The following is a 72,089-nucleotide window of genomic DNA, read 5'->3' on the forward strand; positions in this document are numbered from 1 at the left end:
TCCAAATAAGGCTTGTTTACAGCTAAGCTCGGTCTCCCTGGCATCCAGCCAGGCGCCATCTTGAGACTGTGGCTCCCCACAGGTCACGTTTCACATCTGAGGACCACTACTTTATCTTACTATTTAAATAGTGGCTTAGTTGAGCTTCAAGTAGGCTCAAGGAGGATGTCTTTCAAGTATGTATGGGTAAATACATAAGATATGTATACAAAATTGTATGCCAAGAATTGCTTTTAGAGCCCCAAATTTCAAAGGTATGGAATTACCTGAAAGGATCATCCTGGGGAGAGCTAAGAGAAATGAACTTTATATTTTTGCATCTATCAGTCATTTCTCAAGGGGTAAAAATTGAAGATAAATTCCTAGCCACTTGTGACCCCTGTGTGCACAAATAAAGGATGTTCTACCAACCTGAGGTCAATTTGCTCAGAAAGTGATGAAGGTCAATGGCAGTGGTGGCACACACCTTTAATCTCAGCACTCTCAAGACAGAGGCAGGTGGATCTCTGAGAGTTCAAAGTCAGCCTGGTCTACAGAGTGAATCCAGGACTGCCAGGGCTACACAGAGAAACCCTGTCTTGAAAAAAAAAAAAGATTTTCCACCAGAAACCTCCTACAGTTGATGTCTTACTTACTATTCTATTGTTGTGAGGAGACACCATGACCAAGGCAATGTATAAAAGAAAGCATTTAATTGAGGCCTTGCATACATGTAAGAGTTTTAGTCCATTATCATCATGGCAGGGAGAATGGCATCAATCAGGCAGGCATGACACTGGAGCAATAGCTAAGAGCTCACATCCTCCATGACTCTTACTACTTTCCTGAATTCCATGAACAATCCAGTTTAAACACACATTCCTAAACATTTGAAACGGACTCCCATATATGAGAAAGAGCATGTGAAGCTTGTCTTTTGGGGTCTGGGTTACCTCAGTCAGAATGATTGTTTACAGCTCCATCCATTTGTCTGAAAGTATCATAATTTCATTTTTTATGGCTAAATAAAATATCATTTTAAACATATGACACATTTTTATTATTCAACAGTTGATAGACATCTTGGCTGCTTCCATTTCCTGACTATTGGAAATGGAGAAGCAATGAACATGTGTCCCGTGCTACCGTCTCACCAGCAAAAACGACGCGGCACACTCCTCAGGATCCTTCTGCAGTAAAGCTTTAATGCGTCTTGAGAGGGAGAGCATAAGCTTACAGAGCGGACACTCCGAACTCCCAAAAACCCACCCCTTATATCGGCTGGCAACCGCTGCCTCGGACGTGTTACTCCCTGACTGGCTGAAGCTCATCGGACCATATGACATCAGCTGATCGGACCATATGACGTCACGGGAGAGGCGGAGACCAAGGGATGGAAAGTTACAAAGTTACCTAGTGCGCATGCGCACTAGCTTGTAACGGCTCCTTACAAACATGGATGGGCAGGTATCGCTATAATGGAGGAGGATAGATTGCAGGTGCTAAGAAAGGGGGAGGAACAATAGAACACTAAGGGTTAAATGGGGAGAGGAGAGCAGGATGTAGGACGGTGAGTGAGTGGATACCCAACACTAAGGACCTTTGGGAAAGTCATATTGAAAACTGCTCCTTGAACTGTTACGTGTTACTAGGCCTGGCAGGCTCTAGAAGGCAAGCACAGCTCCTCCCCTGGACTTTATATCTGGGGCAGGAAGAATTCATCCATGAGCCAGCCCAGTGCCTCTGGTGATGGGCTGTTGGGTACCATTATGCTCTTCCAACCGAATCATCTCACCCATTCAAACAACTGGACAAATGACTTTTGCTTGAAGCTGCTTGCTGTGGCCCAGAAGAGAATAAAAGAACCTTCACAATGCCAGTAAGACTGAGCAGGAAACAAAGATGCACATGCCAGGCCGGGGCTCTCTGCCCTGGGCCTGGAAGAAAGAACACAGGCCCACCCAGCACCTGATGGGCTGGCTCTATTATAGTGAGCATATATATGGGGGAGTTTATGTAAGACAGAGAGAGTGATAGAATAGTTCATGTCTTGTGGAGAGAGGCAGATCCCAAGAGGAGAAAACAGTGAGGACCAGGCTGAGGTGGGTGGCTGGTTTGCCATCCCAGGCCATGGTGATATCCAGGCTTGAGCTGCAGCCAAGGGCCATGTCTGCACCTGTGGCCTTGCTGCAGCTATTTCTGTGTTGATGTCCTTGGCTCCTGTTACCACTGAGGGCTGAAAGGACAGGGCTCCACAGAGACGGATCTGCCCATCACTGGCTGCAACACTAGGAAGAAATGATCCTACCCCTCACTGGCTAAAGCACTGAAGAAAGCAAGCAGGTCTTGTACCTCTCTTGGGCATCATGACAGAGTTGACCTTGCTGGCAGGCTGGCTCTGAGAGCATAAGAGTGGGGGGGGCCTGAACCTCCCCTTTCATCTGCCATGTAATGCTGTGGGCAAGGGAAAGATGCCCTCTCCTCAGCACCCCTCACCATCTGTTGGCAGACAGGAAACCCAACCTAGCCCCCCTCCAGCTGCAGCACTAGGAAGACCAGTCATTGCACCTCACCTGGGCAGCACAGTGGAACTGACCCTTTTGACAAGGATATGTGCTATCAAAAACTTTAAAAGTCCTTGCTTCTAGGGTTTTCACTCAGGGCTCAAAAAAAGGAACTACAAATAAGTGAAGGAACTAAAATCTGTGGGGGAGGAATTGACTCACACATAATTGCTCCTCTGCATATTCCTTTATTCTTTTGTTCTTTTGCTCTCTTTCTCTCTTGTTGTATCCCTTTCTTCCAGTTCTTGGCAGTATAGAATATATATATATATATATATATATATATATATGGTTTGCAACAGTAATTCTTTTGCCATACAATGTGAGGACTGAGTTTCTCAGGGTCAGCAAGGCAGATAAGATTTACACACAGAGCAATAAACCAAAACTGCTAGGAGAAACAATTGCTTAGGGCTGTAGGTCAAGGAGGGTCTAAGTTTAATTTGCACAAGAAACAAAACCTGGAACCTTACAGTGCTCTGGCCTCAATGGCAGCACAGGCTTCAAGAAAGTTTTTCTTTTCCCTGAGGATGAGCAAATGGGCTGATTACCTTTGTCTTTATCTATTACGATAAATCTTTCCGCCAAAAGCCACGAGCCCCACCGCCATGTGTGTGCTTTACGCCAGTCACCCACCCAAGTTAGGGCCCAAATTAATGCACAGAAACTTGTATTAGGTTCAAATGCTGCTTGGCAAATGACTAGGATTTCTCAGATGAGAAATCTTAATTATCATAAATTATATATATTTTACAAGACTTATCTTATAGAGGATGCCTTTCGCTGGCGCCCTCTCTTGCCAGTGGCTCACATCCCACCACTGGAGGATGCGAAGGGGAAAGGGGGACACTTCCTGTTTCTCCTTTCTTAAATATGAGTCTCCTTGCTATGTCACTTCCTGCCTGGAACACCACTTCTCTATTACATTTCCCAGAATCCTCTTTGACTCCTACTCCTGCCTAACTTGTTGTTTCATTGGTCAAACAGAACTTTATTTAACAATCAATAAGATAAACATACACAGTACATTCCCCATCATTTATCTTCTCAGGGGAAACATAAGCAGTAAATCTCTGAGCTAAAATCTTAAGTTAATATAAGAAGTTTGAGAATCTTTTAGTGCAGAGATAGTTTAGGTTATCACTTCTCTACCTGTCAGTGAGGTAAAACCTGGGCATGCTTATTTTTTCTATGCATCTAGACAGCTATGAATCAACAACTTTGGGCATGTAGTAATACTATGTCCTTGGATATCTTAAATGGAATGTTTTTGCCTGGGCCCTAAACTCTGACCAAATGCCTGTCAATAAGGATAATTGCAGGAAGGCAGATCTCTGAAATTACATAGGAGAGGGGAACAAGGACCTGGTGTTGGGAAACATACCTAAGGAATGTAATCAGTAACTAGGATCTGTTAATGGAGAACAGGCATTTACATAAAGCTGGGGGAACGTAATCAGTAAACTCCAAATGCATGGGAGAAATTGTTCCCAGCAAATGATCAGATAGTGCTAAACTGTGGGAAGTAAATCTCAAGTTTGTTGCAGAAAGGAATAAACTACAGGAAGAATCTACAGCAAGAAACAGCTACATCACTCACAAGACTATAAAGCCAAATACAACTTTTCAATTGGTTTTATCCGTCAGAAGAATCCTAAATTCTTCTGAGTTGTCTCATGATATGATACCTGTATAATTACTGTGTGATCTTGCACTTGTAGCAATGGATGAGTTGGCCCTGTGAATATGAGCATGGGAGATCTGGCCCCACCCCTCATCTAACAAATGGGAAATGTCCTCCCTTCCCCTACCCACTACTTCATGTGGCAGGTGGGAGAGCTGGCCCAAAGGTCATGAGAACCAGTCGTCCGGCCCAACATCTCACAGGCTGCAGCACTAGGGAGAGCAGGCCTTGCACCTCATCTTAGCAGTACAGTAGAGCTGACCCTGCTGGTGATTGGGTGGGTAAGCCGACCATGAGTGCACAAACATGGGAGACTAGCCCAACATTTCATCTGTCATACAGTGTGGGTCAGAGGGTGATGCTCCCCCATTGCCCCTCACCCCTCACTGCCTACAGCACTCTAAAAGAGGAGGCCCTGCAGCTCACCTGAACACTACAGTAGTGCCGACCCTGCCGGTGGGGACACAGATCAAGCTTGCCCTGAGGTCATTAGAGTGGAAGACCTGGCCCTGCATCCCTTGTCTGCCATGTGGTGGTGAGAGAGAGGGAAAATGCCCTCCCCCCATCCCTTGTCACCTGCCCCTGCCTCTCAACAGATGGAACACTAGGGAGAGTCAACCCTATACCTCCCCTGGGCAACATAGTAAAGATGACCCTATTGACAGGTGTGGGCGAGCTGTCTTCAAAATGTGGGTATGAAAGATCGGGCCACCCCTCATCCACTATATAGTGTGGGCAAGGGAGAGAAGACCCCCCCATTACTGTCTTGGGCATCACAGAGCTCAAAAGAAATCCACAGAGTTGGCATAGAAGACTTTTCTATCTGAAGGGGTTAGGGAAAAACACTCTCTTTTGATCATTTCTTTCTTTGTTCTTCTGTGTTCTTATACTGTATTCTTTTTTCTATAGCTTATATACCCCAACAAAATCTTTCAGGCAATACAGAATTACAATGTGGTTACATTCTATTTTTCAAGTGAATGATTATAATGAATACAGATAAAAACATGTTTTTCATCTCCCTTACATGATTAAAGCAAAGTCACCCCAATAACCCATATAATTTGCATCTAAGTAACTTGTTACATATTAACAGACTATGAGCAAGCAGAGGGTATTTTTTCTCAGCCAATTCTTTTGTTGGCAGGCTACATATTATGGTTACAAAGAAAGATTCAATTACTTTATTACTTATATTGAAAGGTTATCTTATAAGGAATCTTAAAGGAATCACAAACCAAAACTTTTAGACATAAAAAAATCAATCAGTCAGCTATATTTTAAAATATTTAGGGTGCATACCCACTCATTGATATATATGTATTCTGATATATATATATATATATATATATATATATATATATATATATATATATATTCTGATATAGATCAGAAGATTGAGGGCAGAAATGGGTAAAAGAAATTAATTATCGATTCCACCGACCAACCCAGGAACTAGGTGAGTGAGTCGCTGCCCTTTCCCCGACTCCCGCCCAAAACATCATTCACCCTGACCACCGCCACCCCCCCACCCCTGCCTGTACCTGAGGGCTTGGGGTAGACACACCCAGGCAGGGAGGAGCTCCCTGCGCCCCAAATCTGCTAGCTCCCCACTCCTCCATTCCACCGACTGACCCAGGAACTAGTGAGGAGACTACCAGGATAGATAGAGAGGCCCCACCTGCACCCACTAAAAGAAGATATGGGGAGAAGACAGAATAAGATTTCACTCAACAACAGAAAGACCAATATGACACCACCAGAATCTAGGGACTCCATTCCAGCAAGATCTGAAAAGCCCAACACAGAGCATGAAGATGAGATGGACCTCAAAAATTATCTCAGCAAGATGATAGAGACCTTTAAAGAGGAAACAAGAAAATCCCTTAAAGAAATAGAAGAAAAAGCAAGCAAAAAATTACACGATATGGAGGAAAAGACAAACCAAAATATTCAAGAAATAAACAAATCTCTTAAAGAAGCTAAAGAAACCCAAGATAAAACAACCAAACAAGTGAAGGAAGCTCTTGAAACAGTTCAAAGCATGAAAGCTGAAACAGACACAATAAAGAAAACACAGAATGAGAACATGCTGGAAATGGAAAGGCTGGATAAACGATCAGGAACTAAAGATGTAAGTATAACCAATAGAATTCAAGAGATGGAAGAGAGAATCTCAGCTACTGAAGACTCGCTAGAGGATATACATTCATCAACCAAAGAAAACCTCAAGTCCATCAAATCCCTAACACAAAATGTCCAGGAAATATGGGACACTGTAAAAAGGCCAAACCTAAGAATAATAGGTGTAGAAGAAGGTGAAGAAACACTGCTCAAAGGTACAGAAAACATATTCAACAAAATCATAGAAGAAAACTTCCCCAACCTACAGAAGGATATGCCTATGAAAGTACAAGAAGCTTACAGGACACCAAAAGACTGGACCACAAAAAGAAGTTCCCCCGACACATAATAATCAAACACCAAATCTACAGAATAAAGAGAAAATATTAAGAGCAGCAAAGGAAAAAGGCCAAGTAACATATAAAGGCAAACCAATCAGAATCACACCCAACTTCTCAATGGAAACTCTGAAAGCCAGAAGGTCTTGGATAGATACCCTACAAGCACTAAGGGAGCATGGATGTCAACCCAGACTACTGTACCCAGCAAAATTTTCAATCACTATAGATGGAGAAAACAAGATATTCTACAACAAAAACAGATTTAAACAATACATATCCACAAATCCAGCACTACAGAAGGCTCTGGAAGGAAAACTCCAACCCAACGAACATAACTACACTCACAAAAACACTGACAATAGATAATCTAATTTTAGGGCAAAACCCACACGCAATGACACCACCAACAATAAATCCAAAACAAAGAAGAACCAATGAACAATGGATATTAATATCTCTAAATGTCAATGGTCTTAACTTACCCATAAAAAGATATAGGCTAACAGAATGGATACGAAGACAGAATCCATCCTTCTGCTGTTTACAAGAAACACACCTCAATTTCAAAGACAGGCGATACCTCAGAGTAAAAGGATGGGAAAAAATTTTCCAATCAAATGGGCTCAAGAAACAAGCTGGGGTAGCAATCCTAATATCTAACAAATTAGACTTTAAACTGAAAGCAATCAAAAGAGATGAAGAAGGGCATTTCATACTCATCACAGGAAAAGTCCATCAAGATGAAGTCTCAATCCTGAACATCTATGCCCCTAATACGAAAGCACCCACATTTGTAAAAGAAACATTACTAAAGCTCAAACCACACATAAAACCACACACACTTATAGTAGGAGACTTCAACACCCCCCTTACACCACTGGACAGAACCACTAGACAGAAACTTAACAAAGAAACAAAGGATCTGACAGAAGTTATGACACAACTGGGTTTAACAGATATCTATAGAACATTCCATCCAAACACAAAAGAATATACCTTCTTCTCAGCGCCACATGGAACCTTCTCAAAAATTGACCACATAGTTGGCAGCAAAGCAAACCTCCACAGTTACAAAAGTATTGAAATAACCCCCTGTATCTTATCAGACCACCATGCATTAAAGCTAGAATTCAACAGCAATACGAATTGCAGAAAACCTACATTCTCGTGGAAAATGAATAACACCCAATTGCACCATTCCTGGGTTGAGGAAGAAATAAAAAAAGAAATTAAAGACTTCCTAAAATTTAATGAGAATGCAGACACAACATACCCGAACTTATGGGACACCCGGAAAGCAGTGCTAAGAGGGAAGTTCATAGCACTAAGTGCCCACATGAAGAAACTGGAGGAAAGTCACATTAGAGAATTGACAGAACAACTGAAAGCTTTAGAGCAAAAAGAAGCAAACACACCAAGGAGGAGTAGACGCCAGGAAATAATCAACCTGAGAGCTGAAATCAACAAAGTAGAAACTAGGAAAACAGTACAAAGAATCAATGAAACAAAGAGTTGGTTCTTTGAGAAGATCAATAAGATAGACAAACCTCTAGCCAAACTAACCAAAAGGCAGAGAGAGAGCATGCTAATTAACAAAATCAGAAATGAAAAGAGGTATATAACAATGGACACTGAGGAAATCCAGAGAATCTTTAGGTCATACTTTGAAAATCTGTATTCCACAAAAGTGGAAAATCTAAAGGAAATGGACAGCTTTCTGGATAAATATCACTTACCAAAATTAAATCAAGATCAGATAAACAGTTTAAATCAACCTATAACCCCTAATGAAATAGAAGCAGTCATCAAAAGCCTCCCAACCAAAAAAAGCGCAGGGCCAGATGGCTTCACTGCAGAATTCTACCAGAAATTCAAACAAGAGCTAATTCCAGTACTCCTCAAACTGTTCCTCACAATAGAAGCTGATGGAATATTGCCAAACTCTTTCTACGAGGTTACAATCACTTTGATACCCAAGCCACACAAAGATATGACTAAGAAAGAAAACTACAGAACAATATCCCTCATGAACATCGATGCTAAAATACTCAATAAAATATTGGCCAACTGAATCCAAGAACATATCAGGAAAATCATCCACCATGATCAAGTAGGCTTCATCCCAGGGATGCAAGGATGGTTCAACATATGAAAATCCATCAATGTAAACCACCATATAAACAAATGCAAATTAATAAAATCAGGAATGAAAGGGGGGACATAACAGACACAGAGGAAATCTAGAGAATCATCAGGTCATACTTCGAAAACCTATATTCCTCAAAATTCAAAAATCTAAAGGAAATGGACAATTTTCTAGACAGATTTCACTTACCAAAATTAAATCAAGAACAGATAAGCAACTTACATAGACCTATAACCCCTAATGAAATTGAAGCAGTCATCAGAAGACTCCCAACCAAAAAAAGCCCAGGGCCAGATGGCTTCAGTGCAGAATTCTACCAAATATTCAAGGAACAACTAATACCAATTCTCCTCAAAGTATTCCACACAATAGAAGCAGAAGGGTCTTTACCAAACTCTTTTTATGAGGCTTCAATAACATTGATACCCAAGCCACACAAAGACACAACTAAGAAAGAGAACTACAGACCAATATCCCTCATGAACATTGATGCAAAATTTCTCAATAAAATACTGGCAAATCGAATCCAAAAACACATCAGAGAAATAATCCACCACGATCAAGTAGGCTTCATCCAGGGATGCAAGGATGGTTCAATATACAAAAATCCATCAATGTAATCTACCATATAAACAGACTGAGGAAAAAAAGAACCACATGATCATCTCACTAGATGTTGAAAAAGCCTTTGACAAAATCCAATAGCCCTCCATGATAAAGGTCTTGGAGAAATCAAATCAAGGATTACAGGAACATACCTCAACATAATAACAATATACAGCAAGCCGACAGCCAACATCAAATTAAATGGAGAGAAACTCAATGCAATTCCTCTAAAATCAGGAACAAGACAAGGCTGTCCACTCTCTCCATACCTCTTCAATATTGTCCTTGAAGTTCTAGCTAGAGCAATAAGACAACAAAAGGAGATTAAGGGAATACAAATTGGAAAGGAAGAAGTCAAACTCTCACTATTTGCAGATGTTATGATAGTCTACATTAGTGACCCGAAAAACTCTACCAGGGAACTCCTACAGCTGATAAACACCTTCAGCAAAGTAGCAGGATACAAGATTAACTCAAAAAATCTGTAGCCCTAATATATACGGATGACACATTGGTAGAGAAAGAAATAAGAGAAGCATCACCCTTTACAATTGCCACAAACAACATAAAATACATTGGAGTAACACTAACCAAAAAAGTGAAAGACCTGTACAGTAAGAATTTTGAGTCTCTACAGAAAGAAATTAAAAAAGATACCAGAAAATGGAAAGATCTCCCATGCTCTTGGATAGGCAGGATCAACATAAATGGCAATCTTGCCAAAAGCAAATTACAGATTCAATGCAGTCCCCATCAAAATCCCAACACAATTCTTCACTGACCTTGAAAGAACAATTCTCAACTTTATATGGAGAAACAAAAGACCCAGGATAGCCAAAACAACCCTGTACAATAGAGGAACTTCTGGAGGCATCACCAGAAGTTACAGAGCTATAGTCCTGAAAACAGCTTAGTATTGGCACAAAAATAGACAGGTAGACCAATGGTATAGAGTTGAAAACCCTGATTTTAACTCGAACACCTGATTTTTGACAAACAACCCAAATATATACACTGGAACAAAGAAAACATCTTCAACAAATGGTGCTGGCATAACTGGATGCAAACATGTAGAAGACTACAGATATACCCAAGCCTTTGTCCCTGCACAACACTTCAGTCAAAATGGATCAAAGACTTCAACATAAACCCAGCCACTAAACCTATTAGAAGATAAAGTGGGAAATATCCTTGAATTAATTGGTACAGGAGACTGCTTCCTGAACATGACACCAGTAGGACAGACACTGAGATCAACAATTAATAAATAGGACCTCCTGAAACTGAGAAGCTTCTGTAAGGCAAAGGACACAGTCAGCAAGACAAAACAGCAGCCCACAGACTGGGAAAAGATATTCACCAACCCCACATCTGACAGAGGACTGATCTCCAAAATATACAAAGAACTCAAGAAGCTAGCCACCAAAACACCAAACAATCCAATTAAAAAGTGGGGTACAGAACTAAATAGACAATTCTCAATAGAGGAATCTAAAATGGCTAAAAGACACATAAGAAAGTGCTCAATGTCCTTAGCCATCAGGGAAATGCAACTCAAAACAACTCTGAGATACCATCTTACTCCTGTCAGAATGCCTAAAATTCAAAAACACAAATGACAGTTTATGCTGGAGAGGATGTGGAGAAAGGGGAACACCCCTCCACTGCTGGTGGGAGTGCCAACTGGTACAGCCACTTTGGAAATCAGTATGGTGACTCCTCAAGAAAATGGGAATCAGTCTACCACAAGATCCAGCAATTCCACTGCTAGGCATATACCCAAAAGAAGCACATTCATACAACAAAGACATTTGTTCAACGATGTTCATAGCAGCACAATTTGTAATAGCCAGAAACTGGAAGCAGCCTAGATGCCCCTCAACTGAAGAATGGATAGAGAAAATGTGGTACATTTACACAATGGAGTACTACTCAGCAGAAAAAAACAATGGAATCTTGAAATTTGCAGGAAAATGGATGGAACTCGAAGAAACCATTCTGAACGAGGTAACCCAATCACAAAAAGACAAACATGGCATGTACTCATTCATATGTGGATTTTAGACATAGAATAAGGGATTGCCAGCCTACAACCCAGACTGCCAGAGAAACTAGTAAACAAGGAGGACCCTAAAAGAGACAAACTTTGTCCCCTGGAGAAGGGGAAAGGGTCATGATCCCTGAGCAAATTGAGAGCATGGGAAGAGGAGGGAGGGAGCTATGAGAATGAGAAGGGAAGAAGACCATGAAGGATGCAAGGGTCATGAGGGAGCAGAAAGGGTGAGTCAGGGAAAGAATAGAAGAAACAATATGCAATAGGTAGGGTTTTAGTTGGGGGATGGTAGGGGAGGAAGGGAGGGAGAAGGGAACTGTGATTGTCATGTAATTCAATCTTGTTTGTAATTCAAAGAAAAAAGAAAAAAACAAGGTATTGTATGTTATTTGTGGCTATTGTAAAGCTGATTTCTTTTTCAGCCCATTTATTGTCTATACATAGTAGGACTTTGGTTTTTTTTTTTTTTTTTTAGTTAATCTTGCTTGCATCCTGCCACTTTGCTGAAAGTGTTTAGAAGCTGTACAAGTTCCCTGGTGGAATTTTTTGGGTCACTCATGTAAATTGTTATATCATCTGCAAATAGTGAAAGTTTGACTTCTTCCTTTCCAATTTGTGTCCTCTTGATCTCCTTTTTTGTCTTATTGCTTTAGCTAGAACTTCAAATACGATATTGAAGAGATGTGGAGAGAGTGGAAAGCCTTGTCTTGTACCTGATTTTAGAGGAATTGCATTCAGTTTCTTTCCATTTAGTTTGATGTTGGCTTTTGGTTTGCTGTGTATTGCTTTTATTGTATTTGGGTATGTTCCTGTTATTCCTGGTCTCTCCAAGACCTTTATCATGAAGGGGTGTTAGATTGTGTCAAAGGTTTTTTTAGCATCTAGTGAGATGATTATATGGCTTTTCTTTTTCAGTGTGTTTATATGGTGGATTACATTGATGGATTTTCATATATGGAACTATCCCTGCATCCCTGGCATTAAGCTTACTTAATCATGGTGGATGATTTTTCTGATGTGTCCTTGGATTCCATTTGCCAGTATTTTATTGAGTATTTTTGCATCAAATTCATGAGGGATATTGGTCTGTAGTTCTCTTTCTTAGTTGTGTCTTTGTGTGGCTTGAGTACCAAGATAATTGTAGCCTCAAAAAAAGAGTTTGGCAATGACCCTTCTGCTTCTATTGTGTGAAACAGTTTGAGGAGTATTGATATTAGCTCTTCTTTGAATTTCTGAAACCATCTGGCCCTGGGTTTTTTTTTTGGTTGGGAGACTTTTGATGACTGCTTCTATTTCATTAGGGGTTATAGATCTATTTAAATTGCTTTTCTGTTCTTGATTTAATTTTGGTAAGTGATATCTAGCCAGAAAATTGTCCATTTCTTTTAAATTTTCCAATTTTGTGGAGTACAGGTTTTCAAATTATGACCTGATGATTCTCTGGATTTCCTCAGTGTCCATTGTTATGTCCCCCTTTTCGTTTCTGATTTTGTTAATTTGCATGTTCTCTCTCTCCCTTTTGGTTAGTTTGGATAAAGGTTTGTCTATCTTGCTGATTTTCTCAAAGAACCAATTCTTTATTATATTTATTGTTTGTGTTGTTTTCTTTGTTTCTATTTTATTGATTTCAGTCCTCAATTTGATGATTTCCTGACATCTACTCCTCCTGCGTGAGTTTGCTTCTTTTTGTTCTAGAGCTTTCAGTTGTGCTGTTAATTCTCTAGTGTGACTATTCTCCAGTTTCTTCATGTGAGCACTTAGTGCTATGAACTTTCCTCTTAGCACTGCCTTCAAAGTATCCCATAAGTTTGGGTATGTTGTGTCTACATACTCATTAAATTCTAGGAAGTCTTTAATTTCTTTTTTTATTTCTTCCTCGACCCAGGAATGGTGCAATTGGGTGTTATTCAATCTCCATGAGTTTGTAGGTTTTCTGCAATCCGTATTGCTTTTGAATTCTAATCTTAAAGTGTGGTGGTCTGATGAGATACAGGGGGTTATTTTAATTTTTTGCATCTGTGGAGGTTTGCTATGTTGCCAAGTATGTGGTCAATTTTAGAGAAGGTTCCATATTGGGCTAAGAAGAAGGTATATTCTTTTGTGTTTGGATGGAATGTTCTATAGATATCTGTTAAACCCAGTTGGGCCATAACTTCTATTAGTTCCTTTGTTTCTTTGTTAAGTTTCTGTCTGGTGGTCCTGTCTAGTGGTGAGAGTGGGGTTTTGAAGTCTCCCACTATATGTGTGTGAAGGTTTATGTGTGATTTGAGTTTAATAATGTCTCTTTTATGAATATGGGTGCCTTTGTATTTGAGGCATAGATGTTCAGAATAGATGTTGAGACTTCATCTTGATGGGCTTTTCCTGTGATGAATATAAAATGACCTTCATCTCTTTTGATTGATTTTAGCTTGAAGTCCAATTTGTTAGATATTAGGATTGCTATACCAGCTTGTATCTGGGTCTATTTGAAAAATGGAAAATCTTTTCCCAACCCTTTACTCAGAGGTAAGGTCTGTCTTTGAAGTTGAGGTGTGTTTCTTGTATGCAGCAGAAGGATCTTTGTATCCATTCTGTTAGCCTGTGTCTTTTTATAGGCGAATTAAGACAATTGATTTTGAGGGATATTAATGACCATTGATTGTTAATTCTTGTTTGTTTTGGATTTGTTGGTGATGGTGGTATTGTGTGTGGGTTCCCTCACTCCTTTTTTTTCTTTTGGTGTTTGGTAACGTGGTATTATCTATTTCCTATGTTTTTGTGAATATGGTTAATTTCCTTAGGTGGAGTTTTCCTTCTAGTATTTTCTGTAGGGTTTGAATTGTGGATATGTATTATTTAAATTTGTTTTTTCATGGAATATCTTGTTTTCTCCATCTATATTGATTGAAAGGTTTTCTGGGTATAGTAGTTGAGCTGGCATCCATGGTCCCTTAGAGTTTGTACAACATCTATCCAGGACCTTCTGGCTTTCAGAGCTTTCATTGAGACGTCAGGTGTAATTCTGATAGGTCTGCCTTTATATGTTACTTGGCCTTTTTCCTTTGCTGCTCTTAATATTTTTTCCTTATTCTGTAAGTTTGGTGTTTTGATCATTATGTGGCAAGGGGACTTTTTTCATGGTCCAGTCTATTTGGTGTTCTGTAAGCTTCTTGTACTTTCATAGGCATGTCCTTCTTTAGGTTGGAATTTTTTTTCTGTGATTTTGATGAATATGTTTTCTGTACCCTTGAGCTTCTTCTATACCTATTATTTTTAGGTTTGGTCTTTTCACAATGTCCCATATTTCCTGGATATTTTGTGTTAGGGATTTGTTGAACTTGAGATTTTCTTTGGTCAATGATTCTATTTCTTCTAGTGAGTCTTCAACACCTGAGATTCTCTCTTCCATCTCTTGTATTCTATTGGTTATACTTAAATCTGTAGTTCCTGACTGTTTACCTAGTTTTTCTATTTCCAGCATTCCCTCATTCTGTATTTTCTTTATAGTTTCTATTTCAGCTTTCAAGACTTGAACTGTTTGAATTGTTTCCTTCACTTGTTTGGTTGTTTCTTCTTGGTGTTCCTTGTTTTCTTTTAGAGATTTGTTTATTTCTTGAATTTTTTGGTTTGTCTTTTCCCCCATTTCCTGTATTTTTGTTTGTTTTTTCTTCCACTTCTCTAAAGTATTTTCTCATTTCCTCATCGAAGGTCTCTATTATCTTCATAAAATTGTTTTTAAGGTCCTTCTCTTCTGCTTCATCTGCATTGGGATGTTCCAGTCTTGCTGGTGTAGAGTCCCTAGATTCTGGTGGTGTCTCATTGGTCTTTCTGTTATTGAATGTGTTCCCATTCCTTCTTCCAGTGGGGTCAGGTGGAGTCTCTCCTCTCCTCTTGTCTCCCAATAGGTGTAGGTGGGCCAAGTCTTCGATGTCAGCAACTCGGGATGGTCCAGCCTCTCCTGGTGTTCTCCTCACACAGAGGGCATAGGGGAGTCAAGACTCAAGCTCAAGCTGAGGAAGTTGGGGGGCCAAGGCTGGGATGGAGGCAGACTCCAGTCCACCATCTCAATTGTTTTTTTATCACTAACTTGAGCTGTGTTCTATAAAACTCATAGGCCCTAGCTGTGTAATAATTCCTTGTATATGTTTTTATTCATCAAAACTCTATTTAAACTAACTTTATTATCAATTAGACAGTACAGCTTAGGAAGGAATCATCTCCATAATAACCCACAGGTAAAAATGCCCAGTAGAACAGGATGTTTACATGAGATAAACACACTACATTATAGGCAGTGGGGATCTCCCCCCACCCATTCATCCCATGCCAGATACCAGAGAAAGATAGCAGCAGCAAACATGTAAAGGCACAGCAGAAGCAAAGACATTCCAGGGTCTGTAGTCTCAGAGCCCTGCCTATCTGAGATTCACCCATCAGGGAGTTGCTTCCTGGTGGGCTGACACCTCAAACTTCAATTGTTACCTACTGCTCCTCTGGCATGGCCACTGGCACCCCCCATGCCCCTTGAGGCCTGTGGCAGGTGGAATATCCGTCACTGAGGTCACTAGAGTGAGAGAGCTGGCCCTGCCTCTCACCAGCTGCTGCAGAGTAGCCCCTACACCTTGCCTAGGCAACACAGTAGAGCTCACTGGGGTGCTACAGGTGTGGGCAAGCCAACCAAAAGGACATGAGAGCAGGAAAATTGGCCCCACCCCTTGCTGCTTACTACAAAGGATGAGCTAGCCAGGGCGGTGCTGGAGAGCTCTTCCTGGTGTTGAGGATGAGGGAAAGCTGGTGGGTTTACCAACCCAGAAACCACACAGACCCAGAACCAGGGCTATAACTTGTCCCATCCCATCACACATCCCATCTATGATCTTCTGGAGCACATGAAGGGGCTGGTCCTGCAGACCCAAAGTTACAGGATCTCCATGACACAGGACAACAGCAGGATATCCAAGAGGAGCCCCAGTGAGGGCCCAGTATTGATTAACGGATGTAGCAGAAACCAGAGACCCCAAACCAGATCAATGACTCATTGCAATGAATACTTGCAAGTAACAATATATGGACTAAAGGACTGTGTGAGTCACTGTGTCACACTATAGCTTCCACAAGATTTTTCTAGTCTTTTCTTTTCTTTTCTTCTCTCTTATATTTTCTTTTAAATTTTATCTTGTTTTATCCTCAGCCTCAGGAGGTTTCAAGAGTAGATAGAGGGTAGATGGACAGGATAGGTAGATGAGTGGAATGGAGATGCATGATGTGAAATCCACAAAAAAAAATAATCAAGAAAAAAAGAAAGAAGTTTACTACCATAAAAACTTCACAAAATGTTCACATATACACATACCGAGTTTAGATGGACCTGCCCCATACTAAGGGGAGAGTGCCTCTCCCTCAGTGTCTACCTTTCCTTTCCATTTTGTGGCTTCCTTTTCTGTGCAGAAGCTTCCTAGACATGCAGTGTATTCCCTACTTTCCTTGTCCCTGTGACACATGTAACTGAAGGAGTGAAAGATTTACTATGAATCACGGTTTCAGCACATCCTGGTGGAGAAGGCATGTCAGACAGTGGCTGGCCAGCTTTGAAGCACAAGGCTAGACTGAGATAGATAAGAGTCAGATATAAACTGTGAAGAACTGCTCCACAGTGGCCAGCATATGCCAGTGAGGTTCCCTGTCCATAAGATTTCACAACTTTCCAAACAGCTCCAGCAGCTCAAGAGCAAGTGTTGAAACATGAGCACATGTGGGCATTTTAGGTTTAAGCCCTACTATAGTCTTACTGGCACACTTTTTCTTTTCAGACCTAAACTATACTAGAACTTCCAAGAAATCATTGTCAAAGAGCTGAAGTTGTTCTTAAAGATTTTCTTCTGGAAAATTTTTAGTGTCAGATTGTAAGCACCTTTGTTTACTTACCAGGGCCAAGGCCACCTGATATAGCCGTGAAGAATTAAATCAGGCTGGTTGGAGGGGCCATACCACAACTGAGTCTGTGACCATTTTATTGAGAACACTCAAACTTCTCATATATTTATTAAAGACAGACTATATTGGCAACTGCCAGGATCAATATAGTTATAGTTGCCAAGGTACAATGAAGTTTGCAAGACATACAGGGTCCACAAGATTAATGTCTAAAACCAATTGTCCTGTCAAGTCTTCATTCTTTCTTGACTACTAAAGGAACATACAGAGAAACATAAAGCGGCCTAAATGTTTCACTGCCTGAGGGAATATATCAGTCTCTCAGGAACTGGAAGATCAAATGTGCAAGAAAATTATGCATCAGAAGTAAAAGTGCTGTGGAAGCAAGAAAGTGCATCCACACCCAATTTATTATCAACCTGTGTTACTAACTCTTATTCCATTTTGGAAAACTCTAGCCTTGTGTTTTTCCTTTGGAAACTGAGAGTTTAAAACTAGACCTGTGAATGTATATGCTCCAATTCAAATGACTCTAAGGTCAGCCAGAGATTATAATGCTAGAACCATTATTAGATCAAGGAAAGGGAGCATGGGTCCATAGGAACATGGAAACATGGATCCCCAAACCTGCAGGGACAGCTACTCCATGACAACCAGGCACCAGAGAGCAAATGCCATGAGTGAGTTCTCAGTGTAAGGCTCTCCTCATCCACCTCTGCTCTCCATGACACATTTAAGAGGATCCCCAGTGGTGGCCATTTCTCCTGCTATACATCCACAGTGACTCTGTGCACCCAAAAGAACTATCTAAGAATGAAGTAAGCCCACTAAACAGTAAGCTTGATGAAGAAATGGTAATTTCAACCTTTGTAGCTCCTTGAATCTCAGTGACTGAACGATGTTCCCCATAACACCCATGGGGTGACAGCACTCTTTGAAGAACACCCTGTTCTTTCTTTCCTCTCCCTTACTTCCTTACCTTCCACTTAGGACTCTTCCTTGGGTTCTTTTTCTCTTGATTCAAATTCTCTGAACTGTAAAAAGACTGCTCAGGAAAAATTGAGGCATTACCATGAGGTAAGTAATAGTGTTGAATTCTAGTTATCTGTTACCTTGAGGTATGACCTTGAATTTCGTTACTGTCTTGCTTTTTCACCCACAAAAATGGCAATAATGGGACCATCTAGGTTTGAATAAGAAAATGTATATGAAACATGACTTAATGTAAAAGTCAGGAATTGGGAATTTAATCAAAAAACAGCAATTTACTAAGTTTCAGGGGGAATTTCCTATGACAAAAACCTGTTTGTCTGGGTTTACCATTTCCCCCTCCCAAAGGACACTTTTAATTTTTTCCCTTGGGGGTTTTACTTTGAAAGTCATAGAAATTTAATTTCCATTTAAATAAAGGGCATTGACTCATGACTGCTGAGGATGGAAGACAACAATGAGTGGTGATAACATGGCAGTGCTCACGCACAAGTCCCTTAGCCCTGTTGTTCTTGAGCCCGAGTCTAGAACACAAGCCCAGGTAACACAGTCATGGGAGGTGCCCACCTCGGGCAGACAAAACTGGCCTGGTAGTCCCTCTGAAGCTTCTTTGCTTGAAGTCACATTGAACAGTAGCCACAGCTTTGCGCCAGTCTACCTGGCCATGTTTTCATTAGAACGAGATTGGCAAGGATCTCGATTAACTAGATCCACAGAACGAAACCTCCCACCAGTGTTTATACTAGTGCTCACACCAGTCGGCTCTTGTGTCACTCATTTGAGAAATGCTGAACTCCTGCAAAACCCACTTCAAAGAGAGTGAGTATATTTAGAAATATTTTCCTTTTTCTCCAGTTTTTCTAAATTGTAACACGAAAAATGTCAAGATAATTATGTGGTTTAAAAAAGAAAAAGAAAAGAAAAGAAAACCACCCTCAACTGGTCATTCTTTTTCCCCTCTGAACTAAATGGGATACCACAAGGTTGACTGCCCTGTCATGAAATAGTACTGAGATAAGTGAGCTGCTGGATCAGTTTCACCTGCTGTTGATGATTTGAGAGACAAAACCTGTGAAAGTGCACAATTAAAAGATTGCTTTATTTGATCTCATATACAGTGTGTACTCAGAAATTGTATTAGCCACACTTTAAGAGTAATTATCGGTACATTAAATCATGTACTAAATTGTCATTACATTACTGACATCTACTAAAATGTCACACTGTTTCCCACAAGTATGTACAACTGTGTGTCTATTGAAGATGAAAAATTTTAAAAACTAGTAAACAGAAAGATCCACAACATTCTTAAAAGCTAAATAAAAATTAAACCAAAATATGTTATTTTTAGCAATTTGTCCAAAGTTGGGTTTATTTTTATATTTTTTTTATGTCTGTTGGAAGTTGATTACAAAATACTTGCTATACTTTCCTATACCAGTATCTAGGCATGAGTCTCACAAAATGAAATGCTGTCTTTGCTAAGATATTATAGACTCTGAAAGCTTGCTGCAAGCTTGTCCTTTAGTCCATTTAAACAGAACATTTCTCCAATGGTGAGAAGAAAATTTACTAATGTGTTTAATCATGTTAGCATTAGTGTATTTGGCGCTTATTATGTAGTAGTGAAACATCCAGTATTCACCACATTTAATGTTTGGTACTGTAAATTATTCATGTGGTATGTGAGTGAGGGGGTATGTATATGTGTGTGACAGAGGGATTATATAAGAATTGTTTCTTCCTGTAAAGTACAACACTTTGAGCATTTATTTTTATATCACAGGTATTACTATAGTATCCTTTTCAAAGTTGATTTGTAATTGCTTTTTTCCAAATTTACTATATTTCTCAAGACAGGGTCTCACTCTGTATCCCTGCTTTGCCTGAAACTTATTAAATAGACCAGGCTGGCTTCAAACTGATAGAGATTCACCAGCCTCTGCCTCCCAAGCACTGGGATTATAGATGCGTGCCAATATTTCTGCCTCCAATTCACTGGGTTTTTTTAATGATTTATTTACTTATTTATTAAATTTTCATGTATTTAAACAATGTCCTTAGATCATACCTCCTTCTAATCCTCCCTAGAGAATCTCCACATTCCTCTCCCAACTTCATGCCCTCCTTTATTTATTTATGTTTTGGTTATTAACAACCCCAGAGTCTAATTAGTGTTGCACTATGCACATGGGTGTGTGGCCATCCACTGGGGCACAAGAAAACTATCAGTGGCCAGTTCCCATAGGAGAGTGACTCCCCCTCCCTTGGGAGTTAGAAGCTGCTAGGAGCTCTCCTGCCAAGAGATTTAAATCCTATTTCCTCTAAGACTGTTTTATTGCAATGAATCTGAAATGTATTTTCTACTTCAATGTCATATAATGCATCAATCTATTTCATCCTTCAATTAGTTCAAATGTAAGGACTAGTAAGTTCTCACATAGAATTTGTGGAAGAGTTTTTCTTTTCCCTATTAATTTAAAATACTAAAATTAGCATATTGAAAAATCTTACCAATATTTACATTTATTTATAAGGTATTTGTTCTTTGGGTTCATGCCTGCTATTCTAAGAATGGTGAATTATCAATGTCTATAGCATGTATTAGTATCTGAAAGTACTTTCTTCATCTTTTAAAAAACGTTTGCCTGTTGTCACTGTCTGTCCCTTTCTTCTCAAGGTAGGACAAGGAGTCTAAACAATAGGCTTTACCAATAATTCTACTGTTAGTGAATCCCAGCTCAAGAATTGTATAAAAACGATTATAACTCCATGATTTTGGAAAATGAAATATTTACTTTGATCCTTTCTCTCCATTAAGGTCAATCCTGTTATGATGCTGGTTGTCCTGTGATCTTTTCCACCCAAAGCCAAACAAACTAATCAAAAGATAATTAAGAGGGCACCTGTCTTCGTGACCCAAAGGAGTTACACTTTCATGGGCCAATGTCTCAATAGGCTTCTACCTAGAACAAGTGTGCCTCACTGTCCACATGACTGATAAGAGAGGTCTCAATTTCTCAAAAAAGAAGAAACCAAATCCCCAACGTTTCTATCAGAGCCACAGCTGTCACTCATGATTGATCAGCAGCTCTCAATGACAACAGCCGTTACCTACTGAGAAGTATCTATGTGCCAGGTTGTGTACTGTGCACTGGCCTCCATTGTCAGCCATGACTGTCGCTGAAAACATTTGAGGATTTTTGTTGTTATCATTTTTATTGATCAAGTCAAAATAAGTATCTTAGCTTCTTTGGACAGTTTAACAGAGGGCTCGAACATTGCGAGCACTCTAAACTCTCAACACCTCACCACAACTCATGACATTTTTCAAGAAGCAACATACACTACCATTGAGATGATCTTGGGGACATGAAATAGTGAGGTATACTCTCCTCCTTCAGAGTATTTTCCTGTGAAGTCTGCTGAGGAAGACTCTGTACATGGTTCCACTCCACCAAAACACAGCAGAATTGTAAGTTATAGTATTTTCCAGTTTGGAGATGTAAATATACTTATAAAGACCTTTAGAAATTATCATAAATATGCTAAATTATTTCACTTTCTTTGTCAGAAGGGTAGAATTTTCTTTTCCTTTTATTTGAGACAAAGTCTCACCATGTAGTATTAACTGGCCTGGAGCTAGACTCACGAAGATTTGCCTGCCTTTGCCTCCCCAGTGCTGGGATTTAAGGCATGAGCCACCATATCCAGTTCTAGTCTTCTTATTTTTTTAATTTTTTGAAAATTTCACACAGTGTGCTTTGATCATATGCTTCCCTACCTCCTCCCAGAGTCTTCTTGACAATTTGAGAAGAAAGACTGGGATCTTTCCACAGGTCAATGAAGTATTTCTTCATTTTCAGGGATTATAAGAGACAAAGACAGATGGTGTGGAAATAGTAATTACTATAGTTTCACCTTGGTCAACTACGTACTTTCTTGTCTCTTTTCTGATCTTAGGAACACTAAGGAAATGAGTCCAAGGGGAAACAGCACCAATATCACCCAGTTCATCCTCCTGGGATTCTCAGATTTCCCCCAAATCATAGCACTGCTCTTTGTTATATTCCTGCTCATCTACATTACAACTCTGACCTGGAACCTGTCCCTCATGTTTTAATAAGGATGGATTCCCACCTCCACACTCCCATGTATTTCTTCCTCTGTAACCTGTCCATCATAGACCTTTGCTATGTTACCTGCACGGTCCCAAAGATGCTCTCAAACTTTTTCCTTGAAAAGCAAGCTATCAGCTTTGTGGGCTGCATTATTCAGAATTTCATCTTTTCCACCATAGGGCTAAGTGAATCTTGTCTCATGACAGCCATGGCCTATGACAGGTATGCTGCCATTTGTAACCCACTGCTGTATTCATCAATCATGTCACCCACTCTTTGTGTTCTGATGGTGCTGGCATCCTATATGTCTGGGCTCACTGCTTCTTTACTTCAGTTGTTTGCTTTACTTCGTCTCCATTTCTGTGGACCTAATGTCATCAGGCACTTCTTCTGTGACATGCCCCAGTTGTTAGTTCTGTCATGTACAGACACTTTCTTTGTACAAGTCCTGACTGCCATATTAACAATGATCTTTGGGTTTGTAAATGTGCTAGTTATCATGATATCCTATGGCTATATTGTCTTGTCCATCGTGAAGATCACTTCATCTAAAGGCAGGCTCAAGGCATTAAACACGTGTGCTTCTCACCTGACAGCTGTTTCCCTATTCTATACCTCCAGTATCTTCGTCTATTTGAGTTCAAGTTCTGGTGGCTCCTCCAGCTTAGACAGATTTGCATCTGTCTTCTACACTGTGGTGATTCCCATGTTAAACCCTTTGATATACAGTTTGAGGAACAAGGAAATCAAAGAGTCCATGAAGAGATTGCAGAAAAAGGCAATGTGTAGCTAAGGACACGAAATCTGGCATTTTCAACATATTATGTCCTGTCATAGTCACTGTTGCCCATAATATTATGTATGTGGCTAGAACACTACAAAATTCATGAGACTTTGTAGGAAGAAGTTTTACTTTGAAACAGACAATATGCCTGTGTGAATCAATTGATTTGATGCTATGGCAACACAGCATCTTTAAGACACATAGGGCCATAGCTTCTATGTTACACAATGGCCATCATTCATTGTCCTATACATAGGCATTTGAGATGCATCAAGTTTACAAACTTTTTGTACAAGACTGAAGATTGCTAACTCATAGGACTGTGCCCACAGAGAAAATTCCCACACCAGGGATCCAAAACCTTGTGCCACTAGTATCATGACATCGTGTTCTAAAGACAAGATCAGACCATAGGCTGTTCTGAACAGGTGAGGACTTCCTATTTGGAAGAAATAGAGCTGTACAATGGAATATATATATAAGCTGCCTTCTTTCTAAGGAAATTATTGCTAAGAACTAGTAACTAGGGGATCATATACTTGTATCCATCAACCATAGCCTAAGAGAAAAGGAAGTGGTTTTAATCATGGAGACTGGTGGCAAGAAAGTGCCATTTACTTAGTATCTCAATGGCTTGTATCTGGCATCTAGAAAAGTCATGGCCAATAACCATATCTGAGCAACCTGAGGGACCCTGCCATTTCTACTGTCCTACACTAAAGCCAGACAGTTTGCCCTGATTTGGCATAGACAACTGGATCAAACAATCAAAATTATTTTAATATTTCCAGCATCTGGTCAAGTTTGCTCTAAGAAGACACATGTGTCTTCATTGCACTAATGGTCACCAAATAATATTACAGATATTAGCTTCACCTGAAATACTAGCACATTCATGTGTGTGGTCAACATTCTCCATCCTAATGTTCTATGGTTCTGGGGTTGATTCTAGTAGAATAATAAAAACTAGACTGATGAGGTGGTTCAGTGGGTAAAGCTACTTGCCACCAAATGTGACAACTTGAGTTCTATACCAGGGTCCTAAAAAGTGACAGAACATAATAAACACTGAATATTGGCATCTGACATATAGCCATGTGTCATGACACTCCAGAGGCATGAATGAGCTTGTATACACGATTATTAATTACTGAAAATTGGACAAGTGTACTGCTCACCTCTTATGTAATCACCCACACAAAGGAGTAATCATTTGTACTTTACTAACCTATGTTCATATAGCTGATTGGATCCCCTGATGTAAAACTGAGCAGGGGGAGCCATCCTGCTTGCACAACCAATGCTCTCTACACCCTCGTGCATGATCTATGCACAACCTTCCTGAGCTCCCGGGGTCTCACCTTTGCAGACATAAATCGACTGTTTATATCAGAGCTTCACCTCTTCCATTCCCCTCCCAACGCTGGCAAGGCTCCTGTGTAGTATGGCTGGCTCGATGGCCCCTCTTCCCACAAGCACAGGAATAGCCACAGCAGTCACTCACAATCATGGCTTGGAGCCTTTGCAAGCTGGGTGTGGAAGCATCTCTCTTCAGAGCTGCCAGGCCAGATGGTTGGCTGGCATTGTCTAGCTGGAAGACAGGCAGACCACAGACTTTTATGGGCCACATTCTAGAAGCAAAACAGCAGCCAAGTTCTGAAATAAAACTATGATGTTAGACTTTGCTTCAGGGCCTGCACACATAGGAAAGTCAACACGCATAAAGACTGGTTTGGTGGTATATGGCAGGGTAGTGTTTGTTCTACTAAAACTTCTGTCTTACAAATCAGCAATCTGGATGCTTTTTATCTTATGCAATCTTGAAGAAGAAAGCTTGATCCACATGATGCAGAAAAAGGAAAGCCATACACTGACTCTCAATTCATTTCTGATAGCTGTGAGCTGAGGAAGGGGCTTGCAGGGCCCATCTGACCCCTGACCTTGACCCTCAGACTGCAATGCAAGCATCAGTGAGACTCCATCTGGGCTGGGCTGCTGCTGCTGAGATGTATGTTGTGAGCCTAACCAAGAAGACTCAGCTTCTGAGAAGCCTTGCACCACTGGCCTGCTCTCCTGTCACCTCATGTATCCTGTGACAGATGCCACTGACCACTGGGCATGTTCTTTGTGTACCTGCCACCTATTTCCCTTCTAGTTCCTGCTTTTGTTACAAGACAAAGTCGGTGTTCTTTCTGCATTTAACATTTTTGGTGTTGGTGGATTTACATCTTGGGAGGCTCTAGAATTGTTTTGTATCACAGATGTCGTCTTTGGTGGTTTTCCAACAGAAGGACATGCATGAGATTTCTACTTCAGCCAGCTAAGTACTTTTATCCTAATTTTGCAAGCATGGGGTGGCTTGACACCAGGCTTCCCAAGAGCTAGGCATGAGATCTTCCTCTGATTTACTCTGCAGGTTGGCCTTCTTAATACCAGCATGCTTTACTTTGACTTCATTGACTTATTTTAGTTAACACCACATTGAATTCGAAGATCATAATTGTGTCTGCTTATGGGAGCCAATGTAATGTTTGATTTATGTATTATTCAGTGTGAAACAATGATGTTTTAGTTGCCGTTCTATTACTGTGAAGAGAATTGATAACCAAGACAACTCTTATAAAAGAAAGCATTTAATTGGGGGCTTTCTTACAGTTTTAAAGTGTTAGCCCATAGTCATCAGGGTAGGGAGCAGACAGGCATGGTGTTAGAACAATAGTTGAGAGTGTAATACCTGATCTGCAGGCAGATAGAGGGAGGGAGGTGGAGAGGGAGAGGGAGAGAGAGAGAGAGAGAGAGAGAGAGAGAGAGAGAGAGAGAGAGACTCACCTCCTCCAACAAGGCCACACTTCCAAATACTTCCCAAATTATGCCTGTAACTGGGAACCAGCTTCAAATATATGAGCTTATGGGGAGTATTCTCATTCAAACTACTATAGATAATGTTAAGGTAATGAACATATCCATTACCCACTTTTTCCTTTAGCATTCTATGTGTGCTGCTTGGTCTGAAAAGGGCCATGATTTAACAACTGGATTCCCAAAATGAGACATTTGAAAGGTGGTGGAATCTTTGACAGGTTGGATCCTAATCAATGGTCACTAGTGGTATACCATGCAAGGGCTTGTGGATGCAGTCTGTCCTTCTCTCTCATCCTGGCTCAAGATGTGAACCGTTTTCTCCAGTGTGCTCCCCACCATTGCCATCCAATGGCCCCATGACAACTCTAAAGCAATTGGACTGTCCTATCTTGCACTATAACATCCAGCACTGTGGCTATGTAACCTTTTGTCTTTATCAGCTAATGGCTTCAGACATCTTATAGACATGGATAACTGACTAATAAGGCATGCATGCTAAAAGGTAAGTTTAACAGTTCCCTTCTCCCAGCTCCAAAGGTGATTTTCCTCAGTCAGAGACCTTAGTAAGATTCAGAGTAAAAAGGGGTAGAGTCTCATATCCATAATATGTCTGTGATGTTACAAATCTGTCTCTTTGGGCTTCTAAAAAGAAAAAAATGGTTTTACAGTACACTCTTGGTCATCTTGTTTTCAGTTACTAATCGCTGGACTTGGTGCTTAGTATCAGAATAGTGCCTAACTCCCCAAATGCACTTAATATTTGTCAAATTGATCATAGTATTTTAATATAAACTTTAGTAATTTGACTCATACAGTCAAAACTACCATGTTACTTATACTCAGAAAATTTCCCAGCATACTCTAAGAAAACATTCAATTAATAATTCCCATGGAAGAAAATCTTTTGGTAGCTCTAAGGCAAATGTGGTTATTGTTCATTATTTAATGATTCAGCATATTTTACTACAACTTATTTTATTGCAAAGTATATATGAAAATTTCATAATGGATCATAGTACTCTGCATGCAAAATTTAAAGAACTCATAAAATAGAGTTGCCTTTGGGATACCTCCCTGCAAGTTATTACCAGGGATGCCCTAAAGCAGCCACAAAAACATAAGCTATTGCCTTTTCCTGTACTACACCACCATAGCACAATAACAAGACTATTGCTAAATATACCTGTAGGCATCTTCACTTACCAGGGCCAAAGTCACCTGATATGGCCATGAGAAATTAAATCAGGCCAGTTGGAGGGTCCCAACCCAACTGAGACTGTGACCACTTTATTGAGAGCAATCAGACTTTTTAATACCTTTATCAGGAGCAAAATATAACAGCAATTGCCAGGATCAATACAGTCGTAGTTGTCAGGATGGAATGAAATTTGCAAACCCTACAGGGTATACAAGATTAATGTCTAAGACCAAATGTCCTGTTAAGTCTTCATGCTTCCTTGACTACTGAGAGAACATACAGAGAAACACAACTCAGCCTGAATGCTTCGCTGCCTGAGGGAGTGCATCAGTCTCTCAGGAATAGGAAGGCACATTGTGCCCCACAAGCCATGGACTCTAGCCTGAAAAAAAAACTATGATGCATGCTCTCGAGGTACCTAGGCCAGGTCAACTCCATGGTTCCCTGCATATTCTACCCATTTTTGTTTCCACCTGAACATCGTGCCTTCTCCACCAAAATAACCTGAATTCCCTTAAACTGTAAGACAAAATAAATCCTTCCCCTAGCATATTGTTTCACTCAAGTATTCTATCACAGCTATAAGAAAAGTAACAACATAGGTAGGTAAGAAAACCCCGAAAGGAGTGATTGTTTCCCAGTGCTTCACCCCAAAAATTAAGGTAGTAGGAACCTGCACAGGGTGGGCAGGGTTGAGAACTGAGCTTTCCACTGAAAATGTAATGCATAAAAAAATGTAACAACTAGATTTCTAGGCCAGTCCTTCCACTCTTTTTGTGTTCACACAGCCTTTCTGACTGCCCATCATCACTCCAGTGAAAGACCAAGATCTACTGTAATCAAGGGAATCAGTCCAGGCTCCATGAGCCCTGGACCATGAATTATATATACCTAGGAGGGAAAACTAAAACAGAAAGATAAGATCATATTTACACAGTGAAGTGTTCGAGCCCATCCTTCTCTCTTCTACTCTATCCCGTTAGCTCTTGGAGCACTTCTTGTTAGGTTAGTGTCTCCAAAGAGACAGGAGGCTCCTATGCAGAGACAAGCCTTCCCAAGATGAAATGACTGGTTATGCCTATAGCAGGATCCCACAGATCAACAACAAGTTCCTGTGGGATCAGTAGGAGAAGCCCAACCAACCACAATCCATGAATATGAATGTCAAGCTTCACGCTTTTATCTTTAAGAAATAGAGTTTTTTAATTTTTTATTATTTTTAATTACTCATATTTACATATCCATCCCCCCATTCCCTCACCCTCCCCTCCTCCCATGTTCTCCACCCAACCCACCCCAAACCACCACCACCCCTGACTCCTCTCCAGGGTAGTGAGGCCCTCTACTAAGGACCTTCAAAGTCTGTCATATTGTTTGGGGGAGGGTCTAGACCCTCCTTGCTGTATCTGGGCTGCAATAGTATCCCTCCATAGGGAATGGGCTCCCAAAGTCCATTTGTGCTCTAGGAATAAAGACTGGCTCTGCTGCCAGAGGAGCCATAGACTGTCTTGGGCTCCTAGCTGGTAGCCACATTCAGAAAGTTTGGTTTGGTCCAATACTGTTTCTCCAGTTTTATGACTAGGATCTCCATTCTTATCAGTAGGTCAGGTCCACTGTTTCTGAAGGTCTCTCCATCCCCGTCTTGGCTCCTTTGCTCAACCCTCCTCCCTCTCCACAGCTGAATTCCAGTTGTATGTTTCAGTGCTTAGCTATGGGTGTCTGTTGTTGCTTTGAACAGCAACTGGATGAAGACTCTCCTTCCTCTCCCTGCCCCCAAGCTCCAATTTGGTCACGGGTTCTTGTTCCCATCCCCTTCTTCAAGGGACTATGCAATCTTCTCTTGGGTTCCTCCTTGTTTCCTAGATCCTCTGGCAGTGTGGAATGTAGGCTAGTGATCCTTTGCTCTATGTCTAATAATCAAAAATGAGTGAGTACATACCATGTTTATCTTTTTGTGATTCGGTTACCTCACTGTGGATAGTTTCTTCTAGTTCCATCCATTTGCCTGTGAACTTCAAGATTCCATTGTTTTTTATCCACTGAGTAGTTCTCCATTGTGTAAATATACCACATTTTCTCTATCCATTCTTCAGTTGAGGGGCATCAAGGTCGTTTCCAGGTTCTGGCTATTACAGACCAATATCCCTCATGAACATCGATGCAAAGATATTCAACAAAATACTGACAAATCAAATCCAAAAACACATCAGAAAAATCATCCACCATGATCAAATTGGCTTTATCCCAGGAATACAGGAATGGTTCAACATATGAAAATCCATCAATGTAATCCACCATATAAACAAACTGATAAAGAAAAACCACATGATTATTTCACTAGATGCTGAAAAAGCCTTTGACAAAATCCAACATCCCTTCATGATAAAGGTCTTGGAGAGATCAGGAATAACAGGAACATACCTAAACATGATAAAAGCAATATACAGCAAACCAACAGCCAACATCAAACTAAACAGAGAGAAACTCAAGGCTATTCCTCTAAAATCAGGAACAAGACAAGGCTGTCCACTCTCTCCATACCTCTTCAATATTGTACTTGAAGTCCTAGCTAGAGCAATAAGACAACAAAAGGAGATCAAGGGGATGCAAATTGGAAAGGAAGAAATCAAACTTTCACTATTTGCAGATGACATGATAGTTTATATAAGTGACCTGAAAAACTCTACCAGGGAACTAATACAGCTGATAAACACCTTCAGCAAAATGGCAAGATATAAGATTAACTCAAAAAATCAGTAGCCCTACTGTATGCAGAGTTTATTTTTTAAGTCACTTTTGGTCTGAGGATTTTGTAGAGTCATGGAAGAGATGGCAGAGGACACAGAGAGAAACTGGAGATGCAAGATGGAAGAAGAAACAAGACAAAGCTGAGTGAGACCAACCAACAGTATGTGACAAACACAACTCAGGTTAGAAGGAGGAAAGCCCATCTCTGTGGTATAACCCTGTACATTACAGCTATAGAGTGGCCCAGAAGCTGGGAGAGAGAGAGAGAGAACGAGAGCATCAGTGGCTGAACAAGCAGCCCGGAAGCCAGGAGAGAGTGTCAGTGGCCAAGTGAGCATCCAGGAAGCATCCATAGCAGCGGCTTCCAGAAACTATCTCAAGAAGTGCCTCTGGGAAAAAAAACACCTGTGTCCCAGCCAATATCCAGTGCCATTCTCTGTACAAGATACCCAGTCACATCAACAACCATTGGAGCCTCAGACCTGCCTGCAAATAGGGGGGTGATCACCAAAGCACTGGCCCCTTCTGCTACTGGATGAGTGAACTCCAGAGCTGTGGCCCTGCCTGTACCTGGAAGAGCAACCACCTGAGCCTTGGGCTCCCCTACACCTGGAGGAGCAATCACTAGAGGCTCTGCCTTATCTGCACCTAGAGGAGTGATCATCACAGCCATAGCCTCCAACTGCACCAGGTGGACAAAGAGAGACCCCCTCCAAGCACAGGCTCTGCCTGTACTGATTGGAGAAAGAGATGGGTAGACAACAGTGTAAAAATACACTCAACAACACAAAGAGCAATCAATATAGCACTACCAGAAACTAGTGGTTCTGCAACAACAGGACCTGAACATACCAACACAGATGAAGCAGAAGAAAACAACCTTTAAAAAACTTTATGAAGATGATTAAGACCCTTAAAGAGGAAATGAAAAATTCCCTTAAAAATGGAGGGAAAGACAAAAACCTGGAAGAAATCAACAAATCCAACTAAGAATCTAGGCAGTAGTGGAGAGGCTGCCTTTGATGCCCTTCCCCTATGATGAGATTGATGACTACCTTGGTTACCATTCCTAGAGACTTCATCCAGTAGCTGATCAAAGCAAAAGCAGACACCCACAGCTAAACAGTGAGCCATACGCCTGGAATCTAGTTGCAGAGAGGGAGGAGGGAGGAGCAAAGGAGCCAAGGCAGTGCTGAAGAAACCTACAGAAACAGTTGATCTGACCTAGTGAGAGTCCGGAGACCCTAGTCGTAAAGCTGAGGAACTAGCATTGGACCAGCCAAGCCCTCGGAATGTGGGTGCCAGCTAGGAGGCCAAGACAGTCTATGGGACCTATAACAGTGGAGCCAGTGTTTATCCCTAGAGCACAAATGGATTTTGGGAGCCCATTCTCTATAGAGGGATACTATTGCCGCCCAGATACAGGAAGAAGGGCCTGGGTCCTCCCCCAAATGATGTGGCAGACTTTGATGATCCCCATGGAAGGCCTCACTATCCCTGTGGAGAGGATGGGGGGTGGGTTGGGGAGTTGGGGAGTATGGGAGAATGGGAGGGTGACCGAATGGGAGGATGGATATGTAAATAAGAGTGCAACAAAATTATAAAAATTTAAAAAAAAAGAAAACCAAGAAAAAGCAATGAAACATGTGAAGAAAATGGTTCAAGACTTAAAAACTGAAATAATAACAATAAAGAAAACACAAACTTAGGGAATTCTAGAAATGGAAAATCTGAGTAAACCATCAGGAACTACAGATGCATGTATAAACAACAGAATGCAAGAGATGGAAAAAAGAATCTTAGGCATTAAAGATATGATAGAGGAAATAGATTCATCTATCAAAGAAAATGTTAAATCCAACAAATTCTTAACAAAAAATATTCAGGAAATCTAGGACACCATAAAAAGATTGAACCTAAGAATAATAGGGATAAAAGAAGGTAAAGAAGTCCAGTGCAAAGGAACAGAAAATATATTCAGCAAAAATTATAGAACAAAATTTCCCCAACCTAAACAAGGACATGCCTATGAAAGTACAAGAAACTTACAGAACACCAAATAGACTAAACCAAAAAAAGTTCCCTCCCCACTTAATAATCAAAATGCTAAACATACAGAATAAAGACAGAATGTTAAGAGCAGCAAAGGAAAAAGGTCAAGTAACATATAAAGGCAGACCTATCAGAATTACACCTGACTTCTCAATGGAAACAATGAAAGCCAGAAGGTCCTGAACAGATGATATGCAAACACTAAGAGACCACGGATGCCAACCTAGTTTACTTTACCCAGAAAGGCTTTCAAACAACATAGATGGAGAAAACAAGATATTCCATGACAAAACCAAATTCAAACAATACTTATTCTCACATCCAGTTCTACAGAAAGGACAAGAAGGGAAACTCCGACCCAAGAAATTTAGCTACCTCTACAAAAAAAAGAAAAAGAAAAAGAAAAAAACAGGCAATAGACAATTCCATACCAGCAAATCCCAAAGAAGAAACACACACACACACACACACAATACCCACAAAAATGGCAAAGACAAAAATAACAGGAACTAGCAATCACTAGTTATTACTATACCTTATTTCAATGGATAAAAGACACAGGCTAACAGGTTGGATACAAAAACAGAATCCATCCTTCTGCGGCATACAAGAAACACACCTCAACTTCAAAGACAGACTTTACCTCAGAGTAAAGAGTTGGGAAAAGATTTTCAATCAGATGGGCCTAACAAACAAGTGGGTGTAGTTATGCTAATATCTAACAAAATAGACTTCAAGCTAAAAGCAATCAAAAAAGGACATTTCAAATTCATCACACAGGAAAAAAACTATCAGAATAAAGTCTCAATTCTAAAGATCTATTCCCCAAACACAAGGACACCCACATTTTTTCTTTTTATTTTTTATTTAATTAGAAACAAGCTTCTTTTACATGTCAGTCCCAGTTCCCTCTCCCTCCTTTCCTCCCCTGCCCCCCTCCAACCCCCTATCCCAACCCCTTTCTGCTCCCTAGGGAGGGTGAGGCATTCCATGGGGGATCTTCAAAGTCTGTCATATCATTGGGAGCAGGGCCTAGACCCTCCCCCATGTGTCTAGGCTGAGAGTGTATCCCTCTATGTTGAGTGGGCTCCCAAAGTCCATTTGTGTACTAGGGATAAATACTGATCCACTACCAGAGGCCCCGTAGTTTACCCAGACCTCCAAACTGACCTCCTCATTCAGGGGGTCTGGAACAGTCTTATGCTGGTATCCCAGCTATTAGTCTGGGGTCCAAGAGCTCCCCTTTGTTGAGGTCAACTGTTTCCGGGGGTTTCTCCAGCCTGGTCTTGACCCCTTTGCTCATCACTCCTCCATCTCTGCAACTGGATTACAGAGTTCAGCTCAGTATTTAACTGTGGAGACCCACATTTCTAAAAGAAACATTACTAACACTTAAATCACACATTAAGTCCCACACACTAATAGTGGAAGATTTCAATACCCCACTTTCACCACTGGACAGGTCTACCAGACAAGAAACTTAACGGAGAAATAAATGAACTAACAGATGTTATGGCTCAAATGGGCTTAACAGACATCTATAGATCATTCCACACAAACACAGAAGAACATACCTTCTCAGCACCCCATAGAACCTTCTCTAAAATTGACCACATACTGGATAACAAAGCAAACTTCAACAGATACAAAAAAATTGGAATAACCCCCTGTATCTTATCAGATCACCATGTTTTAAAGTCAGAATTCAACAACAATACTGAATGTAGAAAGCCCACAAACTCATGGAAATTGAATAATGCTCAACTGAATCACCACTGGATCAAAAAAGAAATAAGAAAGAAATTAAAGACTTCCTAAAATTCAATGAAAATGATTGCACAACATACCCAAACTTATGGAACATAATAAAAGCAGTGTGAAGAGAAAAGTTCTTAACACTAAATGCCTACATAAAGAAGCTGGAGAATAGTCACACCAGCAATTAACAGCAAACCTCTAGAACAAAAAGCAGCAAACTTACCCAGGAGCAGTAGATGACAAGAAATAATCAAATTGAGGGCTGAAATCAATAAAATAGAAGCAAAGAAAACCATGCAAAGAATCAATGAAACAAAGAGTTGGTTCTTTTAAAAAAAACAGCAAGATAAGCAAACCTTCATCAAAACTAACTGAAAGGGAGAGAAAGAATATCCAAAATAACAAAATCAGAAATGAAAAGGGGACATAACAAAGGACATTAAGGAAATCCAGAGAATCATAAGGTCATACTTAAAAAAAAAAAAAGTACTCCACAAAATTGGAAACTTTAAAGAAAATGGACAATTTTCTGGATAAGTACCTCATACCAAAATTAAATCAAGACCAGATAAACAAATTAAATAGACCTATAACACTTATGGAAATAGAAACAGTTATCAAAAGTCTCCCAACCAAAATAAATGCCCAAGGCTTGATGGTTTCAGCACAGAATTCTACCTGAATTTCAAAGAAGAGCTAATACTAATACTCCTCAAATTGTTCCACACAATAGAAGCAGAAGGGACATTGTCAAACTCTTTTTATAAGGCCACAATCACCCAAACCACACAAAGACACCTACAACTGATAAACAGCTTCAGTAATGTGGCAGGATACAAGATTAACTCAAAAAAAGTTTGGTAGCCCTACTAAAAAATTTGGTAGCCCTACTAAATACAGACGATAAATGGCCTGAGAAAGAAATCATAGAAGCATCATCCTTCACAATAGCCACAAACAACATAAAATATCTTGTGGTAATGCTAACCAAAAAAAGTGAAAGACCTGTACGGTAAGAACTTTGAATCTTTAAAGAAAGAAATTAAAGAAAATACCAGAAAATGGAAAGATTTCCCGTGCTCTTGGATAGGTAGAATCAACAGAGCAATACTCAACTTTATATAGATAGGCAAAGCAACCCTGTGCAATAAAAGAACTTCCGGAGGCATCACCATTCTGGACTTCAAACTCTACTATAGAGTTATAGTAATGAAAACAGCTTGGTATTGGCACAAAAACAGACAGGTAGTCCAGTGGGATCTAATTGAAAGCCCTTATATTAATCCACACACCTATGAACACCTGATTTTGACAAAGAAGCTAAACATATACAATGGAAAAAAGAAAGCATGTTCAACAAATGGTGCTGGCATGACTGGATGCTGATATGTAGATGATTGCAGATAGATCCATATCTATCACCATGCACAAAACTTAAGTCCAAATGGATCAAAGACCTCAACATAAATCCAGCCACAATAAACCTCCTAGAAGAGAAAATGGGAGCTACCCTTAAATGAATTGGTACAGGAGAATACTTCCTGAACCTAACACTAGTAGCACAGACATTGAGATCTACAATTAATAAATGGGACCTCCTGAAAAATGAGAAGCTACTGTAAGGCAAAGGACACAGTCAACAAGACAAAATGGCAGCCCACAGAATGGGAAAAGATCTTCAACAACCCCACATCTGACAGAGGGTTGACTTCCAAAATATACAAAGAACTCAAGAAGCTAGTCACCAAAACAACAAATAATCCAATTAAAAAGTGGGGTACAGAACTAAGTAGAGAATTCTCAATAGACAAATATAAGATGGCAGAAATACACTTAAGAAATTGTTCAACATCCTTAGCCATCAGGAAAATGCAAATCAAAACAACTCTGAGATACCATCTTTTTTTTTTTTTTTGGTTTTTCAAGACAGGGTTTCTCTTTGTAGCTTTGGAGCCTATCCTGGCACTCGCTCTGGAGACCAGGCTGGCCTCTAACTCACAGAGATCCGCCAGCCTCTGCCTCCCGAGTGCTGGGATTAAAGGTGTGTGCCACCACCACCCAGCCTGAGATACCATCTTACACCTGTCAGAATGGCTGAAATCAAAAACACCAGTGACAATCTATGCTTGAGAGGATGTGGAGAAAGAGGAACACTCCTCCACTCCTGGTGGGAGTGCAAACTCGTACAGCCACTTTGGAAATCTGTATGGAGATTCCTCAGGAAAATTGTAATCAGTCTACCACAAGATCCAGCAATTCCACTCTTAGACATATACCCAAAAGATGCACATTCATATAACAAAGACATCTGTTCAACGATGTTCACAGCAGCACTATTTGTAATAGCCAGAACCTGAAAGCAACCTAGGTGCCCCTCAACTGAAGAATGGATAGAGAAAATGTGTTACATTTACACAATGGAGTACTACTCAGAGGAAAAAAACAATGAAATCTTAAAATCCACAGGCAAAGGATGGAACTAAAAGAAACCACCCTGAGTGAGGTAACCCAGTCACAGAAAGACAAACATGGTATGTACTCGCTCATATATGGATATTTTACATAAAGCAAAGGATTACCAGCTTACAAACCACAATTGCAGAGAAGCTAAGAAACAAGGAGGACTCTAAGAGAGACATACATAGTCCTCTGGAGAAGGGGAAATGGACAAGAAATCCTGAGAAAATTGGGAGCATAAGGGATGGGGGAGGGAGGTAGGAGAAAGAGGAGGGGAGAGGAGAACATGAAGAATCAGGAAGACTGAGTTGGGGGATGAATAGAGGTGAACAAGAAAAGAGATACCTTAATACAGGGAGCCAATATAGGCTTTAAAGAGAAATCTGGCACTAGGGAAATATCCAAAAATCTACAAGGATGACCCCAACTAAGAATCTAAGCAATAGGGGAGGGGCTACCTTGAATGCACTTCCCCTGTAATGAGACTGATGACTACCTTAAATGCCATCCTAGAGCCTTCATCCAGTAGCTGATGGAAGCAGAAGCAGAGATCCACAACTAAACACTAAGCCGCACTCCTGGAATTCAGTTGTAGAGAGGGAGGAGTGATGAACAAAGGGGTCAAGACCAGACTGGAGAAACCCACAGAAATATCTGACCTAAGCAAGTGGAAGCTCATGGACCCCAGCATAGTACTGAACCATCATAGTACTGAACCAGGGTCCCTGAGCTTGGGTGACAGTTAGGAGGCCTGGGCAGTCTATGGGGCCTCTTGCAGTGGAACCAGTATTTATCCTAGTGCACAAATGGACTTTGGGATCCCATGCCCCCATGGAGGGATACTCTATCAGCCTAAATATATGGGGGGGGGGCTAGACAGACTTTGATGATTCCCCCATGGAAGGCCTTACTCTCCCTGGTGAGTGGGAACTGAGGGGATTGGGAGGATGAGAGAAAGAGGGTACTGGGATTGATATGTAAAATAAGATTGTTTCTAATTTTAAAAAATGTTTTAAAACATGTTAAGGCCAGGCGTTGGTGGCTCACACCTTTAATCCCAGCACTCAAAAGGCAGAGTCAGGTAGACCTCTGTGAGTTTGAGGCCAGCCTGGTTCACAGAGCAAGTTCCAGGACAGCCTCTAAAGCAATGCAAAGAAACCCTGTCTGGAAAGAAAAAAGTGAATAAAATTGGTGTAAGATAAGAAAATAGAGAATTTGCTAATCCATTATGAGCAATCTGACCCAGAGTTGCATAGAGATGGATTCTATGGAAAACTGGCAAAGTATCTAACAAAGTTAGGCCTCTATATGAGCTCCAGGTCTCTTTCAAGAAAAAAGGCAGATTTGATAGTTTCAGAAGGCCTCAAAAGATGAATGCATTCCCAAGAGTGTGGAATCTGAGCAGGTGACTAGTTCCTAATGTTGGTCTCTCCTCTGTGACCCAGGAGACAAGTGATTTATGGTTTATCCTGCTTTAATTGGTTTCCTTTGATGTGAGTTGTGCATTCAGTTCTCTTCTTACATGTGACAGAGAAAATTCACAATCACCCTCTTGCTCTACTGAACCATTGCTGAAGAAGACCGAGGGAATCAATCCTTGCTAACAATAACAATGTGCTCAACTGAAAGAAGTGAGGAAATGAGATGCTCCCAGAACCTAGAAGTGGAAACATTTATTGGTCACTTCAGAATACCTGGATGCACCACAAAGTAGGAGTTGGATCACAAGAAAGGAAATCTCTTCAAAATTTTAGGTGAGTCCCTTAGACTCTGCCACAAGGTGTGCTGAGGGGCTCAGATCCAGGCACAATTTTGTAGAATTACAAGTGGCTTTGTCGAATCATCCTTCAGTGCTAGGTTTCACTTTGTAGTTGCTTTTGTGCAGCTTTAACACAGCAGTCAGATCCCTAGAAGGTTGATCTGAATATGTAGACTGCGTGAATATACAATAGCGTATGGAGACTGGGGACCAGATGGGAGGTCTACAAAAGCCTTTCCTCGTTCAGCTGATGTTGAGGTCCTCGAGAACACAGACTTGGAGCTGTGGATTGGTGCTGAGATACTTAACCTATCTGATTTCTTTCATCAAAAAATGTTAACTTTGTAAAAATGCTATTGTTCCCTAATCGATCGTATCTAATATAGTTTGATGAACATTCTAGAATTGAAGTCAGAAAGCATCTCCTGCTTTGTTCCTTTTTTTTAAGATTGCTTTCACAAGGTAGGGTGGGTATAGTCAGAAGTGATTCAGTAAGAACTTGAAGAGGCTGGAAGAAAGAAATTTTAATGTTTTTCACAATACAGAAATGATAAATACTTGACAAGATAATTTATTTAGGCTGCTTTAAACATCATAAAATGAAAACATGTACAGAAACATTACATGGTCATGTCATTAGTTTTTATTAGTTATTAGTTATTGCAAATAACGTTTTTTTATTCCATAGCCAGATTAGAGAGATGTCTCAGTTGTGAAGTGCTTGTCCTACAAGCATGAGACCCTGGATTTTGATCCTCAACACCACATAAAAAGCCAAGTGTTGTGACATGCATTTGTAATCCAGTATTGAGGAGGTAGAGATAGGTGGATCCTTCAAGTCCTCAGGCCAGCCAGGCCAGCCAAGTTTAAGAAGTCCAGGTTCAGGAAGACACCTCTCTCAAAAATTAAGATAGAGAGTAAATGAGCTAGACACCCAATTTTGGTCTGTGTTCTCTACATGCACATACATACAGATGTACATGTGCACACACAAGATGCATGACCAACATTGAGGGACATTTATTTTGGAGACAAGATCTCACTATGTTGTACATGTTATGTTGGTCTTGAACTTGTGAACTCAAGCAATCCTCTACCTTATCCTCCCGAGTGATGTGGCTACCTGCATGCAACACCAGACCTGGCTATGAGAAACTTCTAAACTATTAAAATTCGTGGCTAGGATTAGCAAAAAGAAGAAGGGTAGAGAGAAGGGAAATGGAATGGAAAGATGGATGAATGTAGTACTTGGTGTTTTACAATCAGTCCTATCTGCATTGCTCCTAATAGACCAAGTCTTTCTTATTTGGTTTCTGACAATGGTCAGTTTAATCATAGTTTTTCAGTGTCACCTAAGGAAATACTATGAAGGGTGTCAGTCAAATGTCTTAAAGGAAGCGTAGTTATTAGATATACTACTTTTTGATGTCATCTTTCAATTTCCTTCTCTTTTCATTTCCTGAGCAAGCAAAAATATAGGTTGAGCCCAGTGAGGAAGGAAACTTTCTCATAAAAAGAAATGTGAGAAAAAGCTGGGGAGAAATGGCCAAGATAAGCTTTATCTGAAACAAAAGAAGAAGTATTGGCCCTTTTCATTAATAAGAAGCAACTGAAAACCCAGCTTAGGTAGAAACAGCAATCACTAGTGGATGAGGAAAACAATGTGGCAATGTAAGGATACCTCTGGGATTAGCAGTATCATGGCAGGTTTAACCCAGGTCTCTGTGTGCTTTGCCGCAGCCATGTTCTGTCTCAGAGCTCTGTGGCTGCACACTCAGCAGGTGCCACTACAGACAGCTGAGTGTTCCAGGTCATTAGTTATTAGAGTCATTTTGGACAGTAATGGACTACCTTATAGTTTCATCGTCCTCAAAAAGTATAAATTACCTTCCTTTCACGGAAAGCAGGACCTGCTTTCCTGCCCCTTTCCTGAAAGAATATTTAAGAAAAACATGTTATGGCTGTCCATGTGTGTATGTGTGGGTTTTATATGCATTATGTGGATATGTGCATGTGTGTTTGAACATGTGTGGAAAGGCCAGAGTTAGATGTTAGGTATCTTAATAGCTCTCCACTTTGGTTTTTTGTTGGTTTGTTTTGCAGTTTGTTTTTGACACAGGGTATCTCACCAAATATTGTCATTAACGGCTAGACTGGATAACCAACTACAATATCTCCATGTCTGAACTGGCCCCCATCCTCCCAGCACTGAGGTTACAGATGTACTCTGCCAGCCCCTGGCTTCCACGTGGGCACTGGGAACCTGCATCGAGACTTGGGTCCTCATGCTTAAATAGCATGAACTAATGGAACCATCTTCTTGGCCCTAGTTGTCCTGTTACTGGCAGCGCTTTCAATGACCTTCTCATTTCCCTGTTCATTTACACACCAGTGTTTCTGGAATAAGTTCTGTTGACAAAGACACCTAAGAGTCTTTCAAGTTTTACCTTTCTGCCTGCATCTCGCACGTAATAGCCCACAAGACTGTATGTTTTCTTCAAGCGTGAACAGGCTCTCTAGATTATAATTATGCCTCCACAGGGATGTTTTATATCTTACCTGGCTATAGGCTTTTATAAGAGGCTTTGACTTACCCAGCTCAACAAGAACATTGTTTTACATGCTACGGTTCTTAAATAAGAGCAAAGCAGGAATTGATATATTTTACTGAGAAACAATGAGGCTCAACATTCTGGGATGAGGTGGGCTTTTGGGAGATGAATAATAAAATAATCTTCCCTCACCTTTCCTTAGCAGTCAATGTCAAGCAAATCTATGTCGAGAGATGGAAACCATACATCTGTGGCCATGTTTGTCCTCCTGGGGCTCTTGGACCAAGCAGAACTGCAGCTCATCCTTTTTCCTGTCTTCCTAGGAACCTACCTCATGACTCTGATTTGGAACCTGAGCCTCATAATCCTCATCAGGATGGACTCTCACCTGCAAACCCCCATGTACTTTTTTTCTCAGTTTCTTGTCACTCATAGATATCTGCTAGTCTTCTTCCATAAGCCCAAGGACGCTTTCAGACTTCTTCAAAGCTGAGAAAACAATCTCCTTTGTTGCTTGTGCCACTCAATATTTTGTTTTGACCTGGATGGGTATGTCTGAGTGCTGCTTGCTGGCTGCCCTGGCCTATGACAGATATGTGGCCATTGGTAGCCCTCTGCAGTACTCAGCCATCATGGCCCCAAGCCTTTGCTGGAGGATAGTTGTTTGTGTCCATGGGAGTGGTTTCCTTAGTAGTTTTGTTCAAACAGTTGCTTGTTTTACACTCTACTACTGTGGGCCAAATGTCATTCACCATTTCTTCTGTGACATGCCTCAGATCATTCCCTTGTCTTGCTCTGATCCCTTCGTCAGCCAGTTGGTTCTTTTCCTGGCAGCTGTTTTTGTTGAGTTTGGCTCTTTTCTTGTTATCCTCTTACCCTTTGTCTTCATTGCAGTTTCTATCATGAAAATAGCCTCATTCAAGGGCTGTGTCAAGGCCCTCAAGACCTGTGGCTTCCACCTGGTCACAGTGACTCTCTTCTATGGCACAGTCCTCTCTGTGTACATGAACCACAGCTCTCAGCACTCCACAAACCAGGACAAGGTGCTGTCTGTGGTCTATGCCATCCTCATCCCCATGTTAAACTCTCTGATCTACAGTCTGAGGAATGCAGAGATCAAGGGGGCCCGCAAGAGAATGATGAAGAAAGCAGCACACTTACCTCAGAAAGGGTAGCATCTGGGCAGGTACCATCCCTAAGGGGAAGGCCAAAGTAAGACTGTGGAGGACACCTTTTATATTAATAGCTGCAAAGATAGATGTGATAATAACCTGGCTTCCCTGATTCCTGGTGTGTGTTAGATGTTTCCAGGTGGTCTGTCTAAGACAATGTCATTGAAACTGAACACAGTTTAAAAATCCTGTTTCTCAGTGCCTTCTGGTTATTACAAGACCTTTGCACTCACGAGCTTAGTACCTATGGTTGCCTACAATCAACATGTTAGCATGACTGGGGAAAGGGCCACAAGCTCTCAGCCTTAAGGTAAGGAACTATTTGAAAGTTGATGACTATTATAGGATAGAGCATTATTTTTTAAAAGGGATGGTCTCTCACAGTTGGATGGCCATATACCCGTGCATATATGAGTAGCAATAATTGGACTCAGTGGGTCATTTTTTAATGGAGAGCATGAAATCGAAAGGGGAATGTGATGATTATTATGGGAAGATTTTGAAGGTTGTGGGATATAGATATGAGCAAAACGTACTGTATGAATTTATGGAATTCACAAATATTTTTAACAAAAAAGAAAAAAGCTTCTAATGCTTGTAACTAGATCCCAGGCAGATGAAACCTTAATATTACAGTGGTTTTTATAATAAAGTGTGTTTTAAGAGCTAGTACATAGGGAGAGATGGCAAGACAGCTTTTTCATTTCTTCACTGATTGTGGTGATTTTAATTTAGCAATCTTTCCATTATAGTAAGCATAAAGCTATGTGATGTATGAAATAAATGTATGGAAATTAAAAATGAGTTGAAATATTTTTTATAATTTTAGGCTCAAACAGGAACACATAATGAGAATAAATAAATGGTAAAGATAGAAGAAGGGAAGGGGAGAGAGAAAGAAAAAGGGAGTGAAGGAGAGAAATCAGGAAAGAAGAGAAAGAAGAAAAAGAGAGAAAGGGAGAAGAGATGAAGGCAAGGGAGGGTGCAATGGAAAGAAGGGGAAAAGAAGGGAGAAAAGAGAAGAAAGGGAAAAATTATATGAGGAGAGGAGACATAGTGGGAACATACAATGTTTTTTAGGTTGCTTCTTAAATAAATAATCCTTTCCCTCCATATTGAAGTAGCTTTCTTGAAGCAGTAAGGTCACGTTCAAGGTATCCCTCAGCTATGTGGTGGTTTTTAGGTCAGACTGGCCTATAGGATACCCCATCTAAATAAATAAATAGATAAATAGATAAATAAATAAATAAATAAATCATGATCATATTTATACATGAGATCTTTAAAGGGTAGGCAGAGAAAATAAAGGAAGAAAAGAACAAATACAGATATATCACAAAAAAATAAAACAATAGTGAGGTATGCAGAGGAGAGAATGGGAGATACAGATTAAAGAGTTGAATTCAAAGTAGAAAATAGGATTGAACAAATCCTAAGGTCTAGTATATAGCGTGGAGATATGATTATAAGCAGTATATTTCATTAAGTGTTTCATTTCTGATGCATAATTCCCCCATCCAGTTAATGGGAAGAAACAATCAACCCTGAAAAGCAGATGTAGGATCATTTCCCATGTATGTGTGATAAACAAGACACCAGGGAACACAATGGGACTTACTCATGACAGAGCCACAACTTGTGATTCAACTATGAGAGCTGATAGTAGTCAATTTGAGTTGAGTTCTGGCTCTGGCCCTTAGAGCTATGTGACTTTGGGTAGATAATCTCTTGAAGCCTAAGTATTCTTATCTAATATGAGTCTATGAGCAGTAACTAATTAGCAGAGTAGCTCCTTAGTGGGAATTAACTTGAATAAAAAATTACTAAGCAGTAAATTACATTACAGAGATATAGTAAGTGGTACAGTGGTGACAAAAGCAGACAAACCAGTGGGACAGAATACAGAGCCCAGAATTAAAGCCTAACACATGTACTCATCTGGTGTGCAGCAAAAGCTTCAGAAAGTCATAACAAACAATCATCTCTTCAATACAGGGTACTGGAAAAACTATGTTTCTGCATGCAAAATCAACAAATGTGGTCCCTTATCTTACACAAACATCCATTCAAGGTAATCTTGGTCTAAGAGATTTAAGCATAAGGCATGACTCCAAAAGTCTCCAAGAAGAAAGTATATAGGAACATTCCCAACTCCTAGACAATAATTTCTTAGAAAGTTCATCTAAGTTCATGTTCAAAAAAGCAAAAGCCAATGAATAGGATTACTTGTTATCATTGAATCTGAAGGCCGCATCCTCATTTTTTTGTTTTTTGTTTTATTTGAGACAGGGTCCTATTATGTAGACCAGGCTGGTCTGGAACTCACAGAAGTCCTGCCTCTGCCTTCTCTGGTATTACAGGCCTGCACCATCATGTCCAGCTACATCCAGGTGTTTGAATACCTGTTTCAGCTTGTGGCACTGTTTTGAAAGGTTATGGAACCTTTGAGACAGAGTCCCTTGCTAGCATGTGTTGGCCAATAGGTGGCAGTCCTTTGAAGGTTATATCTGGCCCCTTCATGTTTCAGTCCAGCTGATAAGTCACTTGTGACCTGTGCCCTATAACCTGTGACCTGCTCACCTGCTACTATGCCTTCTCCACCATGATGTCTTGAAACCTTCATTCAAAATAAAATGTTACTTCTGTTGGGTATTTTTCATCATAGGGACAAGAAAAGCAACTAATACACATCACCTGAATAACACCTGCATAGAAAAGGAAACAGAAAAATGAAAGGCTAGCTAGAGGCTAGGAACAAATATTTGCAAACCACATATCTGATAATGGATTAATAGCCAATTCCTATGAAGATCCTATGCAACTCAACAGCAAGAAACATGTGGTCCAATTAAAAATGAGCAAATGTTGTGATTAGACTAAACATTCATCCAAAGATAATTTTACAATGACCAACAGGCCTACAAGAAGTTCATGAGCATCCTTAGCTTGGATGAAAATGCAAATGAAAACAGACCGAGTTATGTCCTTGTGTCTGTTTTGAATAGCTGTGATCAAACAAAACAAGAGATCACAAGTGTGGGCAAGCAAGTGGAGAAAAGCGAATCTCCTTACGCCATTGGGACTGAGTGTTGGTGACCCATTGTGGTAATACTATGGAGGCGCCTACAAAAAACAGCAAAAAAATTTCAAATGATGCAGCTATCCTCCTTGTGTGTGTATGTATAGAGGAAGTGGAACCAACACCTCCAAAAGATATCTGACCCCATGTTCACTGCAGCATCATTCAAGGAGCCAAGATGTGGAGACAATAGAGGTGTTTTTCTATGAATAAGTAGATAAAGATACACACATGCATACACATACACAAACACACCACAAATTCAAACAAAAGAGGTCACTGGAAAATATTAAGCGACTGGCTTAAAATGATTAGGGTTTACCTCTGAACCTTTAGTTAAAACCAACCCCATTCAAACAATGGTGATTGAGAACAGAAAAGAAATCTCTCCATTCACCTGTTTCTCCTCGGAAAATGGTTATGAGAGCTAGGCAACAATTACATGCTTTTGTAATTTAACTATCAATGTAATAAAAATCAATTATATACAGTCCTAACAATCCAGTCGTTTCTATGCTTGTAGAAAGGATCTCTGGTTTCATTACGATATACACAGACATCTGTTGTTATCTTTAATTTAATTTCTATAAAATAAAAATAGATTACTACTCATGCTAGTGAGAGGACTCAGCAGGTAAGGGTGTTTTCCTACAAAGCCATTGACCTGAGTTCAAGCCTCTGGCCTCCACATGCACACACCAATAAACAGATGTAAATTATATTATATTATATTATATTAATAACTCTTCGGGCATCCCTACTACACCAGAAGACCTGAGAATTACACATTATATTGCTAAAAAAAAACTTACACAAACTTGTAAATATGAAAGCTTAATAATCCTTAGTAAAGGAGGTCCACACTGTAGACCTATTGTTACCTACACTGAATATTCATTAGAAATTCTCAGTTAGAAAATGAAAATAAGCTAGTCTTGGTATCTCAAATCTGTAATATAATATTCAGGAGGCTAAGGCAGGAGGACATAAATTCAAGGATATCCTGTTCCACATAATGAGTTCTAAGTCAGCCTGAGCCATGTAGTGAAACCTCATGTCAAAAAAATAAACAGATGAACAGACAACATACTACTGACTGTATGATACTCCAGAAAAGACAAAATTATGGAGACATTTAAAATATCAGTGCTTTCCAGTGGCCATTCATTCACTAGGGAGAAATGGACAGAGCACAGAGAAACACTTAGGACTATAAGATACTGTAATGTTGACTGCCTGTTATCATATGCTTGTCAAAGCTCACAATGATCAGCATCACAAGCGGAGCATAAATGAAAACTAGTTATGTGTTGGATGATAATGTTCCTGTGAGGATTTATCGATTGCAACAAAAACACCACTGTAATGCAGTGTCAGTAAATGAGGAAGGCTTCACTCACATGTGTATGGGTAGGAGAGAGGATGAGGACTCTGTTTACTTCCTGCTCAACTCTGATATGCAACTAGACTTACTTTAAAAAAACTAAAGTCTGGGGAATTTCGAGTAAAGGAGCTTCGCGGCAGGCCGGTAGCTGGCAGGCTTGTCAGGTGCGACCATGGAGGCCCTGGCTGAACCGCGGTGGCCTCCGGGGCTGGCGATGATGAAGATGATGAAGACAATAGATGATTTGCTTCGCTGTGGGATTTGCTTTGAGTATTTCAACATTGCAGTGATAATCCCCCAGTGCTCTCACAACTATTGTTCTCTCTGTATAAGAAAATTTTTGTCCTATAAAACTCAGTGCCCAACTTGTTGTGTGGCAGTAACAGAACCAGACCTGAGAAATAACCGTCTTTTAGATGAACTGGTAAGAAGCATGAATTTTGCACAGACTCGCCTGTTGCAGTTTGCCTTAGAGTCACCACCCATATCTCCTGTGTCTTCGGCCTCAAAGAACGTTGCTGTTAAAGTACATAATGCTGAAGCCATTAAACATCCTGTTAATCAGGGGAACAGGTTAATGGACAAGTTCCTGGTTAGAGAAACTGGTGGTTGTGTATCAGAGTTGTTGGGAAAAGAAAATGACAGGAAATTCAGCCCTCAAAAGGAGATAAATACCTCTGCTGAGATTAAAGAGACAAGTCTCATAGGAAAGACTGTACTTGGTCTTTCAGATGCTAATGGTCCTGTGACACCCTCTACATCCACCGTGAAACTGGACTCTAAAGTGTCTTGTCCTGTTTGTGGGGTCAACATTCCAGAAAATCACATCAACAAGCATTTAGATGGTTGCTTGTCACGTGAAGAGAAGAAGGAGTGCCTTAGAAGTTCTGCTCACAAAAGGAAGCCGCTGCCCAAAACTGTATATAACTTGCTCTCTGATCGTGATTTAAAGAAAAAGATGAAACAGCATGGCTTATCTACTCACGGAAACAAACAGCAGCTTATCAAACGGCACCAAGAATTTGTACACATGTACAATGCCCAGTGTGATGCTTTGCATCCTGAATCAGCTGCTGAAATCGTCCAAGAAATTGAAAACATGGAGAAGACCAGGATGCGCCTTGAAGCGAGTAAACTCAATGAAAACGTCATGATTTTTACAAAAGACCAAACAGAGAAGGAAATAGATGGAATTCACAGTAAATATCGTAAAAAGCATCAAAATGAATTCCAGCTTCTGGTGGATCAGGCCAAAAAAAGATACAAGAAAACTGGCATAATGTCTAAAGCTATAGTAATAGGAAAAGATGGACCTGTGGAGAAGCTGTCGTCTGCAATCACAGGACAAGAATATAATGTGAACTTGTCGGAAACAGTCTCAGTAACAAACCACTTTCCTCGGTCCAAACTGGACTCCCCAGGACAGTCGGAGCCTGAGAGACCGGATGATTCTTCTAATTGTACTGATATTCTTCTCTCCTCAGAATCAGATTCATGCAATAGTTCCAGTTCGGACATCATAAGAGACCTTCTGGAAGAAGAGGAAGCCTGGGAAGCATCTCACAGAAACTATCAGAACAGAGAAATAAACCCACAACAGAATCACCGCACTAGAGCCACCGAAAGTGCTGAGATTGAACCAAGAAACAAGCGGAATAGGAACTAGTATGGGCTTTTGTCAGCATTTCCATATGGTGACCAGAATATGATGTTTTTTATTGCCATGTGTGGTTTCATATTTAGCAATGCCCAGGGAAGATGTTTAATGCTAAATGTAATAATTTATTTTCATTCTTCTTTGCCTTTCTAGAAAAAAAAAAAAAGAAAAGTTGTGAAATGAACCTTAACCCTTCTTGGTCAGTTGCTTCTTTCCTTTAAGATGTTTCTCCCCTAAAACCACATTGACCTGTTTTGCCCAACGCACACATTCCTTAGTGGGGATGTTTGCCTCGGCTTGACTTCTCTATTTCAGGATATTTTAAAGTCGTTTTTCACTTTTTTCCATTGGGGAACCAACCCCAGCAACAGCTTCTTTTTGTCCTCTTGATGGTAACAAGCTGGTAAGAGTATATATGCTTTTGTCACAGTTCACCCTCTTGCCTGATGCCAGGCCACCAGCAGTTACTGGTTAGTACCTAAGTTAAATGTTTTTGGTTGTTAGACATACCTGTGTTTTACATATAGAGTAAGTTTATAATATAAAGTCACAAAGTTAGTTTTATAATTTTTGAAAAGTCAGGAAAGGAAGTACTGTAAGGTAAGGTAACAGTCATAGTAACTCTGAAACATATGTATATGCTTCTGAAATGGCATCTAACAATTATTTCTGTTAGTATTTTTCCACTGGGGTCAGGCAGATCTCTAACACTTTGAATCCCAGCTGTTAAATAAACAAACAAAAAAAATGAAATAAATGGATTTTATCAATGAATACACAGTTTGTAATTTCCTTGAAATAGTGTCTTGAGAGTATTTGAATAAAGGCTATAAATCTTTAAAAAAAAAAAAAAACTAAACTCTACCTTTTAAAGACAAAAGCATGAAGCTTGACATTCATAGTCATGGACTGTGGTTGGCTGGGCTTCTGCTACTGTTCCTACAGGGACTTGTAGTTGATCTGTGTAGGCATAACCAGTTATTTTTTGTCTTGGGGAGCCTGGGCTCTGCTTAGAAGCAGCCTGTCTCCCAGGAGATTCCAACCTAATAAGCAGTGTTCTGAGAGCTAATGGGATAGAGTAGAATGTGTATGCCGAACTGGGGCCCCAGCACCTCATTGTGTAGACACGATCTTACCCCTCTGTTTTAGCTTTCCCTCTTAGACATATCTCATAGTCCTGGGACCACAGAACCTGGTCCAATTCAGTCTTTTGATGGGATGGCTCTGGGAAAGGCTGTCTGAACACAAGATGGGGAGAAGGACTGCTAGAAACCTAGTTGTTTTGCGTTACATTTTCAGCTGAAGGGTCAGTTTTCAGTCCTCCCCACCCTGTGCAGGTTCCTACTAAATTACTTTCTAGGGTTGTTCATGAGAAGTATCAATTCACTTCTCTCTAATTTTTCCTACCCACTTATGTTAACTACTATTCTTGTAGCTATGACAGAACAGCCAACAGAAATAATTTGCTGAAGGAAGGATTTGTTTAAGGGAATAAGACAGCATGATGGCAGATGGCTCTAATACGGGGCGGTGGGAGATTGCCTGAGAGAAGAGGAGAAACAGGCTGGCTACAATGATTCACTCCCCTCAGGGAGCTCCACCTTCTGAAGCCTGCAAACCCTCTTAAGACAGCGCCATCTGCTGGGAAAAGAGTTTAAACACATGAACCTTTAGGGACATTCCATATTCAAATCACATTTTAAACATTTATTTATTTAGTTGTGGGGCGAGGATACATACACCACAGCTTCCATGTGAATATCACAGAATTGTTTGCAAGGATTTATTCTCTCTTCCACCATGTGGATCCTGGAGTTTTGAACTAAAGTCATCTGACTTGGCTGAAGCTTTAACTGCTAAACCATCTCCCTGGCCCACATTTCAGTGATTCTACTTAATATTTTTTTTTAATTTAGTATCATTTGTAGGTGAACTTTAGGAAAGAGTAAGAAACCTATGTGGATTTAACCCAAATGTTTAACACAAAATTAAAAGTATTTACCAATTTTTATAGCCATTTCATATTTCTGGCATAAATAAATGATTAACATACTATTACTCATGTTGTGTTTTCAAAAACTTAAGATAATGTAACTTTTAAATCATTTAACACATTCAATTGCTAATCCTTAAGTAGAAAATTTGTTTTAATTTTCCTTTTTCTCTCGAAATAGAAATTGTTTGTTTACACATGTCTAATCACATTTATTTCACCCTAATTTTCCATTTAATACTTCTCTCACAAAACTAACTAGCATACATTGTTATCTTAGCATTTCCACAGTGAAGTGTTATTCTCGGGTGGCAAATATACATAAATGCATGAACATTTAAATTGTAAAAGAATCACATTTTTTCTCACTCCAAAATTATAATTAAAATTTTAAAAATTTAAATTGCAATCTGTGGGAGGAGACCAAAAACCTGAGGAATTCTGTATTGAAAGGCCAGGATAAAGAAGACCCCTCCTCAGCAGATAAAATAAGACCTAGAATATAGGGTGGCTAGCTGGTTCAGCAACTCTGTTCCAGGAAAAGGCTAACCATAAAAAGTTAGATTAGAATCTTACAAACGATCTTAAGGAGCAGGGAGTTTCCCCTTGTGATTTCCCTCGGGACCTTTCACTGGCATTCTTGGTATTTTGAGTTGGGGTTTCTTCCCTCACTGGTATTCTTGGTATTTTGGGTTGTAGTTTCTTCCCTCGGGACCTTCCACTGGTATTCTTGGTATTTTGGGTTGTGGATTCTTCCTTTAAAAACCCCTATTCCCAGCCATTTGGGGTCGAAACTCCTCTACCCCTGCATGGGATAAGAGTCTCGGCCCCAGCGTGCTGGTTCCTGTCAATAAATCTTGTGTGATTGCAGCAAGGATGGTCTCTCATGAGTTCTTGGGGGGGGGTCGCATCATCCCGAGACTCGAGTGAGGGTCTCCCCTCTTCGGGGGAACTTTCAGTATCAAATACAGAAGAACAAAAAACCTAAATACCTGTTCTTACACACTTTAATTGACCTGAAAAAACAAGGTCTACCAATGCACAATTTTTATGAATTTCACTTTTAAAAACAATTTTAAAAACAATTCTTTCATTAACTCTCTAAAATTAGCATACAAATTGGGAGCATGGGGTAGGAGAGAGGGAGCTAGGAGAATGACAAAGGGAGAAGAGGAGGGGAGAAGAGGACATGAGGGAGCAGGAAGGTTAAGTCCGGGGAAGAATGGAGGAGAGCAAGATAAGAGATATCATAAGAGAGTGAGCCATTATAGTTTTAAAGAGAAATCTGTCACTAGTAGAATGTCCAGAGGATGACACCAACTAACAATCTAAGCAATAGTGGAGAGGCTACCTTAAATGCCCTTCCCCTATAATGAGACTGAGACCTTATATGCCATTCTAGAGTCTTCATCCATTAGCTGATACAAGCAGAAGCAGACACCCACAGCTAAACACTGAACTGAATTTCTGGAATCCAGTTGCAGAGAGGGAGGAGTGATGAGCAAAGGGGTCAAAATTGGGCTGGTGAAACTCACAGAAACAGCTGACCTGAACAAGGGGGAGCTCATGGACCCCATACTGATAGCTGGGAAACCAGCATAGGACTGATCCAGACCCCCTGAACATGGGTGTCAGTGAGGAGGCCTTGGCAATCTATGGGGCCTCTAGTAGTAGATCAGTATTTATCCCTAGCATACAAATGGACTTTGGGAGCCCATTCCACATAGAGGGATACTCTCTCAGCCTAAATACACAGGGAGGGCCTAGGCCCTGTTCCAAATGATGTGACAGATTTGAAAATCCCCATGGAAGGCCTCACCCTCCCTGGGGAGTAGAAGGGGCATGGGAAAGGGGGTTAGTGGGAGGCAGGGGAGGAAGGAAAGGAGAGAGAACTGGGATTTACATATAAAACAAGTTTGTTTCTAATTTAAATGAAAATAGAAAAAATAATAAAATTAGCATATATAATAATGGGTTTCATTATGGCACTTTTATAAATTGACCCTTTTTAAAAAATGGATTTATGTGTTGTTGCAATAGAGTATGTTAATTATTAAATAGTCATAAAAATCATATTTGCCTGAGATCTCTACCAAAAAAACTTGTTTCTATATGTTTCATTCATTTTAGTTTTTTCATTGTTGGTTTTTAGGGGTTTGGGTTTTTTTGTTTGTTTGTTTTTGTTTGTTTAAGTAGGCCTAGACATTTTCTAAGCATAAATAACAGGACAATTTAAACATTCTGAGACAAATCAGTAAGATATATTAAAATGCTAATATTAATTCACTCATTCAACAAATATAGATCAAATGCATTTGATGAGCCAAACACTAGTCCAATGTCAGAATGCTGAGGATCAGTTATCAGTGACTGGAGAAAGGTAGCCAAGAGAGCACTGTGAAGTCATCTCCCTCCAAACAGACAGCCTGATAACAGCATAGAAATGCTTACTAAAGAGAGGCTGCACCCCATCCTGCTGTGCACATCACCAGGAACTCCGAGGAAAATCACCTTTGGAAAAGAGAGTACAGTCAACTAAACAGGCCATAGTAGTCAGCTATCCATTGCTACAATGAGATGCCTGAGGCAATTAACTTAAAAGACATAAATTATTTTAGCCACAGTTCTGGATGGTGTAGTCTAAGACGGGATAGTCCAGTTGCTTTATGGCTGTGATGAGAGCACTGGTGCCAGTGGTGGGGAGCACACTGGAGTAAATTTCCCACATCCTGAGCCAGCATAACAGGGCCTCAGACCTTAGCACACCTGACCCTATGATGGAAGTGCCATTCAGGCTCTCAAACTTAGCACGCAGGCAGCACTGTCTGGCAAAATGTTGAAACAAAGACCTACTCCATCAAAGCCCGTAGTTCTGGGAAGGTCTCTAAGTGTGCTAATCTTGCTTTGGGGGCTTCTGTAGTTCCTCTTCTGGCTTACTATTCTTGTTAACTGAAGTGTATCAGCCCAGAATATGGGTTTTATGCTTAAAGCTCACCCTGAGAAATGCCACACTGGGATCCCAAACACCAGTGTAGTCACCAGCAGGTTAGTGGACTTTCTATTGGCTTGAATCCATGACTGAGCAGTCTTTTCTGGTGGATGCCCCATAACACCAGGAGGGAGAGAGACAGAGAGACTGGGTCCAACGCACTTACACGATATAGGACCTGTGACCATTGAATAGGCTCCAACCTGTCAAAGATTCCACCACCTCCCAATTGTCTCATTCTAGAAATCCAGTGGTTGGTTGGTTGGTTGGTTGGTTTGTTTGTTTGTTTGGTTGGTTGGTTGGTTGGTTGGCTTTGGTTTTTTGAGACAGGGTTTCTCTGTGGCTTTGGAGGCTGTCCTGGAACTAGCTCTTATAGACCAGGCTGGTCTTGAACTCACAGAGATCCACCTGCCTCTGCCTCCGGAATGCTGGGAGTAAAAGCATGTGACACCAACAACGCTCAGCATGAATCCAGTTGTTAATACAGGTGCTTTGACAGGAATCATATGCACTCACAGAGACTGAAGCAGCAAGCACAGGGCCTGCATAGGTCTGCACCAGGTCATCTGTGTATATGTTAGCTTCGTGTTTCTGTGGAACTCCTGACAGTGTGAGTGGATATATCTCTGACTTTTTTGCCTGTTACTGGGACTCTTTTCTTCCTATTGGGTTCCGTTGTCCGGCCTCAATATGAGGGGTTCTGCCTTGTCTTATTGAATCTTGTTTTGTTCTGTTTGACTGTCATCTCTTGGAGGCCAGCTCTTTTCTGAAGAGAAAACAGAAGGGAGTTGTTCTGGGGGAAGGTGGGGTGATAGGTATCTGGAAGGAGTAGAAACTATGGTCAGGATATATTGTATGAGAGAAGAATCTATCTTCAATTACACACTCATACACTACACACACATATAGACAGATACTGATATATATATTTTTAGAAAGACATGTGCTTCGGAAGAAGCCTCCAAGACAGCACATCTGGAATGACTCAGCACCATCATTCCACATTGAATGAACACTACATTGAATACAATAAAAATGCAATCATGATCCATAAGTTTGAAGTGATATTAATGAAAACAAATGAATTGAATCAAAGTTAGTCGAAGTAAAACAGATGCGTTAAGGCCATCCTGCAGAGTGACTCAGAGGAAGAGCTCATGCCTAGCATGTGGGTCAAGTCAGAGCATGCTTTTAAAATGAGGACAAAGGTTAGCTGGCTGAAGTAGAAATCTCATGCATGTCCTTCTGTTGGAAAACCACCAAAGACGACATCTGTGATACAAAACAATTCTAGAGCCTCCCAAGATGTAAATCCACCAACACCAAAAAGGTTAAATGCAGAAAGAACACCGACTTTGTCTTGTAACAAAAGCAGGAACTAGAAGGGAAATAGGTGGCAGGTACACAAAGAACATGCCCAGTGGTCAGTGGCATCTGTCACAGGATACATGAGGTGACAGGAGAGCAGGCCAGTGGTGCAAGGCTTCTCAGAAGCTGAGTCTTCTTGGTTAGGCTCACAACATACATCCCAGCAGTAGCAGCCCGGCCCAGATGGAGTCTCACTGATGCTTGCATTGCAGGCTGAGGGTCAAGGTCAGGGGTCAGATGGGCCCTGCAAGCCCCTTCCTCAGCTCACAGCTATCAGAAATGAATTGAGAGTCAGTGTATGGCTTTCCTTTTTCTGCATCATGTGGATCAAGCTTTCTTCTTCAAGATTGCATAAGATAAAAAGCATCCAGATTGCTGATTTGTAAGACAGAAGTTTTAGTAGAACAAACACTACCCTGCCATATACCACCAAACCAGTCTTTATGCGTGTTGACTTTCCTATGTGTGCAGGCCCTGAAGCAAAGTCTAACATCATAGTTTTATTTCAGAACTTGGCTGCTGTTTTGCTTCTAGAATGTGGCCCATAAAAGTCTGTGGTCTGCCTGTCTTCCAGCTAGACAATGCCAGCCAACCATCTGGCCTGGCAGCTCTGAAGAGAGATGCTTCCACACCCAGCTTGCAAAGGCTCCAAGCCATGATTGTGAGTGACTGCTGTGGCTATTCCTGTGCTTGTGGGAAGAGGGGCCATCGAGCCAGCCATACTACACAGGAGCCTTGCCAGCGTTGGGAGGGGAATGGAAGAGGTGAAGCTCTGGTATAAACAGTCGATTTATGTCTGCAAAGGTGAGACACCGGGAGCTCAGGAAGGTTGTGCATAGATCATGCACAAGGGTGTAGAGAACATTAGTTGTGCAAGCAGGATGGCTCCCCCTGCTCAGTTTTACATCAGGGGATCCAATCAGCTATATGAACACAGGTTAGTAAAGTACAAATGTGTGGGTGATTACATAAGAGGTGAGCAGTGCACTTGTCCAATTTTCAATAATTAAAAATTGTGTGTGTGTGTGTGTGTGTGTGTGTGTGTGTGTGTGTGTGTGTGTGTGTTGAGGGAAAGGGTGCATGTGAAGGGCAGAAGACAATGTTGAGTAGTCAATTCTCTACTCCACTACATAGGACTCAAGTAATCAGATTTTGCAGTAAGTCCCTTTGGGGGCTGAGCTATGTCATTGGCCCATTTGTTCAGTTTTAAGACTAAAAATAGAAAATGATTTATCTTGGAGTGGGGATTAAACATCTCATAAAAACCCGTGTTGTGCAACATGCCCTTGCAGGTGTGTCCAGCCTTTTCGCATGGCAGCTTGACATGGTCATCTACATCACACTGGAGAACAAAGCACTTAAGTTACAAAAGCTGGTAGCAAAGAGATCTCATAGTATTTTGAGTAAGTATATGATTTTGTGTTGGACCACGTCCATAACTGTTCTTAGCCTCTTGTGTCCCATAAAGCATGGATCGACTACACTCGATCAGTTTGCATAATATAATCATATATTGCTACAAAGAATTGGGGGTAATTGGTAAATCATAAGACCAGCAACCAGGTGTCTACCAAACTTTACATATCAAACCATGAAATTGGCTTAAAATAGATATATAAAATGCATATCAGAGACACTGTAGAAAGAAGTTTCTTTGACCAAACATAGGGGGAACTGCCCATTCACCAATCTATAAACAATACGTTGGTAACAAGAAGGATGGGTATTTGGGGACAGACAAAAAGAATTACTTGTAGAGAGAAACAGGCAAGTGTCATGTCCTAGGACCTCAACTTCCTTAGCCCTCTATCTGGACCCACGAGGGTCTGATGGGAATTGTCTACTTAGCTTTGATTCCTTTCTCTCCAAATAGCCTCATCTATAATTTGTCTGCCTGCATGTATCCCTCAACAGATGGAGAGTTGTAGCCCTGGTCCAAGTACAAAGTTCTGCAGTTTTGTTCTTTGCTGGAAGCTAAAATAGGCATGGAGGCTCAGACAAACATCTATTCTGAACTTGATTAGCGCCAGCCCATCTGGGAAAGATTTGGAGAGGTTGAAAAACTGAGAGACACACCCTGAATTGCAGTGGCTTTTCTGAAATGAATTCTATATTCCACTTACAGGCCCTCTTTAGAGAAGAGAGCTGTGACTTGTCCTGTTTCAAACAGTTCTCAAATGCTGCTTTTTGGCATCCAAAACATTCTACTATGAATCTGTTTATTCGCCCACTAATAAGCACACTAGTCTGGAAAGTGGGACCTAACATATGCTTTGCTCCTTTTGCTTCTCTCCAGTTTTACATGAATATTTATTAATAAGCCTCCTTGATAACCAAGCACAAAAGTACTTTCTCTATTCTCAATGCATAAAGATTTCACTGCTGATAAATATACACTGAACCAAACAACAGAGATTTTTGGTAAAGATTTTAAATTTAAAATCTTTGTTCTCCAGAAAAAGAGCTACTGATGATTGATGTAGCAGCAGGAGCTGCTCCCTGCAACCCCAAACCATGAGGGTTTTTGTTGTTGTTGTTGTTGTTGTTGTTGTTGTTGTTGTTGTTTAAACTGATATAATAATCAATTTGTGGCTGTGTTATTTCAGTGGTGTCTGACATTACAAGAATTTCAGGTTAATTTCCATCTTAAAAATTGGCAAATCAAAGGATAGGAGCTCGGCAAACTAGAGCAAAAGTAAACCAATATGGGGGGGAAGGGTAGCTCGAAGAAAATGGAGATGGGACCCTGGTGTGGTGACTCAGACCTTTAATCCCAGAACTCGGGAGACAGAGGCAGGCGGATCTCTTTTTCAAGCCAACCTGTTTACTCAGCTAATTCCAGGCCAGCCAGAGCTACATGGTGAGACCCTGTCTCGGGAAAAACAACTATATAAAAAAAGAAAAAGTAAGTGGGGCTATCCAGGTATCTGAGGGGTTGGCACAAGGAAGCATCCCTGTATAAAATCACCTCCGTCAACCAGGTCCCTTTCCCATTCTCTGTGGACTTCTGACGTGCAAAGACATCAAGCAGATTCCTACCTCACTTTTTATTGTGAATCATTTTCACTGTGATGAAAACAATTCATTTTCTCTTAATTTCTGGGTGCTACTCCCAGTATTGTCCCTGCCTGCATGGTTCTCTGTGGGTGCCAACCAACTCCTCTGGGGCTCAGCAAAGAGAACCCCCATCCAAGATCCCTGGGTCTCCAAAAGCCTCCTATTTTGAAATACAGCTTTTCTTTTTTTGCTCATTCTTTCTTTCGAAACGTTTTCTTTTGGAGTAAAACTTACAGAAGAAAAGTGTTAACTCTGTCTTAATGGAAATCGAGTTAGCAGCCTCAGCCTGAAAAGCAAAGCAAAAAATGAGAAGATGACCTCCCATCCATGTGCATATGGTTGGACTCCCTGAGTTTAGACAAATAAATAAATAAATTTAAAAGGACAACATGAAGTTGGGAAGGGGATGTGGCTGGGAGTCCTGGAGGGACTAAAAGGAATATATGATGAAGGTATATTGCAGACATGTATAAGATTTTCAAAGTATAAAAAACTGGGGAAAAAAGACAACTAAACTATACAAAAGCTAGATGAATAAACATATGTATGAAAATGTACCTTCTATGTGCAGGAATATAATTACTGAGATTCCTGTTCCACAAGGTTAATAGGCTTAATTGGGTAAGAAAACTGAGCAGCTAAAATCACTGTGATCAAAATGTGAGCATGAAAGGCAAAGAAGCTCTTGGTCACAAGAAACATTTATATTAGAATTGGAAGTAAACCAGCCTCATGCAAGAGATTGTGAAGTAGAGAGTGAAGACAACTCAATAGGTAGCGATGTTGATATTGAATAAAGATCTGATTAGTGCCAGGTGGTGGCAGCACAAGCCTTTAATCCCAGCACTTGGGAGGCAGAGGCAGGCAGATCTCAGTGAGTTCGAGGCCAACCTAGTCTACAAAGCTTGGCAGAGAAATCTTGTCTTAAAAACCAAGAAACAAAAAATATATTATATGTATACATATATATAACAATATACATATATAACAAATAATGTAGAAAATGCCACATAGAATTAGAAATCAAAGTAGAAGACAATAATATAAAATTGAACTTAAATTTATCTCACTAGCATACTGTACACATTAGATCGAATTCTCTGGTATATTCTCCTAAAATTTTATTTGACTTTATGTTTTATAGCACATTAGCATTGGTGTTTTAATGAGTATATTTGCAACAAAGCCCAGAGAGAAATACAGAGGTACTTAGAAGTAAAACATCCTGATTCTCATAATGAACTGAAAACATTGTGTCAGCTTGTATTTCTTCCATAGAAACCAGCAAAAACTTCAACTCAACATAGGTCCAAAGTCTTGCATCAGGCCTCTCTAACAAATCTAAGATAAAGGTTCATTTTAAAAGTTTAGCAAATATATATATGGTAGCATGGTTAAAAATCTCAGGACCTGAATTCGATTTCCTATTTTACTATGGACAATATTGGACTCTATTGACCATTCGTGGTTTCAGATTTTTGTGATGAAACTAAACAGCTAAAGTGAACCTGCCTGACAACCCAATTAGCATGATTAAATCTAAGATAATTTTATCAACAAGCTATCTACACAGAAACTTGCAGGGTTAGGCCCCTGTGGGATGTTGCTGCCACCTATTGGAAGTGTGGCCAAACTGCACACAGCCTTCAGAGTATGTTGAAAGTGTAGAGAGAGCACTGGCCTAGTGTGCACAGATCCTGACTACACACCCACCAAAGGAAATAGTAATAATTTTCTAAGATATCTCACCCACTTTGGGGGCCTGCCATAAGACCCCAGCACCTAGCAGTGACTGATCACCCTCAAACATGTTACATGCCCTGTGCTCTACACACTGCACAAGGGTCTCTCCATGACAGAATTACTAAACAAACTGTGCTCTATTCATACAACAGAAATTTACACAACAATCAAAATGAGTGAACATGCAGTAGCAACATGGACAAATGACAAATGCTTGGTGCTGAGAGAAAAGAACTAGGCTCAAGTTGTGTTTCCTGCAACCTAATGGGTTGACTTTGTTCATTCTGTCTTTGGAAGCTAAACATTGACACTGGCCTTCGTATCAAGTTCAGGGCATCCTCTCAGTGACAGCATCTACCACTGTCATTCTTACACTGCTTTTAAAAACTAATTCTTCCCCCCTTAGCTATCCTTGTTGAATTCAGGGACTTCTCCCTTTGCGTCTAAGATATTTCATGCAGATCTCTCACAACAAACTCAAGTTAGCACTCATGTTTCCACGAAACACTGGATTCTTTGTTCTAAACTGTGCCAGGAGAGACCAGTCTGCTGTAGAATATTCCTTTACACTATGTGAATATATGTCACTGTGATTGGTTTAATAAACAAGCTGGGGGGGGCAGGGGAGGAGGGGAGGGAGAGGGGAGTAAAATTGACATGTAAAACAATCTTGTTTCTCATTCAAATAAAAAAATTCAAAAAAAAAAGTAGTCACTCTCAGAGACACGATGCTTGAGTGGTTTGGTCTCTGCTCTAAAAGATGTTGGTGCTTACCCTTTGGAAAGAAGTTCATATCCACAAAAATGATCCTTGAGATTGTATAGTCTTACCCTAAGGTAAATAATAATAATAATAATAATAATAATAATAATAATAATAATAATAAACAAGCTGGCTGGCCAGTAGGTGAACAGGATACAGTTAAGGGGGAAAGCCAAACTGAGAATGATGGGATGAAGAAGAGCAGAGTCAGGGAGTCACCAGGCAGATGCAGAGGGAGCAGGAGATGAATGTAATAAAGTTACCACCATGTGTCAGAGAGTAAATAAAGAATGTGGGCCAACTTAAAATGTGAGAATTAGTTAGTAATAAGCCTGACCATGGTTATTTGGGACTGGGAGGTCGGGACAAGAAACTTCCACTTACATCAGTCACCTTGGTAAACCGTGTTACATTTACTCCCAGATGAGCACACTGAGATTTCAAAATCCGTAATGTGTTATGCAATCTAATTCCATAGAAAATCCTGCCTGATAACAGTTTGGTTTTTTGTTTTGTTTTGTTTTTTGCTTGTTTTTTTTTTTTTCGAAACAGGGTTTCTGCTTGATAACAGTTTTAAAGTATGTTGTCCATATGGTCTCCAGCATACTGCCAAAACAATCTAGAAATATCATTCAGGCTTAAGAGAAATAATTTATCTCCCCCAAACCCATGTGTTGCTCTCTCCTGCTGGACCATACTGATATGAGATGGCAGGAGTGGAGGCTGACTTGCTGGATCTTGAGAGGATAGGTATCATTTTGCAAAGCAATAAATTGATATGAACTTAAATATTTACCAAGCATGTGTCTTCTTCAGACAGGCACTATTTCCATGGCCACATAAAACCATAATCATTGGAGGATTTCAAGTTACCAAATTCATTTGAGTCTAACCAAATGCCTCCATTCTAAGTATCAAGGTCTTCCCCCCCACCCCAGCCCACCCCCGCACACATCAAGGGTGATGGGTCAGCTGATAAAGTACTTGCCATACAAACATGAGGACCTGACTTCTATTCCCAGTACCCACATTTAAAAAGTCAGATATGCTCCTTCTCTGCTCTTCTCTTTTCCCACCTATGCGCTCTCTTTGCCTCTCTATGGTGACCGGCCATGGCGGTCAGCCATTACCCCTGTTCCTCTTCTCTCTTAGTCTCCCTACTCTGCCAGGCCATATAATAAACTGGTTAACATGTCTCAAAAAAAAAAAAGTCAGATATGAGTCTTCCCTGGCCATCCGCCATGGTGGATGGATGAAAGGCCCGAGCTAACAAGGGGTTAGCTTGTTAAACAACTGCAATAAAGCCTCTTGCTGTTTGCATCAAGTTTCCGCCTCCACCTGGTGATTGGGGTGGCCACGGTCCTGGACCAAGATCCTGGGAGCCTGAGCCTCCCGGGGTCTTTCATTTGGGGGCTCATCCTGGATTTGCGACCACCCCTCACCTGAGTGGAGTTGATCTTGGAGGTAAGCGGGTACCCTGTATTGTCTTGTCTACTGTCTGCCGGCTCTGTCTATTCTGTATTCTGTAAAAGCGCTTTTGGTTGTTTGCAGTCACTCGGGTCTTGGGAGGAGACAGAGAGTGTGAGCAGCAGACGACGTGCTAGGAGATCACCGACTGCCACCCTGGGAGTCGTTCCAGGAAGTCTGGGGGAACCTCAGGGATGCTTGGGAGATTCCCGTCTGGGAGCCGGTGAGGGTACAGTAGTTCTCCTAGACTGGGGAAGTTATACGCCCTCCCGGCCGTCTGTATTTCTGGAATGGTTTTGTCTGTCTAGGTGGAGACAGACATCTGTTAGTTTTTGTCTGTGTGTCTTGGGTTTCTGTTTTGTCTTATTTGTGACTTTGATGATGGGACCTACCATAACCACCCACCTCAGTCTGACTTTTGACCACTGGACAGACGTTAAGGACCAGAGTCAGTCAGTTAAAGTTATGACACCCCCTTTCGTTGAGTCACATGGCACCACACTAGGTAACTTTCTTATGTCTGTCTTTGTTTCTGTATGGTTTCTGTGAAGTCTGGAGGATCGGAACAGGCTGTGTGACTGGCTAGTTAAGCAGGTTTGTTATCTGATCTGTTGCAATCCACAGTCTGTCTGCCTGCTTTTCGGTGCTGGCTTGGCAGATCTTGAGCTGTATGATTCTGTGTCAGTTTTGTGTTTTTATGTCTGCTGTTTTTGTTAATTGTGTAAGCGTCTCTCTCTGTCCTTACTGCCCATGCATGTGGCATGTGTGGGCCAGGGGTCTTTTCTTGCTATCCTGAACATGTGGCGTGCGGGACAGGAGTTCCTCTGCCATGTGCCATGGGTTAGAGTGTGCTGCGGCGGAGTCTCCTGTCTCCGAGCACATGTTGAGGCTGCTGTTCTGAACTCCACCCACTGATGCAGCCCTCGCAGCTGAGCCTGGCCGGTGCAGGTGAGTTTATCTCTCCATCCTCACTTGGCTGTCTGTGAGGCATGCAAAGTGGGGCTCTCTCTGCCCCAACTGCCATCCTGCCATGGGTCCTGGCATGCCGTGGGAATTTCTCTGCCCTGAGCACATGGTGCAGGGTGGGTGAACCAAAACAGAACGGCCTTAAAGTTATTAAAAACTGTAAGAAGGACTTTGGTAAGAGTTTTTATGTTGACTGAAAAATGAGAGAAAATGTAGGAGACTAAAGTAATAAAGAGGGAAAGAAAAAGAGAAATTTGTCTAAGAATGTCTAAGGGAATCAGAGGAACGAACTAAAGGTATATAGAAAATTACAGAGGATCAAAGCAAGTCATAGAAGGTCAGAAGAAAGGTGTCAAAGGTCAGAGGAACGGTTGTTAAAAGTCAGAGAAAAATGTAAACTGTTACGGTTTCTCATGCCTACAAATAATAAATTTTAAAAATTGGTAACATAAGCTAAAATTTTAACCATATTAAGTTAATTCTGTTTTAAAAATTCTGTTTATTTCTCAAGTAAATTATGTTTGCTTGTTTTGAAATCTTCTATTTCCTGGCATAACCTAAGTTCTGTTACAAGCATACAGCTAAAACAAATGGTACAGGTCACCACCATTTTGTAGTCAGCCACATGGCAAGCTGGTCACATGGCTGGCTGGTAGCCATTTTGCTGAAGTTGAAAAAAGAAACTTGGACTGCCATCTTGACTAAAGGTGACCACATGGAAATTAGGAGGTACCATCTTTTTTTGCTGGTTTGTTTGCTTTTTTATTTGAATTACAAACAAGATTGAATTACATGACAATCCCACTTCCCTTCTCCCTCCTTTCCTCCCCTACTAACCCCCCCAACTAAAACCCTACCAATCACATAGGATGTACCATCTTATAAACAAGTTTTTTCAATTAAAATTTAAATTGTTAATGCTTCTACATATTTCAGAAAGACATTAAGGGATTTTAAATTTCTTTTTAAAACCAGATTTTTAATGTTTATGTTTTTTAAAATGTTTTTATTATTGTTTGTACTTAAAGAGATTCAATTTGGAATTATTTTTAAACAAAGCCTGACAATGTAAAGTTCTTGTTTTATAAAACCTGCTAATGAAAGGTTCAGGCTTTAATGCTGATCGGCTCTACCTCTTTAAGAGACAGACCCCGCCCCCTGACAACAGTCAGGGCATGCACAGGGACATGCCAGCACCACATCACCCACCATGCATTTACAGCCTGCATGAGGACTCTGGGCATGAATGGAACCTCAGTGCAAATGCGCAGTCTTCCCTTTACAAGTTCCAACTTCCCTGCTTCACTCTCTCTCTGCTTTTTCGCTCTCTCTCTCTTCTTCTCCTCTCTCTGTTTGCTTCTGCTTCTCTTCTCTCTCTCTCTCTCTCTCTGGTGACCAGCCATGGCGGTCAACCATTAACTGTTTCTCTTCTCTCTTAGTCTCCCTGCTCTGCTGGGCTTTATAATAAACTGCTTAATATGTCAAATATGTCTCATCCTGTGTCTCATCTTGTGCCTTCCTTCTTTTCTTCTTTATTTCTAATTTAAACAAAAACATAACAGCTAACCTATTATAAGATGTTAAAAATACAAATTAATACAGTTTATGTTTTCAGAAGTTAAGTTTAAGCAAGCAGCTAAAATGTGTACATGTAGCTACTGTGGATATAAGGTAACTCTATGCAGTTTTAAATTCAACTGTGCTAAGTTTCAAACATTTTACTAAGTTAAAACTAGTTATAGACAGACTGAAAATTAATGAATTACAGAAATAAGGCTTTACCTAGCCACCTATGTGCTTCAGGCAAGTAACTAGGACAGACAGACCTCTAATGCTTCAGAGACCTGCAGAATATGGCATTTAAAGCGTTATTTTAAAAGTTTATAAAATCAGACAGACTGCTAGATCCTGACAGTGACCCAAAGTCTCCAAAGAAGATTATGGGGCACCCCAGTTCCTTCACGTGGATGATGACGATGCTGACTAGTGAGAGAGATGCTCAGATGTGATACCTGCTGTCTGCCAGGACCTGTACAAGACTGTGGACAAAGCTGCTGGACACTGGAAAATTGATTGCACCTCCTTTGCCTAGACAAAACAAGGTCAGTCTTTTCCATGTCCCTCTTCCACAGAGAGAAAAAACCTCTCACCTTAGAGGCCTGGCGAAGATTGCTGTTCTTTGATACTTCTGCCTCCAATGCTAATGGAGAGAGTTAGGTATGGCTAACTGTATATGGACTGGCTTCTGTCACTTTTTAATAGATTCAGAAACTGTATAAAATTTACCGTTCTCAGATCTCTGAAATATTAATGGTTGTCAGCTTGACAACATCAGGCAGTCAGATCCACTGTAGATTATAGTTAGCATGTTAGCTGATAAAGTAGTGACTACCTACTGTTCAGTCACAAGCTCAAGGTTTTTAGGTTTATTCTGGTTGTCATCTAAGTATAAACTTAAAGGGCTTTTCATCAGGCCAAAGGCACCTCTGCCCAATCCATACCTGGCTCTCTGGACAGAAGAAAAATGTACATGCTTCTAGACCAAATCTGTAGTTTTTGCTAGGACTCAAAGTTATAAATATGTTCCTGCTGTTTGAACAGATATCCAGATATCTGCTTTTTCTGCACTGGGGGCTTCAGTAAATAAGTTTCAACTTACGTTCCTAGTTTAATCATGTCTTAAACAGGTTTCTGCTTCTGGCAGACACATCTGAATAGCAGTTGCTGACTATAGGCTGTTCCTAAGTAGATTGAGAGCCCTGGACTTGCTATGGATTCACATCCAGTCCAGCTAATGCAGATACCCCCTGTCTCTGCAACAGAGTCTGCCAACCAGAAGCTCCTAATGGATACCCCATTGTCTAAATTCCCTTTTTTGCTTTTGACTAGCATTTCCACCTTCTTGGGTCCTTAACTTCACCCCGAAGTCAGCAGGAAGTAGCATGGGAAAGAATATGTCGCCCATTTTCCCTCGTTGAAATGCTAAGTCAAAAGGAACTCCCTTACAGAGGGGATGCCAATACCTCTCACTCCCTGATAGGGATGCTGGAGAGACAGCAATTCCACAATTGGAATCTCCAAAAAGAAAATGGGGGAATGAAGGGACCAACTCCCCATTTCGGCAGCCACAACAGTCTAAAACGTGCTTGCCTGACCTTGCCTTGGTCACTAGAAGGTCAGATGCCTGCCTCGTGGCAAGGAACCAATCAGAAGTTAGCTGGTAGTGCTATGCTTTACGGCTCTGGGTGTGCTTTACAGACAAGTGCACAGCAATGACATGCAGAGCATAGCAACCACCCTGGGAGGGCCTATGGGCCAGTTGATCAATCAACTCAGGGCAAGCACTCCAAGCCTGGAGGCACACCAATCCTGAGCCTGTGTGTACCCCTAGACACTGCCCTTACACTGCCCTATAAGACATCTATGCAGTGGCTTCTCACCGTCTTTCCTAGCCATCTGCCATAGTGGATGGATGAAAGGCCCGAGCTAACATGGGGTTAGCTTGTTAAACAACTGCAATAAAGCCTCTTGCTTGTTTTGTCACAAATAAATAAATAAATAAATAAATAAATAAATAGTCAGATATGGCAGAGCTTGGGAGAGTCAAATTTATGCTAGGTACTAGCCAGCCAGTGCAGTTTAATTAGGGAGTTCTACATTCTGTGCTAGACCTCATCTCAAAAAATAAGGTAAAGAGCGAGTGAGAAAGACACCAGATATCAACCTATGGCCTACACAAACAGAGAGAGATAGAGAGACAGAGAGACAGAGAGATGGAGAGACATATTGTAAATTTCATTTAAGAAGCTCCATGATATACACAATTAATTTTTTTCTATTTTTAAGTCTTACTAATGTACAAGAAATAAAATAAATTTTAGTGGCTCCATAGAGACAGATGTATGATTGGGAAGTGACTGAGAGTTTAAAAATCTCAAGTTTATGATTTTATTTCTATTAGTGCCCCCACTAGAAATATCAAGCTCATCTAATAGTCACAGTAACCACAATATGATAATAATCAAGTGCAACAGTTGCTTGGTGCCCTAAGACTTTTCATAAATAGGACCTCTGTTACAAGCAACTTTGTCTAATGATGTAATCACTAAACAACAAAAATTCTTGCATGTCTCCAGTGACTTATAATGAAAACTATGTAGTCTTCAGTCACGTGTGAACAAACTAAATTCAACAGCATATTCAGTAATTATTCACTGTGATCAAATACAATTCATCTCTGGAATATTGTATTATCAACATAGAGAAATAAATCTGATATACCACAATAATAGAATGAAGAATAAAATAATAGGACCATATTAATAGATACAGAAATTTTAACTGGTACAATTAATCGTTTTATGATTTAAAAAAAACTAGGTGTAAAAGAAGTGTACCTCAGATAATAAGGTTATGTAACACAAGCCCACAGCTACCATCATATTTAATGTTAAAAATATTTAATTTTTTCATTAAAATAAGGAGTGACACAATGAAGCTGACTCTTCTTTGTAGGTCACTTAATACTGGTAATTCTATCTAAAGCAATTAAGGGGTGAAAAAGTAGTTAAAACATTCAAAAGAAGAAAGTAGAACTCAAACATCTACACGTGCCATGGTTGTGTGTTTAGAAAACTCCAAACACCCCACCAGAACAGCCATTATAATTAAGAAACACAGTCAAAATTTCACAAGATGCAGTATCATGCAAAAAGAAAAATCAGAGGTATCTATGGAAACCTCCTGGTGAGATTTAGTCTGGTTCTGTTTTGTGGGATCCCTATCTGGGATGTGGAGGGGGTTCAATGGAACCCCAATATTCTCCTGTCCAGGGTAAAAAAAGTGAGAAGTTGCACCATTAACCTGAGATTCTTGATCTCATTTTATGTTCTGTTGGTCTTGTCTTTGTACATCTTAACTTGTCTCTGGCTTCATTTTTATTGTCCTTTCTGTTGTTTGTACTTTCTGTGTTAACAGGTTTATTTTGGACATGGGGTAACTGAACTGAGGGACAGTATAGGTAATAAGACTTGCAACCTAACAACCCTCTAACCTGTGTTCTAAGGAATTTTGGCAAATTTTATTCCCCTATAATTAAGGAGGATTATGACTATCCCATCACCAAGAGTTGCCTCTGAACATTCTGAAGCTGAAAGGCCCACAGTTGGGGTTGACTGGTCTCCCAGGATACTTTTGATTCTCACATAACCTGGGCAGTTGTTAATGTCACATGCAGTAACCCCGGCACCCAGATCAGATTAGATACATCTTGCCTTGGGATGAAGCAACTTCCAACCTACTCCCCTGGGAGGAGGTCTATTTGCTCTACAACAAGCCAAGCCCTGGTAGTCAGCAGATGGACCTTTTGAGGGATTGTAGCAGAGACCAATGAGCCCCTTCTGAAGACCATTCTGCAGGACTCACAGGACTAAGAACCCCTTCCCCTTCCTTATAACCATATTTACACTTTCTCTCCTCCTCACCTCAACCTCTACCTTTGCCACCCCAGGCCCCATGACCAAGACCTCACTCTGCCCCAACATCTGCACCTCCCCCTCCAACTAGTTCTTCCTTAACTCCACCTATCTTCTCCCCCCACCCTTGGCTCTTCCCTACCTTCCCCTGTCTTTTACCCTCCTCACACCCAGCAGGGAGTCCCATATGGCCCCCCTGACTTCTCCAATTCTAGTTGTGGGATGGTATCTCCTTCAGTCCCCACTCCACTCCTAACAACTCCATTCCTGACAATTGTTACCTGTATGTCTCTTTCTCCATCACAGATCTCTACAACTGGAAGACCCAGAACCTCCTTTTAGCGCTAGCCCCAATTCCTTAATTTCTCTAATTGATTCTTTCTTTTTCAATCATTTCCCCACATGGGACAACTGTCAGCAGATTCTCTGTACTCTCTTCACTACTGAAGAAAGGGAATGGATTCTCATGGAAGAAACTAAAGAAAGACAGGCCAATGAAAATACAAGAAGCCTACAGAACACCAAACAGACTGAACCAAAAAAAGGTCCTCTTGCCACATAATAATCAAAACACCAAAAATACAGAATGAAGAGAAACTATTAAGATGAGCAAAGGAAAACGGCGAAGTAACATATAATGGCAAACCTATCAGAATTACACCTGACTTTTCCATGGAAACTCTGAAAGCCAGAAGGTCCTAGATAGATACTCTACCTACACTAAAAGACCATGGACACCAGCCCAAAACTATACCCAACAAAGCTTTCAATCAATATAAATAGAGAAAACAAGATATTCCATGACAAAACCAGATTCAAAAAATACATATCCACCAATCCAGCCCTACAGAAAGTTCTGGAAGGAAAACTGCAACACAAGAAAGTAAACTACTACCAGAAAAACATAGGCAATAGATAATCCCACTTTACAAACAGCCAAAAGAAAAAAGGGATGGAATACCACACATAATTTCACCACCACCACCAAATCCAAAACAAAAAAGAATGAACAATCAATGGTCATTAATATACTTCAATATTAGTGGTCTTAACTCGCCTATAAAAAGACACAGATTAGCAGAATGGATAAGAAAACAGAATCCATCCTTCTGCTGCATACAAGGAGCACACCTCAACTTCAAAGACAGATAGTACCTAAAAATTAAAGGTTGGGAAAAGATTTTCCAATCAAATGGATCAAAGAAACAAGCAGGGGTAGCAGCAATCCTAATATCCAACAAATTCACTTTAAACTAAAATCAATCAAAAGAGATGAAGGAAGTTACTTCCTACTCATCACAGGAGAAATCCATCAGGATAAAGTCTCAATTCTGAAGATTTATGCCCCAAATACAAAGGCATCCACGTTTGTAAAAGAAACATTAGTAAAACTCAAATCATGGCCAGGCATTGGTGGTGCATGCCTTTAATCCCAGCACTCAGGAGGCAGAGGCAGGCAGATATCTATGAGATCGAGGCCAGCCTTGTCTACAGAGCAAGTGCCAGGATAGGCTCCAAAGGTACACAGAGAAACCCTGTCTCCAAAAACAAAAACAAAAAAAATTCCTCAAGGCACACATAAAACCGCACACACTTATAGTGGGAGACTTCAACACCCCACTCTCACCATTGGACAGGAACACCAATCAGAAACTTAACAAATAAACAAAGGAACTAATAGAAGATATGGCAGAATTGGGCTAAACAGATATCTACAGAACATTCCATCCAAATGCAAAACAATTCACCTTCTTCTCAGCGCCACATGAAACCTTCTCTAAAATTGAACACACACTAGGCAACATAGAAAACCTCAACAGGTACAAAACAATTGAAATAACCCCCTGTATCTTATCAGATTACCATGCTTTAAAGTTAAAATTCAACAACAACATGAGCTGCAGAAAACATACAAACTAATGGAAATTAAGTAACACCCAATTGCACAATTCCTGGGTCGAGGAAGAAATAATAAAAGAAATTAAAGATTTCCTAGAATTCAATGAGAATGAGGACACAACATACCCACACTTATGGGACACTTTGAAAGAAGTGCTAACAGGTAAGTTCATAGTGCTAAATGCCCACATGAAAAAACAGGAGAATATTCACACTAGAGAATTAACAGCACAACTGAAAGCTTTAGAACACAAAGAAGCCAATACACCCCTGAGGAGCAGACGCCAGGAAATAATCAAACTGGGGGCTGAAATTAATAAAGTGGAAACTAGGAGAACATTACAAAGAATCAATATAACAAAGAGTTGGTTCTTCAAGAAAATCAACAAGATAGACAAACCTTTTTCCAAACTAACCAAACAGCAGAGAGTGAACATACAAATTAATAAAATCAGGAATGAAAAGGGGACATAACAACAGACACAGAGGAAATCCAGAGAATCATCAGGTCATACTTTGAAAACCCATGTTCCTCAAAATTCAAAAATCTCAAGGAAATGGACAATTTTCTAGACAGACTTCACTTACCAAAATTAAATCAAGAACAGATAAGCAACTTACATAGACCTATAACCCCTAATGAAATTGAAGCAGTCATCAGAAGTCTCCCAACCAAAAAAAGCCCAGGGCCAGATGGCTTCAGTGCAGAATACTACCAAATATTCAAGGAACAGCTAATACCAATTCTCCTCAAAGTATTCCACACAATAGAAGCAGAATGGTCATTACCAAACTCTTTTTATGCGGTTTCAATAACATTGATACCCAAGCCACACAAAGACACAACTAAGAAAGAGAACTACAGACCAATATCCCTCATGAATATTGATGTAAAAATACTCAATAAAATACTGGCAAATCGAATCCCAGAACACATCAGAGAAATCCTACACCATGATCAAGTAGACTTCATCCCAGGAATGCAAGGATGGTACAACATACAAAAATCCATCAATGTGATCCACCATATAAACAGACTGACGAAAAACAAACACATGATCATCTCACTAGATACTGAAAAAGCCTTTGACAAAATCAAACACCCCTTCATGATAAAGGTTTTGGAGAAATCAGGGATAACAGGAACGTACCTAAACATAATAAAAGCAATATACAGCAAGCCAACAGCCAACATCAAAATAAATGGAGAGAAACTCAATGCAATTCCTCTAAAATCAGGGACAAGACAAGGCTGTCCACTCTCTCCATATCTCTTCAATATTGTACTTAAAGTTCTAGCTAGAGAAATAAGACAACAAAAGGAGATCAAGGGGATACAAATTGGAAAGGAAGAAGTCAAACTTTCACTATTTGCAGGTGATATGATAGTCTACATATGTGACACAAAAAAACTCTACCAATGAACTCCTACAGCTGATAAACACTTTCAGCAAAGTGACTGGATACAAGATTAACTCAAAAAAAATCTGTAGCTCTACAATATACAGATGACACATTGGTGGAGAAAGAAATCAGAGAAACATCACCTTTTACAATTGCCACAAACAACATAAAATACCTTGGAGTAACACTAACCAAAAAAGTGAAAGACCTGTACTGTAAGAATTTTGAGTCTCTAAAGAAAGAAATTAAAGAAGATACCAGAAAATGGAAAGATCTCCCATGCTCTTGGATAGGCAGGATCAACATAGTAAAAATGGCAATCTTGCCAAAAGCAATCTACAGATTCAATGCAATCCCCATCAAAATCCCAACACATTTCTTCACTGACCTTGAAAGAACAATTCTCAACTTTATATGGAGAAACAAAAGACCCAGGATAGCCAAAACAACACTGTACAACAGAGGAACTTCTGGAGGCATCACCATCCCTAACTTTAAGCTCTATTACAAAGCTATAGTCCTGAAAACAGCTTGGTATTGGCACAAAAATAGACAGGTAGACCAATGGAATAGAGTTGAAAACCCTGAAATTAACCCACACACCTATGAACACCTGATTTTTGACAAAAAAAATCCAAATATATTCGCTGGAACAAAGAGAACATCTTCAACAAATGGTGCTGGCATAACTGGATGCAAACATGTAGAAGACTACAGATAGACCCAAGCCTTTGGCCCTGCACAAAACTTCAGTCAAAATGGATCAAAGACCTCAACATAAAACCAGCCACACTTAACCTACTAGAAGATAAAGTGGGAAATGTCCTTGAATTAATTGGTACAGGAGACCGCTTCCTGAACATAACACCAGTAGCACAGACACTGAGATGAACAATTAATAAATGGGACCTCCTGAAACTGAGAAGCTTCTGTAAGGCAAAGGACATAGTCAGCAAGACAAAACGACAGCCCACAAAATGG

At 40.4% G+C, this 72,089-nt stretch overlaps 3 protein-coding genes across 3 annotated transcripts; all 3 read left to right on the forward strand.

Annotated features, from left to right (window-relative positions):
• Positions 1-22,379: 22,379 nt before the first annotated feature.
• Positions 22,380-23,317, forward strand: LOC100758795 (olfactory receptor 5AN1). The gene is given in 2 exon segments (XM_027406809.1): positions 22,380-22,515; positions 22,518-23,317. Coding segments are annotated over 2 exon segments (936 nt in total).
• Positions 23,318-40,902: 17,585 nt separating this feature from the next.
• Positions 40,903-44,962, forward strand: LOC100763434 (olfactory receptor 5A1). Its single transcript, XM_027406834.2, is given in 4 exon segments — positions 40,903-41,100; positions 41,102-41,860; positions 41,862-41,906; positions 44,783-44,962. Coding segments are annotated over 4 exon segments (1,182 nt in total).
• Positions 44,963-46,501: 1,539 nt separating this feature from the next.
• Positions 46,502-48,152, forward strand: LOC100759084 (E3 ubiquitin-protein ligase RAD18). Its single transcript, XM_027406634.2, has one exon. The coding sequence runs from the start codon at positions 46,502-46,504 to the stop codon at positions 47,993-47,995; it is 1,494 nt and encodes a 497-aa protein (XP_027262435.1). The 3' UTR covers positions 47,996-48,152.
• The last annotated feature ends 23,937 nt before the right edge of the window (positions 48,153-72,089 follow it).

The sequence above is a fragment of the Cricetulus griseus genome, chromosome 3 (assembly GCF_003668045.3).
Source record: "Cricetulus griseus strain 17A/GY chromosome 3, alternate assembly CriGri-PICRH-1.0, whole genome shotgun sequence".
Classification (NCBI taxonomy): Eukaryota; Metazoa; Chordata; class Mammalia; order Rodentia; family Cricetidae; genus Cricetulus; species Cricetulus griseus.

Coding starts and splice junctions, on each gene's coding strand:
- LOC100759084 (XM_027406634.2), top strand. CDS start 46,502: ATGGAGGCCCTGGCTGAACCGCGGTGGCCTCCGGGGCTGGCGATGATG.